This window comes from Oncorhynchus tshawytscha, linkage group LG07, assembly GCF_018296145.1.
Source record: "Oncorhynchus tshawytscha isolate Ot180627B linkage group LG07, Otsh_v2.0, whole genome shotgun sequence".
NCBI classification, from domain to species: domain Eukaryota; kingdom Metazoa; phylum Chordata; class Actinopteri; order Salmoniformes; family Salmonidae; genus Oncorhynchus; species Oncorhynchus tshawytscha.
Window position 1 is genome coordinate 16,463,747 of NC_056435.1, and position 72,089 is coordinate 16,535,835.

Below are 72,089 nucleotides of genomic sequence, written 5' to 3' on the forward strand. Positions count from 1 at the left end.
CATTTATACCTGTTAATTCATAACCCATCATTTATACCTGTTAATACATAACCCATCATTTATACCTGTTAATTCATAACCCATCCTTTATAAGCCATCATTTGTACCTGTTAATAAACAACCCATAATTTATACCTGTTAATTTATAACCCATTATTTCTACCTGCTAATTTATAACCCATCATTAATACCTATTAATTGATAACCCATCATTTTTACCTGTTAATTCATAACCCATCATTTATACCTGTTAATTCATAACGCATCATTTATACCTTTTAGTTCATAACCCATCATTTACACCTGTTAATTCATAACCCATAAATCACACCTGTTAATTCATAACCCATCATTTATACCTGTTAGTTCATAACCCATCATTTATACCTGTTAATTCATAACCCATCATTTATACCTGTTAATTCATAACCCATCATTCATACCTGTTAATTCATAACCCATAATTGATAACCCATCATTTGTACCTGTTAATAAACAACCCATCGTTTATAGCAGTTAATTCATAACCCCTCATTTATACCTATTAGTTCATAACCCAACATTTATAGCTGTTAGTACATAACCCATCATTTATACCTGTTAATTCATAACCCATCATTTATACCTGTTAGTTCATAACCCCTCATTTATACCTATTAGTTCATAACCCAACATTTATAGCTGTTAGTACATAACCCATCATTTATACCTGTTAATTCATAACCCATCATTTATACCTGTTAATTCATAACCCATCATTTATACCTGTTAATTCATAACCCATCAATCATACCTGTTAATTCATAAACCCATAAATTTATACCTGTTAATTCATAACCCATCATTTATACCTGTTAATTCATAACCCATAAATCATTTATACCTGTTAATTCATAACCCATCATTTATACCTGTTAGTTCATAACCCATCATTTATACCTGTTAGTTCATAACCCATCATTTATACCTGTTAGTTCATAACCCATCATTTATACCTGTTAGTTCATAACCCATCATTTATACCTGTTAGTTCATAACCCATCATTCATACCTGTTAATTCAGAACCCAGAATTGATAACCCATCATTTGTACCTGTTAATAAATAACCCATCATTTATACCTGTTAATTCATAACCCATCATTTATACCTGTTAATTCATAATTCATAATCATTATGTATACCTTTAGTTCATAACCCATCATTTATACCTGTTCATAACCCATCATTTATACCTGTTAGTTCACAATCCATTATTTATACCAGTCATTTATACCAATAAATTCATAACCCATCATTTATACCTGTTAGTTCATAACCCATCATTTATACCTGTTAGTTCATAACCCATCATTTATACCTGTTAGTACATAACCCATAATTTATACCTGTTAATTCATAACCCATCATTTATACCTGTTAATTCATAACCCATCATTCATACCAGTTAATTCATAACCCATAATTGATAACCCATCATTTGTACCTGTTAATAAACAACCCATCGTTTATAGCAGTTAATTCATAACCCATCATTTATACCTATTAGTTCATAACCCATCATTTATAGCTGTTAATTCATAACCCACACCTGTTAATTCATAACCCATCATTTATAAGCCATCATTTGTACCTGTTAATAAACAACCCATCATGTATACCAGTTAATTCATAACCCATCATTTATACCTGTTAATTCATAACGCATCATTTATACCTTTTAGTTCATAAGCCATCATTTATACCTGTTAGTTCATAACCCATCATTTATAGCTGTTAATTCATAACCCATCATTCATACCTGTTAATTCATAATCCATAATTGATAACCCATCATTTGTACCTGTTAATAAAACAACCCATCGTTTATAGCAGTTAATTCATAACCCATCATTTATAACTGTTAATTCATAACGCATTATTTATACCTATTCGTTCATAACCCATCATTTATACCTATTCGTTCATAACCCATCATTTATACCTGTTAGTTCACAATCCATTATTTATACCAGTTATTTCACAACCCATCATTTATACCAGTTAATTCACAACCCATCTTTTATACCTGTTAGTTCATTACCCATCATTTATACCTTTTAGTTCATAACCCATCATTTACACCTGTTAATTCATTACCCATAAATCACACCTGTTAATTCATAACCCATACTTTATAAGCCATCATTTGTACCTGTTAATAAACAACCCATAATTTATACCTGTTAATTTATAACCCATTATTTCTACCTGCTAATTTATAACCCATCATTAATACCTATTAATTGATAACCCATCATTTTTACATGTTAATTCACAACCCATTTTTATACCTGTTAATTAATTACCCATCATTCATACCTGTTAATTATTAACCCATAATTGATAACCCATCATTTGTACCTGTTAATAAACAACCCATCATTTATAGCAGTTAATTCATAACCCATCATTTATACCTGTTAGTTCATAACCCATCATTTATACCTGTTAGTTCATAACCCATCATTTATACCTTTTAGTTTTTAACCCATCATTTATACCTGTTAGTTCATAACCCATCATGTTTACCTGTTTGTTCATAACCCATCATTTATACCTGTTAGTTCATAACCCAACATTTATACCTGTTAGTACATAACCCATCATTTATACCTGTTAGTTCATAACCCATAATTCATACCTGTTCATTCATAACCCATAATTGATAACCCATCATTTGTGCCTTCTAATAAACAACCCATCATTTATACCAGTTAATTCATAACCCATCATTTATACCTGTTAATTCATAACGCATCATTTATACCTTTTAGTTCATAACCCATCATTTACACCTGTTAATTCATAACCCATAAATCACACCTGTTAATTCATAACCCATCATTTATACCTGTTAGTTCATAACCCATCATTTATACCTGTTAGTTCATAACCCATCATTTATACCTGTTAGTACATAACCCATAATTTATACCTGTTAATTCATAACCCATCGTTTATACCTGTTAATTCATAACGCATCAATTATACCTTTTAGTTCATAAGCCATCATTTATACCTGTTAATTCATAACCCATAATTCACACCTGTTAATTCATAACCCATCATTTATACCTGTTAATTCATAACCCATAAATCATACCTTTTAGTTCATAACCCATCATTCACCTGTTAATTCATAACCCATCATTTATACCTGTTAGTTCATAACCCATCATTTATACCTGTTAGTTCATAACCCATCATTTATACCTGTTAGTTAATAACCCATCATTTATACCTGTTAGTTCATAATCCATCATTTATGCCTGTTAGTTCATAACCCATCATTCATACCTGTTAATTCAGAACCCAGAATTGATAACCCATCATTTGTACCTGTTAATAAAGAACCCATCGTTTATACGAGTTAATTCGTAACCCATCATTTATACCTGTTAATTCATAATTCATAATCATTTTATACCTTTTAGTTCATAACCCATCATTTATACCTATTCGTTCATAACCCATCATTTACACCTGTTAATTCATAACCCATAAATCACACCTGTTAATTCATAACCCATCATTTATACCTGTTAAGTTCATAACCCATCATTTATACCTGTTAGTTCATAACCCATCATTTATCATAACCCATCATTTTACCTGTTACATCAACCCTGTTAATTTACCCATCATTTATACCTGTTAATTCATAACCCATCATTTATACCTGTTAATTCATAACCCATCATTTATACCTTTTAGTTCATAACCCATCATTTATACCTGTTAATTCATAACCCATAATTATACCTGTTAATTCATAACCCATCATTTATACCTGTTAATTCATTAAATCATACCTGTTAATTCATAACCCATCATTTATACCTGTTAATTCATAACCCATCATTTATACCTGTTAGTTCATAACCCATCATTTATACCTGTTAGTTCATAACCCATCATTTATACCTGTTAGTTCATAACCCATCATTTATACCTGTTAGTTCATAACCCATCATTCATACCTGTTAATCAGAACCCAGAATTGATAACCCATCATTTGTACCTGTTAATAAAGAACCCATCATTTATACCTGTTAATTCATAACCCATCATTTATACCTGTTAATTCATAATTCATAATGCATTATTATACCTTTTAGTTCATAACCCATCATTTATACCTGTTTCATTTTCGTTCATAACCCATCATTTATACCTGTTAGTTCACAATCCATTATTTATACCAGTCATTTATACCAATAAATTCATAACCCATCATTTATACCTGTTAGTTCATTACCCATCATTTATACCTGTTAGTTCATAACCCATCATTTATACCTGTTAATTCATAACCCATAAATCACACCTGTTAATTAATAACCCATCATTATACCTGTTAATTCATAACCCATCATTCATACCTGTTAATTCATAACCCATAATTGATAACCCATCATTTGTACCTGTTAATAAACAACCCATCGTTTATAGCAGTTAATTCATAACCCCTCATTTATACCTATTAGTTCATAACCCATCATTTATAGCTGTTAATTCATAACCCACACCTGTTAATTCATAACCCATCATTTATAAGCCATCATTTGTACCTGTTAATAAACAACCCATCATGTATACCAGTTAATTCATAACCCATCATTTATACCTGTTAATTCATAACGCATCATTTATACCTTTTAGTTCATAAGCCATCATTTATACCTGTTAGTTCATAACCCATCATTTATAGCTGTTAATTCATAACCCATCATTCATACCTGTTAATTCATAATCCATAATTGATAACCCATCATTTGTACCTGTTAATAAAACAACCCATCGTTTATAGCAGTTAATTCATAACCCATCATTTATAACTGTTAATTCATAACGCATTATTTATACCTATTCGTTCATAACCCATCATTTATACCTATTCGTTCATAACGCATCATTTATACCTGTTAGTTCACAATCCATTATTTTTACCAGTTATTTCACAACCCATCATTTATACCAGAAAATTCACAACCCATCATTTATACCTGTTAGTTCATTACCCATCATTTATACCTTTTAGTTCATAACCCATCATTTACACCTGTTAATTCATTACCCATAAATCACACCTGTTAATTCATAACCCATCACTTTATAAGCCATCATTTGTACCTGTTAATAAACAACCCATAATTTATACCTGTTAATTTATAACCCATTATTTCTACCTGCTAATTTATAACCCATCATTAATACCTATTAATTGATAACCCATCATTTTACATGTTAATTCATAACCCATTTTTATACCTGTTAATTAATAACCCATCATTCATACCTGTTAATTATTAACCCATAATTGATAACCCATCATTTGTACCTGTTAATAAACAACCCATCATTTATAGCAGTTAATTCATAACCCATCATTTATACCTGTTAGTTCATAACCCATCATTTATACCTGTTAGTTCATAACCCATCATTTATACCTTTTAGTTTTTAACCCATCATTTATACCTGTTAGTTCATAACCCATCATTTTACCTGTTTGTTCATAACCCATCATTTATACCTGTTAGTTCATAACCCAACATTTATACCTGTTAGTACATAACCCATCATTTATACCTGTTAGTTCATAACCCATAATTCATACCTGTTCATTCATAACCCATAATATAACCCATCATTTGTGTTAGTTCATCATAATAAACTGTTAATTCATAACCCATCATTTATACCTGTTAATTCATAACCCATCATTTATACCTGTTAATTCATAACGCATCAATTATACCTTTTAGTTCATAAGCCATCATTTATACCTGTTAATTCATAACCCATAATTCACACCTGTTAATTCATAACCCATCATTTATACCTGTTAATTCATAACCCATAAATCACACCTGTTAATTCATAACCCATCATTTATACCTGTTAGTTCATAACCCATCATTTATACCTGTTAGTTCATAACCCATCATTTATACCTGTTAGTTAATAACCCATCATTTATACCTGTTAGTTCATAATCCATCATTTATACCTGTTAGTTCATAACCCATCATTCATACCAGTTAATTCATAACCCATAATTGATAACCCATCATTTGTACCTGTTAATAAAGAACCCATCATTTATACCTGTTAATTCGTAACCCATCATTTATACCTGTTAATTCATAATTCATAATGCATTATGTATACCTTTTAGTTCATAACCCATCATTTATACCTATTCGTTCATAACCCATCATTTATACCTGTTAGTTCACAATCCATTATTTATACCAGTCATTTATACCAATAAATTCACAACCCATCATTTATACCTGTTAGTTCATTACCCATCATTTATACCCTGTTAGTTCATAACCCATCATTTACACCTGTTAATTCATAACCCATAAATCACACCTGTTAATTAATAACCCATCATTAATACCTATTAATTGATAACCCATCATTTTTACATGTTAATTCACAACCCATTTTTATACCTGTTAATTAATTACCCATCATTCATACCTGTTAATTATTAACCCATAATTGATAACCCATCATTTGTACCTGTTAATAAACAACCCATCATTTATAGCAGTTAATTCATAACCCATCATTTATACCTGTTAGTTCATAACCCATCATTTATACCTGTTAGTTCATAACCCATCATTTATACCTTTTAGTTTCTAACCCATCATTTATACCTGTTAGTTCATAACCCATCATGTTTACCTGTTTGTTCATAACCCATCATTTATACCTGTTAGTTCATAACCCATCATTTATACCTGTTAGTTCATAACCCATCATTTATACCTGTTAGTTCATAACCCATCATTTATACCTGTTAGTTCATAACCCATAATTCATACCTGTTCATTCATAACCCAAAATGTATAACCCATCATTTGTACCTGTTAGTTCATAACCCATCATTTATACATATTAGTTCATAACCCATCATGTATACCTGTTGGTTCATAACCCATCATTCATACCTGTTAATTGATAACCCATAATTGATAACCCATCATTTGTGCCTTTAATAAACAACCCATCATTTATACCAGTTAATTCATAACCCATCATTTATACCTGTTAATTCATAACCCATCATTTATACCTTTTAGTTCATAACCCATCATTTACACCTGTTAATTCATAACCCATAAATCACACCTGTTAATTCATAACCCATCATTTATACCTGTTAGTTCATAACCCATCATTTATACCTGTTAGTTCATAACCCATCATTTATACCTGTTAGTCATAACCCATAATTTATACCTGTTAATTCATAACCCATCATTTATACCTGTTAATTCATAACGCATCATTTATACCTTTTAGTTCATAACCCATCATTTACACCTGTTAATTCATAACCCATAAATCACACCTGTTAATTCATAACCCATCATTTATACCTGTTAGTTCATAACCCATCATTTATACCTGTTAGTTCATAACCCATCATTTATACCTGTTAGTTAATAACCCATCATTTATACCTGTTAGTTCATAATCCATCATTTATGCCTGTTAGTTCATAACCCATCATTCATACCTGTTAATTCAGAACCCAGAATTGATAACCCATCATTTGTACCTGTTAATAAAGAACCCATTGTTTATACGAGTTAATTCGTAACCCATCATTTATACCTGTTAATTCATAATTCATAATGCATTATGTATACCTTTTAGTTCATAACCCATCATTTATACCTATTCGTTCATAACCCATCATTTATACCTGTTAGTTCACAATCCATTATTTATACCAGTCATTTATACCAATAAATTCACAACCCATCATTTATACCTGTTAGTTCATTACCCATCATTTATACCTGTTAGTTCATAACCCATCATTTACACCTGTTAATTCATAACCCATAAATCACACCTGTTAATTAATAACCCATCATTTATAAGCCATCATTTGTACCTGTTAGTTCATAACCCATCATTTATACCTGTCAGTGCATAACCCATCATTTATACCTGTTAGTTCATAACCCATCATTTATAGCTGTTAATTCATAACCCATAATTCACGCCTGTTAATTCATAACCCATCATTTATAAGCCATCATTTGTACCTGTTAATAAACAACCCATTTTACCTGTTAATTCACAACCCATTATTTATACCAGTTATTTCACAACCCATCATTTATAACCCATTTGTACCTGTTAGTTCATAACCCATCATTTATACCTGTTAATTCTTAACCCATCATTCATACCTGTTAATTCATAACCCATAATTGATAACCCATCATTTGTACCTGTTAATAAACAACCCATCATTTATACCTGTTAATTTATAACCCATTATTTCTACCTGCTGATTTATAACCCATCATTAATACCTATTAATTGATATCCCATAATTTTTACCTTTGAGTTCATAACCCATCATTTATACCTGTTAGTTCACAATCCATTATTTATACCAGTTATTTCACAACCCATCATTTATACCAGTAAATTCATAACCCATCATTTATACCTGTTAGTTCATAACCAATAATTCATACCTGTCAATTAATAACCCATTTATAACCCATCATTTGTACCTGTTAATTCACACCCATAATTTATACCTGTTAGTTCATAACCCATAATTTATACCTGTTAGTACATAACCCATAATTTATACCTGTTAGTTCATAACCCATAATTTATACCTGTTAGTTCATAACCCATCATTTATACCTGTTAATTCATAACCCATCATTCATACCTGTTAATTCATAACCCATCATTCATACCTGTTAATTCATAACCCATAATTGATAATCCATCATTTGTACCTGTTAATAAACAACCCATCGTTTATACCAGTTAATTCATAACCCATAATTTATACCTGTTAATTCATAATGCATTAGTTATACCTTTTAGTTCATAACCCATCATTTATACCTGTTAGTTCACATTCCATTATTTATACCAGTTATTTCACAACCCATCATTTGTACCTGTTAGTTCATAACCCATCATTTGTACCTGTTAGTTCATAACCCATCATTTATACCTGTTAGTGCATAACCCATTATTTATACCAGTTATTTCCCAACCCATCATTTATAACCCATCATTTATACCTGTTAGTGCATAACCCATCATTTATACCTGTTAGTTCATAACCCATCATTTATACCTGTTAGTGCATAACCCATCATTTATACCTGTTAGTTCATAACCCATCATTTATACCTGTTAGTTCATAACCCATCATTCATACCTGTTAATTCATAACCCATAATTGATAACCCATAATTTGTACCTGTTAATAAACAACCCATCATTTATACCAGTTAATTCATAACCCATCATTTATACCTTTTAGTTCATGGTAACACCAGTGGGTTTAGAGTCTAAATTAGAATGCAGAACAGAACCCCGTACCTACTGTCAAATATGGTGCTGGATCTTTGGGCTTCAACTAGTCCAGGGACACTTAAGGCCTCAGCCTATAAAAATTGTATATTATAGAGCTCTGCTCAGACTATAAACATGACAATATATATAATATAGAGCTCTGTTCATCCTAAAGACATGACATTATCTATTATTATAGAGCTCTGCTCAGCCTATAAACATGACATAATCTATTATTATAGAGCTCTGCTCAGCCTATAAACATGGCATTATCTATTATTATAGAGCTCTGTTCAGCCTCAAGACATTATCTAATATTACTGACTAGGTATCCCCCTTTCCCTATTATAGAGCTCTGCTATAAACATGAGAGCAAGATTAGATTTGATGTTCTACATTATTATTATGTTTTTTATTAAATTATGGAATGTTCTGAAAACTGACTTCAGGTTATTGAGGAATCTAGCCTTACAGGAAGACAGTTTTATTTTATGGAGGTTTAATTCAGTTGTCTGTTTAGTATTTAACTAAATACTCTGTTTGTCTTTGGTAGGAGAGGGACCAGACTCTCACTCTGACAGCGGGGAGACTCCTTCAGGGGAGTCCAGCAAGACAACACCCCTGTTCCCAGTGTGGAAAGAGTTTTAAGTGGTTTAAGGAACCTGAAAGTACATGAGAGAATGCACACAGGAGAAAACCCTTACGAATGCTACCACTGTGGAAAGAGTTTTATCAAGTTACGGTACCTGAAACAACATGAAGAAATACGCACAGAAGATAGGAAGACCTACCACTGCTCTCAGTGTGGAAAGATATTTACTGGGTTAGGGAACTTAAAAATACATAAGAGAATTCACTCTGGTGAGAAGCCTAACCAATGTTCCCAGTGTGAAAAGAGTTTTACCCGGTTAGGGAGCTTGAAAAGGCATGAGAGAATACACACAGGAGAAAAGCTTTTCCAACATACTAAGACACAGGAGGAGAAGACATACCACTGCTCTCATTATGAAAATACATTTTCCCAGTCAGAGGACCTGAAATCACACGAGAGAATAGAGGCTGTGTTCTGACTTGTGTTTTTGATTGAGAAATTGTGTTTTTGTTCATGCTACATTAAATCATATTGTATGAATTAAATCATACTGAAAAATAGGTCAACATTTTTTTCCCAGCTCAAGACATGATCACGTCGAAAATCTGATTAAAATAGTTTTTAAAATATGTTTTCATTATGAACTTAAGATTGATTGAATGCAAGTGTAATCCCCTAAATGGTCCCCAGATGAAACCAAAATTGAACTTTTTGGCAACAATGCAAAATGTTATGTTTGGTGTAAAAGCAACACAGCTCATCACCCTGAACACACTATCCCCACTGTCAAACATGGTGGTGGCAGCATCATGGTTTGGGCCTGCTTTTCTTCAGCAGTGACAGGGAAGATGGTTAAAATTGATGGGAAGATGGATGGAGCCAAATACAGGACCATTCTGGAAGAGAACCTGATGGAGTCTGCAAAAGACCTGAGACTGGGACGGAGATTTGTCTTCCAACAAGACAATGATCCAAAACATAAAGCAAAATCTACAATGGAATGGTTCAAAAATAAACATATCCAGGTGTTAGAATGGCCAAGTCAAAGTCCAGACCTGAATCCAATCGAGAATCTGTGGAAAGAACTGAAAACTGCTGTTCACAAATGCTCTCCATCCAACCTCACTGAGCTCGAGCTGTTTTGCAAGGAGGAATGGGAAAAAATTTCAGTCTCTCGATGTGCAAAACTGATAGAGACATACCCCAAGCGACTTACAGCTGTAATCGCAGCAAAAGGTGGCGCTACAAAGTATTAACTTAAGGGGGCTGAATAATTTTGCACGCCCAATTTTTCAGTTTTTGATTTGTTAAAAAAGTTTGAAATATCCAATAAATGTCGTTCCACTTCATGATTGTGTCCCATTTGTTGTTGATTCTTCACAAAAAATACAGTTTTATATCTTTATGTTTGAAGCCTGAAATGTGGCAAAAGGTCGCAAAGTTCAAGGGGGCCGAATACTTTCGCAAGGCACTGTGTATATATATGTGTATATATATATATATATATGTATATATATATGTATATATATATATATATATATATATATATATATATATATATATATATATATATATGTATATATATGTATCTATATATATACAGGAAAAATGGTGGACATCTTGAATTATGTAGACTGGGATAGGGAGAGATTGAATATGTCTGTAATATGTCTCATAGCAAAGGGTCTGAATACTTATGTGAATAAGGTATTTCTGTTTTTGCTTTCGCTTTGTCATTACGGGGTATTGTGTGTAGATCGATAAGGAACATTTTATAATCCATTTTAGAATTTTTTATTTTATTTTTTTATTTTACCTTTATTTAACCAGGTAGGCAAGTTGAGAACAAGTTCTCATTTACAATTGCGACCTGGCCAAGATAAAGCAAAGCAGTTCGACAGATACAACCACACAGAGTTACACATGGAGTAAAACAAACATACAGTCAATAATACAGTATAAACAAGTCTATATACAACGTGAGCAAATGAGGTGAGAAGGGAGGTAAAGGCAAAAAAGGCCATGGTGGCAAAGTAAATACAATATAGCAAGTAAAACACTGGAATGGTAGTTTTGCAATGGAAGAATGTGCAAAGTAGAAATAAAAATAATGGGGTGCAAAGGAGCAAAATAAATAAATAAATAAAAATTAAATACAGTTGGGAAAGAGGTAGTTGTTTGGGCTAAATTATAGGTGGGCTATGTACAGGTGCAGTAATCTGTGAGCTGCTCTACACAGTTGGTGCTTAAAGCTAGTGAGGGAGATAAGTGTTTCCAGTTTCAGAGATTTTTGTAGTTCGTTCCAGTCATTGGCAGCAGAGAACTGGAAGGAGAGGCGGCCAAAGAAAGAATTGGTTTTGGGGGTGACTAGAGAGATATACCTGCTGGAGCGTGTGCTACAGGTGGGAGATGCTATGGTGACCAGCGAGCTGAGATAAGGGGGACTTTACCTAGCAGGGTCTTGTAGATGACATGGAGCCAGTGGGTTTGGCGACGAGTATGAAGCGAGGGCCAGCCAACGAGAACGTACAGGTCGCAATGGTGGGTAGTATATGGGGCTTTGGTGATAAAACGGATTGCACTGTGATAGACTGCATCCAATTTGTTGAGTAGGGTATTGGAGGCTATTTTGTAAATGACATCGCCAAAGTCGAGGACTGGTAGGATGGTCAGTTTTACAAGGGTATGTTTGGCAGCATGAGTGAAGGATGCTTTGTTGCGAAATAGGAAGCCAATTCTAGATTTAACTTTGGATTGGAGATGTAAGGCTGTATAGAATAAGGCTGTAAGGTAACAAAATGTGGAAAAAGCCAAGGGGTCTGAACTAAAGTATTATATTTATTTATTAACTACATTTAAAATGAACTTTATCTGAAAATAAAATATGATCCTCAACTGCGTTTCCCCTCCAGTCAGCAGACGGCGATGTGAGTCTTTCAGGCGACGCTGCAAGCGTGACGTATAATCTAGTGGACGGTTCTTCAGAAACAGCTCGCCAACCACCCCGGTAGCTTGCTAGCCAACATAGGCGAAAGATTCCAGCTATTTATACGCTTTCGGTGTATATTACCTACTGTGCTTTTGACACACTTCTGTCATATCTACTTGTTAAACTATTTAATATTACGTTATTTTGTATTAGTCAGCTATAGTAGTTTGCTGGTTAAGTTAGCACTAGCCTAGTCACTAATGATAGCTAGCTAGCTAACATCCCTGAACATGAGCTCCCTAAACTTCTCTCCTGTTAAAGAAGAGGAGGGCTGCTGGACGGAGAAAGAAGCTCTGGGGCTGAACATTGTCGTGAAAGAGGAGAAGGAAGAAGAGGATGTCACAGTTAAACAAGAAGTAGAGGGTGAGGCTGTTACAGTGAAAGAAGAAGAGGAAGACGTTTCAGTGAAAGAAGAGGAGGCAGAGAAAGAGGATGCAGTTTTTGGAGTGAAGAAGGAAGGGGAGATTACAGTCACATTGAAAGATGAAGATGAGGAGATGGGAGATCTGATTAACACCAGTAAGTACCGCCTGTGTTTTTAACTTAGAATATTCAGAGTTGGCTCGTCAATACCTCTTCAACGGAGGGCCCTAAGATGATGACTGATATGTCTAGAATCAGACGACGTAGAGAGAAAGCTACCCCTTGTTTTCTCCGTTCCGTTTCCAAAATGTGACTTAACATATAGACCCTTCTCAAATATATCTGCTGACCGCAGACTGGGGGGCACGGCATGTAGTGATGATTTACTACATACCGTGCCCCCCAATAGTGCCATGTGAGAGTTGGGTTGGCTACACCAACGATTATGGATATACTGACAAGATGTCTCTCCGCCCTGACAAGGGGAGTCGTTGTCCACAAAGCGGCACTCCGGGTTGTCTGTCTCCTACATATCCTTTCTTTGGATTGGTGGATCCATCTTATTATTGCAATCTATAGTTTATATTATATGAGTGTTGTTGACGTCAACCGCTTGTATTCAATGGAGAGAGATGCTAAGCTACTAGCATGAATATGCATAGCGATCTGGAGACAACTCTTAGTGTTTTTATCAAAGTTGTCGGTATGTCACGTGTCCATAACTTAAGCATTACGAAACTTATGTTGGAGCAAGTAAACCTCATATAACACACATGACTTGAGGTAGCCAGAGATCAATATAACCAGAAGAAAATTACCAATTCCCCACCTGCTGCTGGCCTTCGTATATTCTGACGTTATGCTCCTGAGGTTTCCGTTAAAATTGGCAAACTTTTTTCCATTTCCATTTGGAGTGCCAATTTATCTTACTATTTCTACCGATCTGCGTGCCAATTATGAACGAGTTACAACACCTGTATTAGGATGTCCCTTGGGGGCATCCGTACCTATGTAAGACATGCAAGGGTTAGGTTAATAAACAGGCTGGAGCTAGAACCTCGTGGTCGCGCGTCTTTATTTTAGATCATACTACATGGTGTCAGAAGTGGTTTTAAAATTCACATACACGTGAAGGAGGTACCAAGTAAATCATACATTCAGGCTGTTTCAAAGCAGGGAGGGCACAGTGTTGGAGATAAAACAGCGCATATCATTATTTTGCTAGCTAACGAGCAAGGACTAAGCTACTGCTAAGCAACATGTTGCAAAGAGGAAGAAGCTGGCGGGATTTCAGGGTTTGCGACTCCAAGTTCAACGGGCTCTGGCGCAAACACGGACAGGCCAGTGGCTAGTGCTGACGGATTTCGCATTAGTCCCCCGGAGAATTTTGTTTGTATGGACATTCAAAACTGGCCGAAATGGATCAGGCGCGTTGAAAGGTACAGGGTAGCATCAGGCTTAAACGTGAAAAATGAGGCATTTCAAGTTAATACACAGATCTACTCTATGGGTGATGAAGCCGAGGATATATTAAAAGCTTCAACGTTGACCGAGGAAGAGAAACGTAACTACAGTGGCGTTAAAGACTGTTTTGAAACGCATTTTGTAGGGAGACACAACATTATTTTTGAGAGAGCTAGGTTTAATATGCGCAAACAGGAGCAGGGTGAAACCACCGACAGTTTTATCACAGCTGTTCACAAACTAGCAGAACATTGTCAGTTTGGCACGCTCGGGGAAGAGCTGATCCGAGATCGGATTGTAGTCGGAATAAGGAATATATCACTTTCTGAAAAGTTACAGTTGGATTCCCAGCTTACCTTGTCCTAAGCTGTAAACCAGGTTAGGCAGAGTGAGACAGTAAAAAGACCGCAGACGATACTGCGTGGCAGTAGCTCCTTGCAGAACGAAGAGAGTGAGGAAATACATGCATTTTCATACAGAGCTAAAATAAAACGGAGGGGAACACAAAACCGAGACAGATGTGGAGAAAACAATCACAGACAGCACCAGTAGCTAGTTCAAATGTTTGTCGCAAATGTGGGAAATCCCCTTTCCACAGATGGAAAGATTGCCCAGCAAAGGATGCTGAATGCAGGAAATGTCACAGGAGAGGACACTTTTCAGCTGTCTGTCGATTAAAGCAAATGCATGAGGTTTCAGAGGAGGTACAGCAGGACAGCATCTTGCTGGGAGAAGTAAAGGGAAACAATACTGGCTGGCAGTCAGACATTAAACTCAATGGGGAGGTTGTGTCATTTAAACTAGACACTGGGGCAGCAGTGACGGCTATCCCAACTAGGCTGTATAGCTATAGCAGAGATGGCCCTTTGCTCTCTACAAACAAAAAACTGTACGGGCCCAGTAATAACATTTTACCAGTGGTAGGGCACATGGTGATTAAACTGGAGAGTAAAGACAAAAGTGCCATCCAGCCTGTCTTCGTCATTGACTCTCTAGCCAGACCGTTGCTGGGGCTGCCAGCAATTGAAGCATTGCAAGTCATTGAGAGAGTGAGCGAACTGGAGGACCCAGGTGAGGTTTTCAAAAAGAAATTCCCAAAAGTGTTTTCTGGTCTAGGAAGGATAGAAGGTGACTACAAAATCCGCCTGAAAGAGGATGCTGTCCCCTATGCCCTTACCATCCCCCGCCGGGTGCCTATCCTTTTATTGGCCAGAGTAAAGGAAGAGTTGGGGAGGATGGAAGACATTGGGGCGGTGTCTAAAATAGAGAGTCCCACAGACTGGAGTGCAGGGATGGTGGTGGTCCCAAAAGCCAATGGGGAAATAAGGATCTGTGTGGACATGACTAAATTGAATGAGGCACTCTGCAGAGAGAGAGACATCTTACCATCAGTGGAGCAGTCACTGGCTCAGTTGGATGGCTCACAAGGCTTCACAAAGCTGGATGCCTGCTCATGTTTCTGGCAGATACCGCTGTCATCAGAGAGTAGGGCACTCACAACGTTTATAACACTGTTTGGCCGGTACTGTTTTAATGTTTTGCCATTTGGAATTGCTTCCGGTCCTGAGCATTTCCAAAGACGCATGTCCCAGCTGTTGGAGGGGCTGAGTGGCGTCATAGTCCACGCGGACGATGTGCTCGTGTGCAGAAGGGACAGAGCAGAACATGATGTAAGGCTCACAGCAGTTCTGACCCGACTCCAGGAGACTGGCCTGACACTCAATGAAAAATGCACTTTTGCACAATCAGAAGTCTTGTTCTTGGGACACAAAATCAGTGCAGCTGGAATAGAGCCGGACCCAGAGAAGATCAGCGCCATCACAGATATGCCCAGACCCCAGAATGTGGCTGAAGTCAGGACCTTCTTAGGCATGGCCACATATGTGGGTAAGTTCCTCCCACAGTTCTCAGATACAACCAAACCTCTGAGAGACTTACTAGTATCAGCGGATGCATCATCCTTTGGGCTAGGGGCGGTCCTCACACAGATGCAGGACAACATGGAGTGGCGTCCAATAGCATACATCTCCCGACGCTTATCTGACACAGAGCAAAGATATGCTCAAGTGGAGAAGGAGGCGTTTTGGCTATCACATGGGCATGTGAAAGGCTCAGCCATTACCTTATTGGCCTGCAGTTTACAGCAGAGACTGACCACAAACCACTGTTGGCTCTGTTAGGGACAAAAGCACTGGACGACTTGCCTCCCAGAGTTCTGCGCTTCCGCCTCAGATTACTGAGGTTCACCTACAAGATGGTGTATGTGCCAGGGAAGGCACTGATCACAACAGATGCACTCTCCAGGGCCCCAATTAAACGTCCATTATCAGAGGAGGAGCAATGTCTAGAGGGTGAGGTACAGGTGTCCATTAATGCAATAAGGGACAGTCTACCTGCATCTCAGACCAAACTGCAGCAGATTGCAGAGAAGCAACAACGAGACCACATCTGCCAACAGATAGTTAAGCAGTGCAAAAAGGGATGGCCCAGGCAGGAGGAACTGCCTCAGCTGCTGAAGCCCTATTGGGTGCACCAAAGTGACTTCCACTGTAATGGAGACTTTCTCATGAAAGGACTACGGATAGTTATCCCAGAGACTCTACAACCAGAACTGCTAGACAGAGTGCATGATGGACACATGGGGATTACCAAATGCAGACTGAGGGCTCAACAGTCAGTGTGGTGGCTTGGTCTGAGTACTCAGATTGCCAAGCTAGTGGCCCAGTGTGAGGTCTGTACAAAATGTCAACCTTGTCATCCGCAGCCAATGATGGCAACGGAGCTGCCAAAACGGCCATGGCAAAAGGTATGGGTGGATATGTTCTATTGGAAAAATGACACTTATCTGCTAGTGGTAGATTACTACTCAAGATACATTGAAATAGCAAAGACACCCATAACCACATCAAATCAAATTTTATTTGTCACATACACATGGTTAGCAGATGTTAATGCGAGTGTAGCGAAATGCTTGTGCTTCTAGTTCCGACAATGCAGTAATAACCAACAAGTAATCTAACTAACAATTCCAAAACTACTGTCTTATACACAGTGTAAGGGGATAAAGAATATGTACATAAGGATATATGAATGAGTGATGGTACAGAGTAGCATAGGCAAGATACAGTAGCTGATATCGAGTACAGTATATACATATGGGATGAATATGTAAACAAAGTGGCATAGTTAAAGTGGCTAGTGATACATGTATTACATAAGGATGCAGTCGATGATATAGAGTACAGTATATACGTATGCATATGAGATGAATAATGTAGGGTATGTAAACATTATATAAGGTAGCATTGTTTAAAGTGGCTAGTGATATATTTACATCATTTCCCATCAATTCCCATTATTAAAGTGGCTGGAGTTGAGTCAGTGTCAGTGTCAGTGTGTTGGCAGCAGCCACTCAATGTTAGTGGTGGCTGTTTAACAGTCTGATGGCCTTGAGATAGAAGCTGTTTTTCAGTCTCTCGGTCCCAGCTTTGATGCATCTGTACTGACCTCGCCTTCTGGATGATAGCGGGGTGAACAGGCAGTGGCTCGGGTGGTTGATGTCCTTGATGATCTTTATGGCCTTCCTGTAACATCGGGTGGTGTAGGTGTCCTGGAGGGCAGGTAGTTTGCCCCCGGTGATGTGTTGTGCAGACCTCACTACCCTCTGGAGAGCCTTACGGTTGAGGGCGGAGCAGTTGCCGTACCAGGCGGTGATACAGCCCGCCAGGATGCTCTCGATTGTGCATCTGTAGAAGTTTGTGAGTGCTTTTGGTGACAAGCCGAATTTCTTCAGCCTCCTGAGGTTGAAGAGGCGCTGCTGTGCCTTCTTCACAATGCTGTCTGTGTGAGTGGACCAATTCAGTTTGTCTGTGATGTGTATGCCGAGGAACTTAAAACTTGCTACCCTCTCCACTACTGTTTCATCGATGTGGATAGGGGGGTGTTCCCTCTGCTGTTTCCTGAAGTCCACAATCATCTCCTTAGTTTTGTTGACGTTGAGTGTGAGGTTGTTTTCCTGACACCACACTCCGAGGGCCCTCACCTCCTCCCTGTAGGCTGTCTCGTCGTTGTTGGTAATCAAGCCTACCACTGTTGTGTCGTCCACAAACTTGATGATTGAGTTGGAGGCGTGCATGGCCACGCAGTCGTGGGTGAACAGGGAGTACAGGAGAGGGCTCAGAACGCACCCTTGTGGGGCCCCAGTGTTGAGGATCAGCGGGGAGGAGATGTTGTCGCCTACCCTCACCACCTGGGGCGGCCCGTCAGGAAGTCCAGTACCCAGTTGCACAGGGCGGGGTCGAGACCCAGGGTCTCAAGCTTGATGACGAGCTTGGAGGGTACTATGGTGTTGAATGCCGAGCTGTAGTCGATGAACAGCATTCTCACATAGGTATTCCTCTTGTCCAGATGGGTTAGGGCAGTGTGCAGTGTGGTTGAGATTGCATCGTCTGTGGACCTATTTGGGCGGTAAGCAAATTGGAGTGGGTCTAGGGTGTCAGGTAGGGTGGAGGTGATATGGTCCTTGACTAGTCTCTCAAAGCACTTCATGATGACGGATGTGAGTGCTACGGGGCGGTAGTCGTTTAGCTCAGTTACCTTAGCTTTCTTGGGAACAGGAACAATGGTGGCCCTCTTGAAGCATGTGGGAACAGCAGACTGATATAGGGATTGATTGAATATGTCCGTAAAAACAACGGCCAGCTGGTCTGCGCATGCTCTGAGGGCGCGGCTGTGGATGCCGTCTGGGCCTGCAGCCTTGCGAGGGTTAACACGTTTAAATGTCTTACTCACCTCGGCTGCAGTGAAGGAGAGACCGCATGTTTTCATTGCAGGCCGTGTCAGTGGCACTGTATTGTCCTCAAAGCGGGCAAAAAAGTTATTTAGTCTGCCTGGGAGCAAGACATCCTGGTCCGTGACTGGGCTGGATTTCTTCCTGTAGTCCGTGATTGACTGTAGACCCTGCCACATGCCTCTTGTGTCTGAGCCGTTGAATTGAGATTCTACTTTCTCTGTACTGACGCTTAGCTTGTTTAATAGCCTTGCGGAGGGAATAGCTGCACTGTTTGTATTCAGTCATGTCACCAGACACCTTGCCCTGATTAAAAGCAGTGGTTCGAGCTTTCAGTTTCACACGAATGCTGCCATCAATCCAAGGTTTCTGGTTAGGGAATGTTTTAATCGTTGCTATGGGAACGACATCTTCAACGCACGTTCTAATGAACTCGCACACCGAATCAGCATATTCGTCAATGTTGTTGTCTGACGCAATACAAAACATCTCCCAGTCGACGTGATGGAAGCAGTCTTAGAGTGTGGAGTCAGCTTGGTCAGACCAGCGTTGAACAGACCTCAGCGTGGGAGCTTCTTGTTTTAGTTTCTGTCCGTAGGCAGGGATCAACAAAATGGAGTCGTGGTCAGCTTTTCCGAAAGGGGGGCGGGGCAGGGCCTTATATGCGTCGCGGAAGTTAGAGTAACAATGATCCAAGGTCTTTCCACCCCTGGTTGCGCAATCGATATGCTGATAAAATTTAGGGAGTCTTGTTTTCAGATTAGCCTTGATAAAATCCCCAGCTACAATGAATGCAGCCTCCGGATAAATGGTTTCCAGTTTGCAGAGAGTTAAATAAAGTTCGTTCAGAGCCATCGATGTGTCTGCTTGGGGGGGGATATATACGGCTGTGATTATAATCGAAGAGAATTCTCTTGGTAGATAATGCGGTCTACATTTGATTGTGAGGAATTCTAAATCAGGTGAACAGAAGGATTTGAGTTCCTGTATGTTTCTTTCATCACACCATGTCACGTTAGCTGGTGTTATCAATGGATTAAAGTCTATTTTTTCCAGGCAAGGGGTCGCTGAGGTCCTGGTTACAGATAACGCTCCCCAGTTCTCTGCGAGCTCCTTTTCTGCCTTTGCCGCAGAATATGACTTCATACATGTGACCAGTAGCCCCTACCATGCACAGAGTAATGGTGAGGCAGAGAGAGCTGTGAAAACAGTCAAGGGATTGCTGAAAAAGAACAAGGATCCATACAGGGCTCTGTTATCTTACAGAGTTACACCACTGCATCATGGGCCGTCGCCTGCCGAGCTCCTGGTGGGCAGGAGGCTGCGTTCCCCATTGCCTGTCTCGCCGGCTCAGCTCAAACCCAGATGGCCTAACAGAAAGGCCTTCGCTGAGAGGGACAAACGTCTGAAACAAACGCAAACTGGAGATTTTAATCAGAGACACCGTGCTAAGGAGAGGCCAGAGCTGACCGAAGGTCAACGCGTGTGGATTACAAACTCAAAGACACCAGCAATAGTGCTGAGGAAAGCGGATGCCCCACACTCCTATGTGGTGGACACAGGCTCAGAAGAGGTACGAAGGAACAAAACACACCTCAGAGCTCTTCCAGATCTGCCAGCCACAAAGACAGAGGCCACAGAAAATGCACAAAAATATGGTGAAGGAGAGAGAATGCTCACAGAGCCACAAGCACGCCCAAAAGGGATGTGAAGCCACCAGAGTGGCTGAAAGACTATGTTACGTGAAGAGATAACATACTGCTGGGGAACATACCCAGCAAAAAGAGACTGTACCTAAGTTAATGTTCATACTGTGTGATTTAATGCTTTCATACTGTTTCAGGATGGGAAGTAGCATGTCAGAGAATAATACTGGTTTCCAAATTGCATTTCAGTTATGCTTCAGTGGGAATGCATGTTGAGTTCTTGTTCATGGGAGAGGGGAAGATGTAGTAGGATGTCCCTTGGGGGCATCCGTACCTATGTAGGACATGCAAGGGTTAGGTTAATAAACAGGCTGGAGCTAGAACCTCGTGGTCGCGCGTCTTTATTTTAGATCATACTATAACACCTGTTTGGCCCCGCCATTTCCTGGGTCGGTGAAGTAAGGTATTAAATTTAAGGAATAAATCCGAGTCTCACGCACATCACCTGTTGAAGGCGGGGCTTGCAGCGAGGCGTGGATTTAATAGTATGTTGTACCTATTTTCCCTCCTTCAGGGAACAGTAGTTATAGTCATAACATGTGGATTTAATAGTATGTTGTACCTAGTTACCCTCCTTCAGGGAACAGTAGTTATAGTCATAACATGTGGATATAATAGTATGTTGTACCTCGTTTCCCTCCTCCAGCAGTAGTTATAGTCATAACGTTAAGCTTGTCATATGAAAAACTTCAACTTAAATACTGGATCTTAAAATCGGACAGTTTGTTGTATTCAGATCGTTGAAATGCTCCCTAACTACGTAACATTTAGTGTCTCCTTATGTTATGTTGGGAAAACAGTTTTCATGGGCACATAAATCCTAAATCATTTGAGAGTTTGCTAAATCCGAGAGTAACCTTAAGTTGATTCACAACACACAAATGGATACTATCATTTTATTTATTTTTTATTTTACCTTTATTTAACTAGGCAAGTCAGTTAAGAACAAATTCTTATTTTCAATGACGGCCTAGGATAGGTGGGTTAACTGCCTGTTCAGGGGCAGAACGACAGATTTGTACCATGTCAGCTCGGGGATTTGAACTTGCAACCTTCCGGTTGCTAGTCCAACGCTCTAACCACTAGGCCACCCTATTAACGCGGTTCTTCAGTAATTACACACAATACTTAATACTGTAGCTGTTTAGTTAGTCACATGTTCAACTATCATCAGCTGATCCCAGAAATCATTTTCTGAATGACAGTCACATGACAAACATCACGACATGCAACAACTACCAAAGTGCATCTTCATTCATTACTCTGGTAAAGACAGTTATGCTGTGCTCCATGTTGGATCCAACATCCCTAACAAATTGATGTGTTATTGTATGCTTTATTTACAGTAGGGTCTCCTTAGTCTGTTTCAACACAGAGATACTTAGCTTATAATGTGTAGAGTAGAGGTCGACCGATTAATCGGAATGGCCAATTACATTGCACTCCACGAGGAGACTGCGTGGCAGACTGACTACCTGTTATGCGAGTGCAGCAAGGAGCCAAGGTAAGGTGCTAGCTAGCATTAAACGTATCTTGTAAATAAATAAAAATCTTAACATAATCACTAGTTAACTACACATGGTTGATATTACTAGTTCATCTAGCGTGTCCTGCGTTGCATATAATCGATGCGGTGCGCATTTGCGAAAAAAGACTATCGTTGCTCCAACGTGTACCTAACCATAAACATCAATGCCTTTCTTAAAATCAATACACAAGTATATATTTTTAAACCTGCATATTTAGTTAATATTGCCTGCTAACATGAATTTCTTTTAACTAGGGAAATTGTGTCACTTCTCTTGCATTCTGTGCAACAGAGTCAGGGTATATGCAGCATTTTGGGCCGCATGGCCCGTTGCAAACTGTGTGAAGACTATTTCTTCCTAACAAAGACAGCCAATTTCGCCAAACGGGGGATGATTTAACAAACGCATTTGCAAAAAAAAGCATAATCTTTGCACGAATGTACCTAACCATAAACATCAATGCCTTTCTTAACAGCAATACACAGAAGTATATATTTTTAAACTGCATATTAATGTTAAAAGAAATCCAGGTTAGCAGGCAATATTAAACCAGGGAAATTGTGTCATTTCTCTTGCATTAATTGCACGCAGAGTCAGTGTATATGCAACAGTTTGGGCCACCTGGCTCGTTGCAAACTAATTTGTTATGTTATGACATAACATTGAAGGTTGTGCAATGTAACAGGAATATTTAGACTTGTGGATGCCACCCGTTAGATAAAATACGGAACGGTTCCGTATTTCACTGAAAGTATAATCATTTTGTTTTCGAAATAATAGTTTCCGGATTTGACCATATTCATGTCCTAAGGCTTGTATTTCTGTGTGTTATTACGTTATAATTAAATCTATGATTTGATAGAGCAGTCTGACTGAGCGGTGGTAGGCAGCAGCAGGCTCATAAGCATTAATTCAAACAGCACTTTAGTGCATTTGCCAGCAGCTCTTCGCTGTGCTTCAAGCATTGAGCTGTGTATGACTTCAAGCCTATCAACTCCCGAGATTAGGCTGGCGTAACCAATGTGAAATGGTTAGCTAGTTAGCGGGGTGCATGCTAATAGCGTTTCAGTTGGTGACGTCACTCGCTCTGAGACCTTGAAGTGCTTGCTCTGCAAGGGCCACCGCTTTTGTGGAGTGATGGGTAACGATGCTTCGAGGGTTGTTGTCGATGTGTTCCTGGTTCGAGCCCAGGTAGGTTCGAGGAGAGAGACGGAAGCTATACTGTTCTACTGGCAATACTAAAGTGCCTATAAGAACATCCAATAGTCAAAGGTATATGAAATACAAATGATATAGAGAGGAATAGTCCTATAATAACTACAACCTGAAACTTCTTACCTGGGAATATTGAAGACTCATTTTAAAAGGAACCATCAGCTTTCATATGTTCTCATGTTCTGAGCAGGGAATTTAAACGTTAGCTTTTTTACATTGCACATATTGCACTTTTACTTTCTTCTCCAACACTTTGTTTTTGCATTATTTAAACCAAATTGAACATGTTTCATTATTTATTTGAGGCTAAATTGATTTGATTGATGTATTATATTAAGTTAAAATAAAAGTGTTAATTCAATATTGTTGTAATTGTCATTATTACATATAAATACTTTTTAACATTTCTATCGGCCGATTAATCGGTATTGGATTTTTTTGGTCCTCTAATAATCGGTATCGGCGTTGAAAAATCATAATCGGTCGACCTCTAGTCCACACATTACGTGCGCGCACACACCAGCCTAGCCTGAAAATATTTTTGATATCTCGGATTGTTCTGATATTATAAATATTTCTGGGCTCCGCTGGCATGGAATCTCCCAGGGTAAACATCCATTCTCTCCTCCCGGAGGTTATGACAACACAACATCAAACACTGTAAATACACAACGTGATCCAATCACATGAAAAGGTTGGGAACATGTTTTCTTTGGCCAGTGAGGTCAAGCCCTCGTCACAGCTACAACTTATTTATCAGAATTCCTGCTGTATAAATAGCTACATTATTTCTGACACCCACAACTCAACTGCACCACGCGAGTATGATAAGATTTTTGTTTTTGTTTGTTAAAATAGAATCTTTAGTCTTGGGTCCCTGCATTTTAAAACATTTCTTTACTTTTGATATTGAATACTGCATTGTTGTTGAGGAAGAGCTTGCAGGTAACAGGGTGTTTATACTATTGGTAAAACATGTGGATAACCATGCTAGCTTCGCTCTTGTGTGGTGCTAGTGTAACAGTATAACTTTAGAACGTCCCCTCGCCCATACCCGGGTGCCCTCTGCACACATCAACAACAGTCACCCACAAAGCATCGTTACCCATCGCTCCACAAAAGCCGCGGCCCTTGCAGAGCAAGGGGAACTACTACTTCAAGGTCTCAGAGCAAGTGACGTCACCGATTGAAACGCTATTTAGCGCGAACACCGCTAACTAGCTAGCCATTTCACATCCGTTACACTAGCAAGCATAATGGGTAGTGCTAGGTATCAACAGCATCCCGAGTGGTGCTAGCAAGTATAATAGGTATCAACAGCCTCCCGAGTAGCAGAGCACTGCGTCGCTCTACAGATCCGGGTTTGATCCTGGGCTGTATCGCAGCCGGCCGCAACCGGGGAGACCCATGAGGCGGCACACATTTGAATTGGCCCATAGGGGAGGGTTTGGCCGGCTTGGATGTCCTTGTCCCATCGCGCTCTATCGACTCCTTGTGGCCGGGCGCATGCACGCTGACTTCGGTCGCCAGCTGGACGGTATTTCCTCCGACACATTGGTGCGGCTGGCATCTGGGTTAAGCGAGCAGTGTGTCAAGAAGCAGTGCGGTTTGGCACGGTCGTGTTTCGGAGGACGCATGGCTCTTAACCTTCGCCTCTCCTGAGTCTGTACAGGAGGGGCAGCAATGGGACAAATTGGGGAGAAAAGGGGTTAAAAAAAAGTACCCCCAAAAAAATCTACTTTCAGCTTTCCCCAACTTTGGTCCCGCCTTGCTCATGTCGCCCACTTTGCTTCTCTTCATTGAAAATGAATGGGCCTGACCAATCATCAGATCTAAATGATAGTTTTACAGCCTGAGCCCTGTCTGAAGATGTCCTTGTCCCAACGATCATCAGATCTAAATGATAGTTTTACAGTCTAAGCCCTGTCTGAGGATGTCCTTGTCTGAGGGGGAGGTTCTTCTAAGCTATATGGAATTGTTTTAAGATTATACCAAGGATAATTTTGCTATTTGATTTTGAACTGGAAGTATCAATAATAAAAAAAATAGGTCATTTTATGTCAACTTATTTGGCCATACTGCTATATCCCATAGTAACACATTGAATAACATTCACAACATGGAACAACAGTAACCATACTAACATTGTTTCCCCCAGAACATCTAAAGTAAGTTTGTTCTGAAGTGTCTGTCCTATCTGAGAGATATTTAAAAAAATGTCTTTAATCCCTTATTTATGTCACTGAACTCTTTCCACATTTTGTTACGTTACAGCCTTATTCTACAATGAATTGAATAAATACTAATCCTCACCAATCTACACACAATTTCCAATAATGACATCACAATACCCCATAATGACAAAGAGAAAATAGGTTTGGAGAAAAAATGTCACATTTATTAAAAAGAAAAAACAGAAATACCTTATTTACATAAGTATTCAGACCGTTTGCTATGAGACTAAACTGCGCTCATGTGAATCCCGTTTCCATTGATCATCCTTGAGATGTTTCTACAACTTGATTGGAGTCCACCTGTTGTAAATTCAATTGATTGGACATGATTTAGAAAGGCACACACCTGTCTGGCTACCACAGCATTCTGAAGCGATACGCCATCCCATCTGGTTTGCGCTTTAGTGGGACTATTATTTGTTTTTCAAAAGGACAATGACCCAACACACCTCCAGGCTGTGTAAGGGCTATTTGACCAAAAAGGAGAGTGATTGAGTGCTGCATCAGATGACCTGGCCTCCACAATCACCCAACCTCAACCCAATTGAGATGGTTTGGGATTAGTTTTACCGCAGAGCGAAGGAAAGCAGCCAATAAGTGCTCAGCATATGTGGGAACTCCTTCAAGACGGTTTGAAAAGCATTCCAGGTGAAGCTATTTGAGAGAATGCCAAGAGTGTGCAAAGCTGTCATCAAGGCAAAGGGTGGCACCTATGAAGAATCAAAAATATATTTTGATTTGTTTACCACTTTTTTTGGCTACTACATGATCCCATATGTGTTTTCATGTCTTCACTATTACTCTACAATGTAGAAAATAGTAAAAATAAAGACAAACCCTGGAAAGAATAGGTGTGTCCAAACTTTTGACTGGTACTGTATATCTCATTAATGTTTTTACCACTTCTTCCACAGGCAAACATGTAAGGAAAGCTTTATTTAAATCAAAAGGGATGCTGTCAAAAATGTATTGAATTCAAAAGGATTTACCCAGCCTACAAAGCACTACAGCCACTCTGTGATGACCAGTTCTGCTCTTTTATTGAGGGATCTAGTCTAGATTAAACCTCATAGGAAGACACTTTTATCATGTGGAGGTTTCATTCAGGTCTCTGTTTAACGAGATACTCTGTTTGTCTTTGGCAGGAGAGATACCACACTCTGACAGCAGGAAGAGTCTTTCAGGGGAACCAGACCCAGAGACGCCCAAACCAGCGAGACGACACCACTGCTCCCACTGTGAAAAGAGTTTTCGCTGGTTAGGGAATCTAAAGCACCATGAGAGGACACACACAGGAGAAAAGCCATACCACTGCTTCCAATGTGAAAAGAGATTTTCCGGATCAGGGGACTTAAAAGTTCATGAAAGGACACACACAGGAGAAAAGCATTTCCAGTGTTCCCAGTGTGGAAAGAGTTTTACTGTGTTAAATAACCTGAAAAGGCATGAGAGAATACACAAAGGAGAAAAGCCTTTTCAATGTTCCCAGTGTGGAAACAGTTTTACCCTGTTAGCTAATCTGAAAAGGCATGAGAGAATACACACAGGAGAAAGTCCTTATCACTGTTCCCACTGTGGAATGAGTTTTATTCAGTTGGCGAGCCTGAAGGCACATGAGTGGACACACACAGAAGAAAAGCCTTTCCAGTGTTCCCAGTGTAGAAAGATTTTTACCCTGTTAGCTAACTTGAAAAGGCATGAGAGAATACACACAGGAGAAAAGCCTTACCATTGCTTCCATTGTGAAAAGAGATTTTCCCGATCAGGGGACCTAAAAGCTCATGAGTGGACACACACAGGAGAAGAACCTTTCCATTGTTCCCAGTGTGGAAAGCGTTTTACCGTGTTAGCTAACCTGAAAAGGCATGAGAGAATACACACAGGAGAAAAGCCTCATCACTGTTCCCACTGTGGAATGAGTTTTATTCAGTCAAGGAGCCTGAAGGAGCATGAGTGGACACACACAGGAGAAAAACCTTTCCAATGTTCCCAGTGTGGAAAGAGTTTTATCGTGTTAAGTAACCTAAAAAGGCATGAGAGAATACACACAGGAGAAAAGCCATTCCAATGTTCCCATTGTGGCAACAGTTTTACTCAGAGAGGGCACCTACAAGAGCATGAGAGAATACACACAGGAGAAAAGCCTTACCACTGCTCCCAGTGTAAAAATAGATTTTCCCGAGTAGGGGACCTAAAAGCTCATGAGAGGACACACACAGGAGAAAAGCCTTTCCAATGTTCCCAGTGTAGAAAGAGTTTTACCGTGTTAGCTACCCTGAAAAGGCATGAGAGAATACACGCAGAAGAAAATCAAGGCACCGAAGACGTGGATGTTGATTAAGGCAACCCCTCGCACCTCTCTGATTCAGAGGGTTTGGGTTAAATGCGGAAGACACATTTCAGTTGAATGCATTCAGTTGTACAACTGACTAGGTATCCCCCTTTCCCTTTGCCTATAGAGCTCTGCTATAAACATGAGAGCAAGATTAGATGTTATGGTCTGCATTGTTATTATTATTATTAGGGCAGCCACCAAGTTAAGAAATTATGAAATGTTCTGAAAACTGACTTCAGGTTTTTGAGGAATCTAGTCTTGCAGGAAGACAGTTTTATTTTATGAAGGTTTAATTCAGTTCTCTTCTCAGTATTTAACTAAATACTCTGTCTTTGGTATGAGAGGGACTAGACTTATTACTGTTCCCACTGTGGAATGAGTTTTCAGTTAGGGAGCCTGAAGGAGCATTGAGTGGACAAACACAGGAGAGAAGCCTTACCACTGCTCCCAGCGTAAAATAGATTTTCATGTGTCGGGGACCTAAAAGCTCAGGAGAGGACACACACAGGAGAAAAGCCTGTGCTTTTCCAATACTCCCAGTGTGGAAAGAGTTTAGTCTGGTTAAGGAGTCTGAAGGAGCATAAGAAGACACACCAAAAAAGCTCGACCACTCCTCTCTCTCTGTGTGGAAGGACATTTTCCCAGTCACAGAACCTGAAATCACATGAGAGAATAAAGTTGCTGTGTTCTGACTTATATTTTTGACTGAGAATTTGTGTTTTTGTTTATGCCACATGAAATCATATTGTTTATGATTAAACCTGTCCCACAGTTGGTCCCACAGTTGACAATGTCCATCAGAGCAAACACCAAGCAATGAGTTCGAAGAAATTGTCAATAGAACTCCGAGACAGGATCGTGTCGAGGCACAGATCTGGGGAAAGGTACCACAAAATGTCTGTAACATTGAAGGTCCCCAAGAACACAGTGGTCACCATCAGTCTAGAATGGAAGAAGTTTGGAACCACCAAGACTCTTCATAGAGCTGGCCGCCTGCCAAACTGAGAAATGGGGGTAGAAGGGCCTTGGTCAGGGAGGTGACCAAGAACCCGATGGTCACTCTGACAGAGCTCCTCTGTGGAGACGGGAGAACCTTCCAGAAGGACAACCATCTCTGCAGCACTCCACCAATCAGGCCTTTGTAGTAGAGTGGCCAGACGGAAACCACTCTTCAGTAATAAGAACAGGACTGCCCGCTTGTAGCCAAAAGGCAGCTAAAGACTGAACTCTTTGGCCTGAATGCCAAGTGTCTCGCCTGGCGTAAAGCATGGTGGTGGCAGCATCATGCTGTGGGGATGTTTTTCAGCGGCAGGGACTGGGAGACTAATCAGAATCGAGGGAAAGATGAACGGAGCCAAGTACAGAGTGAACCTTGATGAAAACCTGCTACAGAGAACTCAGGACCTCAGACTGTGGCAACGGTTCACCTACCAACAGTACAACAGCCTTAAGCCCACAGCCAAGACAACGGCGGAGTTGCTTCAGGACAAGTCTCTGAATAACCTTGAGTGGCCCAGCCAGAGCCCGGACTTGAACCCGATCGAACATCTCTAGAGAGACCTGAAAATAGCTGTGCAGTTACGCTCCCCATCCAACCTGACAGAGCTTGAGAGGATCTGCAGAGAAGAATGGGAGAAACTCCCCAAATAAAGGTGTGCCAAGCTTGTAGCGTCATACACAAGAAGACTCAAGGCTGTAATCGCTGCCAAAGGTGTTTCAACAAAGTACGTAGTAAAGAGTCTGAATACTTATGTAAATGTGATTTTTCAAGTTTATTTGAATAAATTAGCAAAAAAATAAATAAAAACATGTTATGGGGTATTGTGTGTAGATTGATGAATATTTTTTAATCCATTTTAGAATAAGGCTGCCATGGTAACGTAACAAATGTAGAAAATTTGAAGGGGTTTGAATACTTTCTGAATGCACTGTAGGAGCAGTATACACCTAGTCTGTTCATTATATACATCTACATTATATATTGTTACACCATGTAGGAGCAGTATAGACCTAGTCTGTTCATTATATACATCGACATGATGTATTGTTACACCATGTAGAAGCAGTATAGACCTAGTCTGTTCATTATATACATCTACATGATGTATTGTTTAATTCTCAAAAAGAAGGTGTCTCCCATGTTTTCAATACTCCAGCACCCTCCCCTTGAGAGGATAACGACACTGAAATGTTTTATGAGATTAGAGAACACATTGGGTGGGATCTTAGACCATTCCTCCATACAGAATCTCTCCAGGTCCTTGATTTATTTTGTCTGCGCTTGTGGACTGCCCTGTTAAATTCAAACCACAGGTTTTCAATGGAGTTCAAGTCCGAAGACTGAGATGGCCATTGAAAAGGTTGATTTTGTGCCCAACTAACCATTTATTCGTGGATGTTGATGTGTCTTGCTGGAAGATCAATTTATGGCCAAGTTTCAGCCTCCTAGCAGAGAGGTAACCAGGTTTTGGGCCAAAATATCCTGGTAGTGAGTAAAGTTTATTTATTTTATACAGTCATTTTTGCTAATCTTTATTAAGGGTATCAATAGCTAGGTGCTTATTTTGATATATAGTTATTTGACTGAATCAGGAATACAGATATGCAGTAGATGTAGTTTGTTTAAAATTCTTGTTGCTCTTTGTACGTGTTCATATAATATTCTTATTTAATAGAGAGAAAAACGTTTCCCTAAACTGCTTTATAATATTATAATTCAATGAAGAAATAAAAAAGTTTTCCCTCCTCAACTGCGTTTCCTCCCTCCAGACAGTAGATGGCGATATATGTCTTTCAGGCGATGTTTCTACTGTGACGTATAATCTAGTGGACGGAAGGCTTCTTCAACAACTGCAGCCACCTCGTTAGCTCCGTAGTCAACAAAGTCAGAACGTTCAAGTTCTTTAGACAATTTAATGGTTTTATTTGCCACTATGATTTAAACATACTTATGTGGAAACAACTAGCTTCCACATTTAATTTAATATTTTACGTTGTAAGTCAACTAGCTGGCTTGTGAGGATTCTGTGTTATGCAACATAGCTGACTTGAGACATTGTTAACAGTTTCAGGGCCATGGGCCTTTCTCATGATGGAAAAATACAGAATAACATGAAGACAGGAACTGTGCAATGAGTTGGGGGGGGCACATTCAGAACGTAGTGTTGTGAGAACAAACGGTCTTTTGTTAGATAACAGGAGCCAGGTGCGTGGTAACTGTATCGAGCATGGGTGCATAGATATTCTACAACGACTGACCGCTGAAGCATCTAGGGGGGTGGGACCAGCTCTGGCGCCAACAATCAACGATAGGCTGAGTGAGTTTAAACCACGCCCAGTCTCTACTCTGACAGGCCGGCTCAGAAGTTGTTCCTGCTTCCGTCAGAGAATATTATAATATCTTTGTCAGGAACAAGTCAGTTCTCTGTTTGCCCTGCGAGGTGGGACAGAGAGCCTGTATATACGAATATTGCATTTACTACTTATTGCTTAGCTAATAAAAAGTACATAGTATACAATCGATGACTCCACGTCATGCTCATCCTGATACCAGATTCGATTGACGCAACCCTAACACTGGTTAAGTTAGCACTAGTCTAGTCGCTAATGCTAGCTAGCTATTATCCCCGACCATGAGCTCACTAAGTTACTCTTCTCCTGCTAAAGAAGAGGTCTGCTGGACGGAGAAAGAAGCTCTGGTGAAAGTGGAGGAGGAAGAGGAGGCTGTTACAATACAAAAACAAATAGAGGGTGAGGCTGTTACTGTGAAAGAGGAAGATGCAGTTTTTGGAGTGTAGGAGGTTACTGTCACAGCGAAAGAAAATGAAGTCGTTTTTGGAATGAAGGATGAAGAGGGGGAGATTACTGTCAAATTAGAGGACAGAGAAGACTAGAGAACTGATTAACACCAGTAAATACAGTGAGTACTATCTTATAAAACAGGGACATAAACTATGCAGTTGTTGAACTAATGTGTGATTTTTAAAAGGGCGTTCTACACTTTAATATATTTTTGTACTGTATGAATTGTTCATGACGTCCTCCCGTGATTAGAACTAGAAACTAGAATTATAGAAAGCTAAGCCAGATAACAGAAATACTCATCATAAACTTTGACTAAAGATACATGTTCTACGTATAATTAAAGATACACTGGTTCTTAATGCAACCGCTGTGTCAGATTTTTTTTTAAACGTTACGGAAAAAGCCTACCATGCAATTATCTGAGACAGCGCTCAGACGTAAAAGTATTTCTCCGCCATGTTGGAGTCAACAGAAATACGAAATTACTTCATAAATATTCCCTTACCTTTGATGATCTTTCATCAGAATGTAGTGCAAGGAGTCCTAGTTCCACAATAAATCGTTGTTTTGTTCCATAATGTCCAATACTAAAGTCCAATTAGCTGCATTTGCTATCACTTTCAGCTCACGTGCCCAAAAACTGACTGCTGGTCCAGAACAACTCGCACGAAAACTTCAAAAAGATATATTCCAGGTCGAATAAACTGGTCAAACTAAGTAGAGAATCAATCTTCAGGATGTTATTTTCATATATATCCAATAACGTTTTAATCGGATCATAAGTTTTCAGCTGCAGCCAAATGGAACAGCGGTGGCACCCACAGAGAAATGCGCCACAGGAAAATGGCATTCTGTCGGGACACTGACTATTTCCCCTCCCATTCGGTCAAAGTTCACAGCAAATGCTCCATTCCACTTTCTACTGAATGAGGACATCTAGTGGAAGGCGTAGGAAGTGCTACCAGATCCATATCTTGTTGGGAAAGGAGGGGGCGATGACGTCAAAGTTGACCCACATTCAGAATTTCATTTCTTGTTTGGAAGATTACCTACCCTATGAGTTATGTTATACTCACAGACATAATTCAAACCGTTTTAGAAACTTCAGAGTGTTTCTATCCAATAGTAATAATAATATGCATATATTAGCAATCTAGGACAGAGTAGGATGCAGTTCACTATGGGCACGCAATTCATCCAAAGTGAAAATACTGCCCCCTATCCTCAAGTTTTAAGTCCAAACTGTAACTAGGCCACTCGGGAACATTCAATGTCATCTTGCTAAGCTCCTCCAGTGTCGATTTGGCCTTGTGGTTTAGGTTATTTTCCTGTTAGTACAGTTTTTTGTATTCAGATCTCTGAAATGCACTCTACCTACGTCACATTTAGTGGCTCCTTATATTACGCTGGAAAAACAGTTATGGGCACAGATCCTAAATCATTTCAGAGTTTGCTAAATCCAATGGTTCTAACCGAGTCACCTTAACTTTATTGACAACACCCAAATGGATACGGTCATTAATGCAATTCTTCAATAATTACACTTTCTTAATTCTGTAGCTGTTTAGTTACAGTTGCATGTTCAATGATCATCAGCTGATCCAGGAAATCATTTTCTGAATGACAGTCACATGACAAACATCACAACATGCAACAATAACCAAAGTGCTTCTTCATTCATTACTCTGGTAAAGACAGTTATGCCGTGCTCCAAGTTGGATCCAACATCCCAAACAAATTGATGTTTATAATGTTTAGAGAACTGTTCCTTGATGGATAGGCTATTGTACAACACACAGAGCTATTTTCCTTTATTCAGGACATTTAGAATGACAACACATTACAGAATAGCCTAATGGGATTATTCACAAAATGATCTGGTGATCAGGTTATGAAATGTCATGACAAAGACATCTTAGTTTCCATGTTTCACCTGAAATATTAAATGATATATAGTCCTAGGTCTATGTTATTGTTAGGTGAAGTTATGGGTCCTACAGTAGGTCCATGTTGTTGTTAGGTGAAGTTATGGGTCCTACAGTAGGTCTATGTTATTGTTAGGTGAAGTTATGGTCAATTTTAAAATACTTGGTGGACAAACCCTCATTGTCAGACTGATGGCAAAGCTAGCCAATTGCATTTTAAATGTTTAAAAAAAAGTATAAATCAGTTGATTTGCAGCAATAACACAAACATATTAAGCAGGAGATTCAAATGAGCCTTACAATTATCATCCAAAGGTTATGTGAAAGGCACTCATAAGCAACCTGGAAATGGAGGTTATTTTTGCTGTCAGCCTATGAGAACCCCTCTAGGTTTCCCCCACGAGGGTGAATTAGTGAATAGACACAGAACTTAATGTGAGTTTCCTTCAGTAGCACTCATGATCTTGCGCTGTAATATTCAGAATACATTGTGAAAAACTAAAATCTTCGCTCACCATTTTTGCTCCAGGCAGATATACTACATCCATAACTAGTGGTTTCCTCATTAGCAGGGAGGAGTTTCTACAATCAAATTGTGTGTGCATCGCCCTCGTGCCGCAAATTTAGTAAACACAGAAAGGGGCCTATATTGGAGACCAAAAGTCATCTGGCACACTGCTTAGGATTTCAACAACTTTAATAACTTATTTCTAGCCTACAATCATCAATGTTACTACTAATGTGAAAGCAAGACAAAATTACTATTCTTGCTCACTTGACTGTCTTAATTGTCAAATAATTTAATAGATGTCAATTGTTGTACAAATTCATGGGTACGCTCTGGGCATCACCTTTTACCTCAAATAAACAGTGGATTTCTGGTGTTGTGGGCCTTTAAACATCTGTCTGACTTTGTTGTTTACACAGGAGAGAGAAGTGATTATTGTAGATCCTCTGGGGAGTCTCAAGAACATCATGATGCTGACGAGGCAGAGAAGAGTCTCTCCAGATCAGAACTCCTCAAGAAACACCAGCAGAAACCCACAGGGAAGAAATCTCACCACTGCTCTTGACTGTGGGAAGAGTTACTCAAGATCATATTCACTAAAACTACACAAAGATACTTCACACAGGTGAAATACACCAGCGAGTACACACGGGAGAGAAACCTCACCACTGTTTTGACTGTGGGAAAAGTTACTTAAAACCTCTCTGGGATAGGCGGGACGCTTGCGTCCCACTTGGCCAATAGCCAGGGAAAATGTAGAGCTCCAAATTCAAATAAAATACTATAAAAATCAAAGTTTCATTAAATCACACGTGTAAAATACCAAATTAAAGCTACACTCGTTGTGAATCCAGCCGACATGTCAGATTTCAAAAAGGCTTTTCGGCGAAAGCATAAGATGCTATTATCTGATGATAGCACAACAGTAAACAAAGAGAGTAGCATATTTCAACCCTGCAGGCGCAACACAAAACGCAGAAATAAAATATAAATCATGTCTTACCTTTGACGAGCTTCTTTTGTTGGCACTCCTATATGTCCCATAAACCAAAATGTCCATTTATTTTGCGCATTTGATCCAGAAAAACACAGCTTCCAATTTGCGCAACGTCACTACAAAATATCTCAAAAGTTACCTGTAAACTTTGCCAAAACATTTCAAACTACTTTTGTAATACAACTTTAGGTATTTTTTAACGTTAATAATCGATCAAATTGAGTACGGGACAATCTGTGTTCAATACCGGAAGACAACAAACTCACGCTACTTTTCGAGTCATGCTCCTCTCTCAAAAAGTAACTTCAAATGACACTCATTCAAGATGTCCGTACTTCTTCATGACACAAAGGAATAACCTCAACCAATTTCTCAACCAATTTCTAAAACTGGTGACATCCAGTGGAAGCGGTAGGAACTGCAAACAAGTCCCTTAGAAATCTAGTGACCTCAAAAAAGAAAATCGGAATGATTTTTCGGGGTTTTGCCTGCCACATAAGTTTTGTTATACTCACAGACATGATTCAAACAGTTTTAGAAACTTCAGAGTGTTTTCTATCCAAATCTATGAATAATATGCATATCTTATGTTCTAGAAGAGTAGCAGTAAGTTGAAATTGGGCACGCTATTTATCCAAAAGTGAAAATGCTGCCCCCTATCCTGAAGAAGTTTTAAGATCAAATTCACTGAAAGTACACCTGATAATACACATGGGAGAGAAACTAACACTGCTGGAGAGAAACTAACACTGCTGCTCTGACTGTGGGAAGAGATTAACCTCTTCAGTAGACCTTAAAATACATCAGAGAATTCACACGGGAGAGAAACCTTATGGCTGTGATCAATGTGGGAAAAGTTTTACTCAGCCAAGCAACCTGAAATCACACCAGAGAATACACACAGGAGAGAAATCATTTAGCTGTAATCAATGTGGTAAGAGTTTTATTCAGTCAAGCAGCCTGATAGTGCACCAGAGAACACAAACAGGAGAGAAGCCATATGACTGTCCTCAATGTGGGAAGAGTTTTGTTACATCTGGCAGTCTGAAGACACACCAGAGAACACACCATAGCTGTGATCAATATGGGAATAGTTTTACTCAGCCAAACAGCCTGATAGTACATTTGAGAACACACACAGGAGCGAAATCTTATAGCTGTGATCAATGTGACAAGAGATTCTCCGATTAAAAGATTTCTGATCAAATATCAGAAAATACATGAAGGAGTTTTTTCATGATATCAATGACATAATGTCACAATTTGGAATGTTTTAACATTGTAGTCAGAGTATTTTAATGAATGTCACAATGTAGCACCCTAAATGTTTGCCCCCTGTCCATTTGATTTTAGCATGATATGGATATTAGCCTCAGGTGAAAAATCCAGGCTCTGAATTGAAAGACTACTACCTATGAGATTTAACAAAAAAGTGTTGTGTAATTTACCATGTTGGCCACCCTCTTGAATCAAAATGTAAAACTTCAAAATGTAGCTAGCTGTCTTCTTCGGGTTGTCCTCTAACCAGTGAGGTAAAAGATATCTCCCATTTCCATGAGTTTTTTTTAGTTGTGTTAGTTTCAACAGCACGTATGCCTGATTTCCCCCCTAATCGATATCTGTGATTTATTGCGACTTGTCAAAACAACAGCGTTTCTGATGCTTGTGCAGTTTATTGTGCAGGTTGCTTATGAGAGCATTTCACATAACTTTTGGATTATTAGGCTCGCTTGAATCACTTAATATGCTTAATATGTTTGTGCTATGGTCCCATATCAACTGCTTTATACTTTAAAAAAACTCTTCAACCAGTAAAATGCTCTTTGGCTAGCTGTTCCATCAGCCAGACAATGAAGGTTTGTACACTAAGTGCTTGCCAAATTGGCCCATAACTTCACCTAACAATAACATAGACCTACTGTAGGACCCATAACTTCACCTAACAATAACAGACCTAGGACTATAAATAATTAAATATTTCAGGTGAAACATGGAAACTAAAATGTCTTTATCATGACATTTCATAACCTGATCACCAGATAATTTTGTGAATAATCCCACTAGGCTACTCTGTAATGTGTTGTCATTCTAAATGTCCTGAATAAGAAAATAGCTCTGTATGTTGTACAACAGCCTATCCATCAAGGAACAGTTCTCTACACATTATGAGCTAAACAGACTAATGAGACTAATGAGATAAATCAAGCAGACAATAACATTATAAACATCAATTTGTTAATGATGTTGGATCTAACGTGGAGCACGGCATAACTGTCTTTACCAGAGTAATGAATGAAGAAGCACTTTTGTTGTTGTTGCATGTCGGGATGTTTGTCATTTGATTGGAATTCAGAAAATGATTTCCTGGTTCAGCTGATGATAGTTGAACATGTGATTAACTTAATAACAGCTACAGTATTAAATATTATGTGTAATTATTGAAGAACCGTGTTAACGACAGTATCCATTTGGGTGTTTTCTATAAAGTTAAGGTGACTCTTGGTTAGAACCATTGGATTTAGGAAACTCTGAAATGATTTATAATTGCTGTGCACATGAAAACTGTTTTCCCAGCGAAACATAAGGAGACACTAAATGTGACGTACTTAGAGTGCATTTCAGAGATCTGAATACAAAAAACTGTCCGACAGCTAGATCCAGTATTTAAGTTGAAGTTCAACATTTGACAAGCTTAACATTATGACTATAACTACTGTTCCCTGAAGGAGGGAAACTAGGTACAACATACTATTAAATCCACACGTTATGACTATAACTACTGTTCCCTGAAGGAGGGGAACTAGGTACAACATACTATTAAATCCACACCTCGCTGGAAGCCTCGCCTTCCACAGGTGATGAGCGTGAGGCTCAGATTCATTCATTCAATTTAATACCGCTGTTCACCAACCCAGGAAAGGGAGGAGCCAAACAGGTGTTGTATTTTAATGTATGTTTGAGAAGAGTTTAAAACAAAGGTTTCAAACCAATTCATGAATGTAATTGAATCTAGGTATGTCTTGCCTTTAATGTAATGGCATGAAAATAAATTGGCAGAATATTATACAATGACTTACCAACAGCTCTAATAATATGACCTCCACAGGAAATCTTCACTGGCAATTATAGAACATACTATATCGCCTAGAAACCTGGTTAAATTATCATTATGACATCATGGATGAATTCTAGAATACACTATATTTCATAGAAACCTGGTTAAACTATCATTATGACATCATGGATGAAATCTAGAATATACTAATATATATATAGAGAGAGAGATATACATATGATAGAATATACTATATAGCCTAGAAACCTGGTTAAACTATCATTATGACATCATGGATGAATTCTAGAATATACTATATATATATATATATACATATGATAGAATAGAAACCTGGTTAAACTATCATTATGACATCATGGATGAATTCTAGAATATACTAATATATATATATATATATATATATATATATAGAGAGAGAGAGAGAGAGAGATACATATTATAGAATATACTATATAGCCTAGAAACCTGGTTAAATTATCATTATGACCTCATGGATGGCCAGTCGTTGTATTCATAGTGTAGTGAATTCAGGGGGTAGCCCTGAGCTGAACTCAAACCTGTGTCCAGTGACTGTCATGCCAGCACCTTATAACTGTTACGCCAAGATGTCTGAACTTATTGACGAGGTCACTAGCTGTTGGGTTACGATTTCTACAATATCGTTCTCTATGAATTTGAGAGTGGTTACACTTCTCCTTCCCCCATCCCTCAGCTGTTTACCAAACCAAGTCTCTGGGCAGCCATTTTGTTGCTGTTCATAAAAAACACACAAGCCAGCAATCTGCAGTTCAAACAATAACATATTCTATTCCACCACTGTTTTGGTAATAAGATGATTATGGGGTTGGAGAAATGTAACTCCAGACAGACAGACCTATGGATGCAAGGACTGACCGTCCATGATATCAACATTATAGTTTTAACCATGTTTTTTACCATGTTGAGGCTATACAGTGTTTATTTACATTATTTCTAAACATTAGTCAAAAAAGCTTATTTGGGGATCTGATGGGCACAACAGTTGATACAACAGGTACAACAGTTGAACTAAGCTCATGAAGCATGTGTTATATTCTTCAAGAATCAATGGCTATAAATAAATAATTTAAAAGTCACAATATGGATGTAGCAATTGCAGATTCCCTCTTTAACACCAAACATCAGTTAAACAACTGCAGAGTTTGTGCCTCTGTTTTTAAGACAGTACTTACTAGTGTCAATCAGGGAACGGTTTCTCAAAACCATCTTATGGCTAAATTCATCGTTAGAACCATTGGATGCCTTAAGATGTGTTTGGGAAACCAGGCCCAGGTATCCAGTTTCATCCTCTTCTTCCTCCTCCCACTTTTTCGATGTAACAGTCATCTCCCCCTCCTCCTCTTTCACTCCATAAACTGCATCCTCCTCTCCTTTTACTGTAACATCCTCCTCCTCTTTCACTCTAAATGCATCTTCCTCTTCTTTCACCCTCTACTTCTGGTTTTACTGTGATATCCTCCTCTTCTGTAGAAGGAGAGTAGCTTAGTGACCGCATGGTCGGGGATGTTAGCTCGGCTAAATTTAACTTAACCAGACCGCTAGCTGAATAATAACAACACTGTAAATTTGAAATTAAATCTGATAACTAACTAGACGACAGAAGAGTGTTTAAAACACAGTGGCTAGTATACACGATAGCGTCTAAAGAGCTTTATTGGTTCGGCTATTGTGTCTAGCAAGCTACCGAGGTGGCTGACTAACTGTTGCGGCTGTTGAAAGAAGCGTTCTGTCCACTAGATTATACGTCACACCAACAGCATAACATTGTGTCTAGCAAGCTACCGAGGTGGCTGACTAACTGTTGCGGCTGTTGAAAGAAGCGTTCTGTCCACTAGATTATACGTCACACCAACAGCATAACCTTAAATCCCCACACCGCCATCTGCTGACTGGAGTGGGTAACGCAGTTGAGCAAAATGTATATTATAATGTTCAGACAAAAAGTTATAGGGGGTAGGAACTTCCTGAATTGGAATTATCCCTCTACACCCTCTACACATGTACTGCACTGGAATTATCCCTCTACACATGTACTGCACTGGAATTATCCCTCTACACATGTACTGCACTGGAATTATCCCTCTACACATGTACTGCACTGGAATGATCCCTTTTCACATGTACTGCACTGGAATTATCCCATTGGCTGGCAGAAACATGCAATTTCGTTTTTATTGGGCCATCAAATCTGGCTCAGTGATTTTTGTGATTGGTTACATTTCAGTCGCATGTGCACAAGGGAGAGGTGGTGTCTGATGTCTGCAGGTCAATGCAACTGAGAAATATGATCCTTGTAATTATTCTATGTGAATATCAGCAGTGGAATGATTGTGAAATATTTAGTTTGTTTTATGAGAGCAACATGATAATTAATGATTTCTGAACAACCATTTTTTATTTAATGTCTTAAGAGTATCTTATCGACTTTATTTCACTTGGAGATGTTTCATTATAGCGAACATAACATGACAATACATGACATCTACAGTGGCAAGAAAAAGTATGTGAACCCTTTGGAATGACCTGGAGTTCTGCATAAATTGGTCATTTGATCTGATCTTCATCTAAGTCACAACAATAGACAAACAGTGTGCTTAAACTAATAACATGCACATTATTGTATTTTTCTTGTCTATATTAAATCATCATTTAAACATTCACTAGAGTGTCAGCTAAAGACTTACAGAAATCTCTGGAACATGCTAACATCTCTGTTGATGAGTCTGCGATACGTAAAACACTAAACAAGAATGGTGTTCATGGATGGACACCACTGAAGAAACCACTGCTGTCCAAAGAAAACATTGCTGCATGTCTGAAGTTTGCAAAATTGCACCTGGATGTTCCACAGCGCTTCTGGCAAAATATTCTGTGGATACATTAAACTACAGTTGAGTTGTTTGGAAGGAAAACACAACACTATGTGTGAAGAAAAAAAGTCCCAGCACACCAACATTAAAACCTCATCCCAAATGTAAAGTATGGTGGAGGGAGCATCATGGTTTGGGGCTGCTTTGCTGCCTCAGGGCCTGGACAGCTTGCTATCATTGACGGAAAAATGAATTCCCACGTATATCAAGACATTTTGCAAGAGAATGTTTGGCCAATTGAAGCTCAACCGAAGTTGGGTGATGCAAAAGGACAACAATCAAAACACAGAAGTAAATCAACAGAATGGATCTCGTCTATCATTGTTGGTATTGAAAAAGCCTATTGCACACTGTGGTGGAAATTCTAACCATTCAGGAGAGACTTTGTCATTTCTTCATTACAATCAATCTTTATTTGATAAAAATTTTGATAAGAATCCACTCTGAGGTGGAAGGCAGAGAGCTCGATGACAAGAGGAGTGCAGAAGCTTAAAAGTGTCACGTGAAGTATGTATGAAGAGAAAACAGTCAAACCATTGGAGCTGAACAAATGGACAAGACAGTGGTTTTAACATGGTCAAGTTTAAACGTCCAAAACACAAAACAACATAACTTAAATTGCAGAATAACGATTGTATTCTTGATCTCCTCTGTTTAAAGTTATAGCTGACAACACTGCCTGATCCTTCTTATACGTTTAGCAGAATATATACCGCTATGCATATCTATCACATTTGTCATTTGTAAATGTGTGCAATATTCAAACATTACATTGCTTTTATTTATAATTTATACATTAGCCTCTGGTTTCAATATATCCTCTCTCTTTCAATAATAAATATCCTACCATATAAATGATTCTGTTTTCTAAAGCAATATAGCTCTCTTAATCACAACAGTAGTATGTAAATCTATAAATGGATTAAATGCAAGAAAGTGGTCAGCACATTTTCCTACAGTTGGAAGAAGCAGAAGGCCCTGACAAGTCCAAAGGATAAACTGAGCCTGCCCCTCAACAAGCTCATAACAGAAGGCCCCGACAAGGTGGGCCTGCCCCTTAACAAGCTCATCACAGAAGGCCCTGACAAGGTGGGGATCTCCACTGCAGATGACGGAAACAGTCCTGGAGCAGGAAAAGGCCGTCACACAAGTCCTGGCATCAGACAACAACAACACAGCACCTTGCACCCTCCTGGCAAGACATTGAGGTCTTTGAATACAATGACTTATCAACAGCTCTAACAAATTGACCCCCACAGGAAATCTACACTGGCAGTTATAGACCCATCTACCATATAACCATTGATTCCTGAAGAATACACACTACCGTTCAAAAGTTTGGGGTCCCTTAGAAATGTCCTTGTTTTTGAAAGAAAAGCACATTTTTTGTCCAATAAAATAACATCAAATTTATCAGAAATACAGTGTAGACATTGTTAATGTTGTAAATTACTATTGTAGCTGGAAATGGCTGTTTTTTAATGGAATATCTACATAGGCATACAGAGGCCCATTATCAGCAACCATCAATCCTGTGTCCAATTGCACGTTGTGTTAGCTAATCCAAGTTTATTATTTTAAAAGGCTAATTGATCATTAGAAAATCCTTTTGCAATGATGTTAGCACAGCTGAAAACTGTTGTTCTGTTTAAAGAAGCAATTAAACTAGCCTTCTTTAGACTAGTTGAGTATCTGGAGCATCAGCATTTGTGGGTTCGATTACAGGCTCAAAATGGCCAAAAATAAATAATTTTCTTCTGAAACTCGTCAGTCTATTCTTGTTCTGAGAAACTAAGGCTATTCCATGGGAGAAATTGCCAAGAAACTGAAGATCTCGTACAATGCTGTGACTACTCCCTTCAGAGAACAGCGCAAACTGGCCCTAACCAATGTTGGATTCGGGCTAAACTTTGAACATTGAGATATTAAAGACATGATAGATCAGACGCAGAGTATATAAAGGAGTGAGATCTGTAGAAAGACAGAGTGGCTGTGGAATGTGCTGGGTGGACGGGAGGAGATCACAGGATTGCTATAGGGGAAGTGAATGGACATCTGTGGATTAGGCGAAGGAGGGGTTGTGGTCAGGTCAGATCCCCTGAAGGGAGTAATAAGGGTTTAGTATCCTGTTACCCTCTTCCTGTCGAACCAGAAGATGTAAGGACTGGAGAGAAGGAAGAGTGTCCAAAGTGGGGTATATATACTTTTTGTCTGAATTACAGCTGTAAAGACCCTTTGGGAAGAATTAAACTTGGTTCAGCTTCTCTGGTGTCCGTGAGTTATTTACTCTAAAAAATTTGAACCTAACACCAGAATAGAAAGAGGAGTGGGAGGCCCCAGTGCACAACTGAGCAAGAGGACAAGTAAATTAGAGTGTCTAGTTTGAGAAACAGACACCTCACAATTGCTCAATTGACAGCTTCATCAAATAGTACCTGTAAAACACCAGTCTCAACGTTAACAGTGAAAAGGATGCTGGCCTTCTAGGCAGTGTTGCAAAGAAAAATACATATCTCTGTCCAGTGTCTGTGTTGTTTTGTTCTAAATCTTTTATTTTTATTGGCCAGTCTGAGATATAGCTTTTTCTTTGCAGCATCTCGGAGTCGCCTCTCCACTGTTGACGTTGAGACTGGTGTTTTGCGGGTACTATTTAATGAAGCTGTCAGTTGAGGACTTGTCAGATTTTCTTTCAAAAACAAGGACATTTCTAAGTGATCCCAAACTTTTGAACAGTAGTGTAACTTATAAATGCCTCAAATATTTCAACTGTATTGCCCCATCAGAAACCAAAACATTGCATAACTCCACTGTGTAGCCTCGAAACCTGGTTAAAACTATGATTTTGACCTTATGGATGACCAGTCCTTCTATTCATAGTGTAGTGAATTCAGGGGCTAGTCCTGAGCTGAACTCAAAACTGGGTCCAGTGACTGTCAGTGAAGCCAACACCTTATGACTGTTACGCCAAGATACAGTTTGCTAAGAGATCTGACTGTCCCTCTAAAGCCCTCAAATAAAACATTCACAGAGATTGTGGAGATATTGCAAAATCACCTATCACCTAAACCACTCCTCATCGCGGAACGTTTTCGTTTCCACAAGAGAGATCAGAATGAGGGGGAGGGTGTTAGTACATATGTAGCAGTGTTGAAGAAACTGTCTGAACATTGCCAGTTTGGAGAGAACCTAAATGACACATTTAAGGGATAGATTTCTTTGTGGACTGAAACATGAACACATTCAAAAATGTTTGCTCACAGAATCAGAGCTCACGTTTGCAAAGGCTGTTGAAATTGCTGTGGCTATGGAAATCACGACTAAAGATGCATTTGAGTTGCAAAGTAAAAGAAGTACTGACCTGTCACAAATTTCCCTGCACAAGTTTTCACGCAGTCGACAGCGCCCCCGTGTGGCCGACAAATGCAACAGGTGTGACAGAGATGGTCACAGAGCAGAGGACTGCCATTTCAAAGACGAAATTTGTCACAAATGCAGTAGAAGAGGGCACATTCAAAGAGCATGCAAAGCTAAATTCAGTCACAACAGGAAAACTGAGAAAATTAAAGGGTCTGTGAATGCACTAGCAGAGAACAGTGGCAGTGATTCAGATGAACGATTAATTGGTACAATGGAGTTAAACACAGTGACTTCTCCCAGCAGTAGCATAATATGGGTGACACCAGATATCGAATGCAAACCCCTCAAAATGGAGCTGGACACAGGATCTGCAGTGTCTATGATTTCCACTACCGTCTACAATGAGCACTTTAAGGCTATCAAGCTGAAGAACACAAATGTGTTGCTGAAGACATACTCAGGAGAGAGATTGAGCCCAATGGGGGCGTTGCAGGTCAGAGTGCATTATGGGGAAACACAGCAGTTACAGATGTATGTGGTGCCTGGAACTGGCCCCCCATTATTTGGCAGGGAATGGCTTTCAAAAATAAAGCTGAATTGGTGTGACTTGAAAATGCTCCACATGTTCCAGTCCAAAGAGAAAGGCACAGACCAAACACTGGAACACTTGCGGAAGAAATACAACACAGTTTTCAGTGATCAGATGGGAACAGTAAAAGGCTTCACAGCAAAACTTGTTCTAAGAGATGACGCAACCCCAAAATTCTGCAAAGCCAGATCTTTTCCATACTCCCTGAGACCAAAGGTGGAAGCGGAAATCGATCGCTTGCAGGATACAGGGATCCTGACGAAAGTGGACAGAAGCGAATGGGCCACACCCATAGTTCCTATTGTGAAGAAAGACGGGTCTGTTAGAATGTGTGGGGACTTCAAGGTAACTGTGAATTCAATGTTGCATGTGGACCAATACCCCCTACCACGTCTGGATGACATCTTTGCTGCACTAGCTGGTGGGAAACACTTCAGTAAAATCGATCTGAAACAGACTTACCTGCAGCTACCGGTTGAAGAGAGTTCCAAACAGTACCTGACAATAAACACACACAAAGGTCTATACAGGTATAACCGCCTGTTTTTGGCATTGCATCATCCCCAGCCATTTGGCAACAAACTATTGACCAGATTTTACAAGGAATCCCAGGAACCCAGTGTATCCTGGATGACATGATCATAACAGGACGCACCGACAAAGAGCACCTGGCTAACCTGGAAGAGGTCCTGAAAAGACTGAAAGAGTATGGTCTACAGGCAAACTTAACGAAGTGTGAGTTCTTCAAAGACAAGATTGTCTTCTGTGGACATGAGATTGACTGCAATGGATTGCACAAAACACAGGACAAAATCGAGGCAGTGGTACAGGTACCACGACCACAAAATATCACAGAAGTGAGATCTTTCACGGGACTGATCAATTACTACAGAAGATTCCTCCCAAACCTTTCAGCAGTACTCCAGCCTCTAAATCAGCTCCTGGAAAAGAATAGGACATGGCGGTGGACAGAGCAGTGTGAAAATGCATTTCTGGAGGCAAAACGGCTCATAACATCTGAACAGGTCCTGATGCATTACGACCCTGAAATGCCAGTGAAGTTGGCTTGTGATGCGTCCCCTTATGGCTTAGGTGCCGTCCTTTCACACCCACTGAAAGATGGGTCAGAGAGGCCAGTTGCATTCGCGTCACGAACATTGAATGATGCAGAGAAAAACTACTCACAAATCGACAAAGAAGCACTGGCATTAGTGTGGGGCGTCAAGAAATTCCACCCATACCTATATCGTAAGCGTTTCACACTGGTTACGGATCACCAGCCGTTGCTTTCCATTTTCAGTCCAAAGAAAGGCATTCCGGCAATGACAGCGGCCAGGTTACAGCGATACGCCTTGTTCCTTGCCAGTCATATGTATGACATTGAGTTTAAGCCGTCATCCCTCCACACAAATGCAGATGGATTATCCAGACTGCCGTGTACAAGAGAAAGACAGAGGAGGGTGGATGCAGTTGACTACCGGTCACAAGCACAGTTATCAAACATGAGACAAGGAAAGATGTGACCTTGTCAAAAGTGTACACCTACACCATGTCAGGATGGCCAGCTACTGGCAGAAAGGAGCTGACTCCGTATTTCCAGCGGAGAAACGAAATTACAACGTATCAAGGATGTTTGATGTGGGGAATGAGAGTCATGATACCCCAGAAAAGCCAACATCTAGTCTTGCAGCAACTACATGAAAGTCATGTTGGAATTGTCAAAATGAAGCTGCTCGCAAGGAGCCACTTCTGGTGGCCAGGTCTGGACCAACAGATAGAAAATATGGCAAAGAACTGTAGCGGATGTTTGGAAACCCTTCACATGCCTGCTCCTGTCCCAGTCCACCCATGGGAATGGCCCGCAGAGCCATGGCAGAGAATTCATGTGGACTACGCTGGTCCCTTTGAAAAGCACATGTTTCTGGTTATAGTTGATGCCCATTCCAAATGGCCAGAGGTGTTTTGCACTGACTCCTCCACCTCAGCTCAGACGATAGAGTGTCTCAGAACAACGTTTGCACACTTCGGTTTGCCACTGCAGCTGGTAAGTGACAATGCAGAAGCTTTTGTAAGTGACGAGTTTACAAGATTCATGTCATAAATGGAATCAAACACTCAACCTCAGCTCCGTACCACCCTGCCACCAATGGGTTGGCAGAACGCTTTGTGCAAACCCTAAGCAAGGACTCCGTGCAGCAAAACGAGACGAAGGGACTTTGCAAACAAAACTGGCCAAGTTCCTGGCCTCCTACCGAAACACCCCACATACCACGACAAATGAAAGCCCAGCCGCACTGATGTTCGGGAGGCCTCTCTGCACACAGCTGGACATCATGAAGCCAAACAGGCGTAATGAAGTGCTGAACAAACCAGCCAAGATGCTCTCCGGGGCCGGGAGCGCCATCTCCAAACAGGACAGGAAGTGATGGTGCGAGACTACAGAAGAAGAGGGAAATGGACAAGAGGGACCGTACACACACAAACGGGACCCAGAACTTACCAGGTTCAAGTGAGCCCAGACATAATGTGGCGGCGTCACCTTAACCAAATGCATTCCATGGAAAACAGCACAACAATCGAGAGAGAACAGGCACAGAGAGATCCTGAGAGTGACACACAGGGAACTGTAGAGGAAGGTGGGGCAGTAAAGAGACCCCAGGCTGAAAGAAGGGAAGGTGTTGATGAAGGTGCTGCTATAGCAGAAAATATAATGGAACAAGCACACACTGAGGATGTTCAGGAGCCTCCAGACAATCAGAGGCGCTACCCAGAACGAAGGCACCGTCCGCCAGACAGACTAGACTTATAAACAAACAAACAAAAACGAACTGTTCAAGTTCAAATTAAAAGATGCAAAATAACTACAACAAGTTCTGGGAAATGTTTCAGTTGTGGTTTGGTAAAAGTAACTCTGATTGTATAAGAGAAGGAATGTTATGTTCTGTTAATTACTGATGTCCCCTTTAAGGAGGGAGCACCATTGGTCATGCGCAGTGTTGTTCTATGTTATTCTGGTACTAACTTGTTTGAGTAAATGTGAAGCTCCAGTTCAATTGCTTGTATTCAGAGTCTTTCTTATTACATAAATAAGTACTAAGTGTTAAGACACTACACTTTCCATGGCATCTTAAAGATCTTACCGGGCCGGCACTCGGACCGGGGAGGCTGCTGCTGCACTAGTGACTGTTAGACTTTCTTCAGCAAAGATGGCAGACAGAAATACTAGGAGAGAGGAGTACCTCTACACAGAACTGAACTGGATCAAAGATGGCGGACAGAAATACTAGGAGAGAGGGGTACTCCTACACAGAACTGAACTGGATCAAACATGGCGGACAGAAATACTAGGAGACAGGGGTACCCCTACACAGAACTGAACTGGATCAAAGATGGCAGACAACAATACTAGGAGAGAGGGGTACCCCTACACAGAACTGAACTGGATCAAAGATGGCAGACAACAATACTAGGAGAGAGGGGTACCCCTACACAGAACTGAACTGGATCAAAGATGGCAGACAACAATACTAGGAGAGAGGGGTACCCCTACACAGAACAGAACTGGATCAAAGATGGCAAATAGAAATACTGGGATGGAAGCAAAATGTAAGGGATTATAACGTCATAACAAATCATGCAAAACCATGTACAGTTGACAGGAATGTTAGTTAATGTAGAGACAAACAATTATGCTTTTTTTATATATCATAAAGTTCATTTATGAAAATCACCATTCAGCAAGTTAGCTGACTAGCTTTATGGGTGTTGTGACATGAGTATGAAATTGTAATTCTGGTTGTTTTAGGGACTCCTGAAACAACCAGCAAACCAGGCTGTAGTTTTGTGAAACAGTGGATGTATAGAATCTAGCTAGCTGAAGAATTTACTGCAAATTGAATGTTCAATTTTGTAAGCTTGCCTTGCTGATATTTTCAATGCAGATAGATGAAATCGCGTAGCTATGTTCTTGCTTATTGTGCAGTGGATGACTAAAATACCTGTATGCCCATGGATGTGTAGCTAGCTATCTAGCTGATCTGTGTATGGAACCAAACGTTTGGTATACATATTAGTTCAGAACCTAGCTATGAACCTCAGCTATCATAGCCAGCTGTATCAACTTCAAAACAGCCTGAATGACATTAATGAAGCCTATGGATTGAGTAGAATATAATATCATGTTGTACCAAGGATGCAAGTCGTATATACATGTAGTTATTACCATGCATGAGATCACCACATTGTAGCCTGTACATTTAATATATTCACTGATCATGTACTCTACCTTGGCAAATAAAGGTGCAGTTTAGGTAGGAATGTCTTTGAGAATAGTGTCAAGTTCCAGTCTTTGAATGACGCTGTGTCTGCATGTATGTATTACAATTATACACTTCAACAGTGTTTACCAATCTTGGTCCTGGGACATCAATGGTTACACATTCTAATAGACTGGAAACAGGATTGAACTAGTTAATTCATATATACAGAAATATGTTAAAAAACAGTACACTACACTTCCTATGCATCATGTAAATACTCTAAAAACGGTTAATCTCAATATCTAATGCCCTTCATCTGTATTGATCTGATAAACACAGGATAGGTGGAGTATTTCATCACATTACACTTAATTTCAACCAGTAGAGAATGTGAAACACTTTATTGAAAAGCTCATTATCCAAGTGTTATAAATACAAGTTCAATCTGTACTTCAATGCACATCTGTTGTGCATTATAAAAACAGAGGAAGAAAGAGGAGGTGGAAAGAGAGGTGTAGAAGACAGAAAGGGAAAGAGGTAAACACATAGGAGCAGGGAAGGCAGCACATGATTCATGAATCACAGTGCTACCTAAATATTATCTCAGTTCATCACAATTACATAATAGTGTCTCTAGTCGGCCAAAAGGTCATCTTAAAAGCAGGTGAGGTGGCGATGATGAGACTGGGGGTTGGCATCCTCTCACATCAAAACATATGTGCAGACGAGAGACAGATGAAGAGAGAGCATGTTTAAGCCTTGTGTTTTATTTTTTTATTCTAACATTGTTATTCATCAATCAGGAGGTGAAATGCAAAACTGACCTTGGATCATTGACTCTGGGACTACTGCATCTATCTGTATTTCAATGTAAAGCATCTCTTTAATAATACTTCCCGTTGACCCTATGTAGCCAGTTCAGATGCAGGAGGGGTTCACCGACACAGCTGATATAACCTAGAGTATTTAGGGTCGAAGGGGAGAGCGGGATAAGAGCCTGTTTTGTTTTTGTACAGACATCACACCCTTACCTAAACAGCACCCTCACCTGAGAAGTATAAATCAAAGGGATAGAAACTGTGAATTGAATAACTGCAGTTGACATAGCTAAGTAAATGGAAGAATACTCTTATTGCAATGTGAATGGCTCTTAAAAGAGACTTTGGTTGTGCATAGTGTAGTCTATGGTGTTGCCGGGGAACAGCACCCTCTGAAGAAGTAGGTGGTGAAGATCTCCTGCACACGGATTGCTTCTCTTGCTGCATTGTTGGACCCCATCCTTGAAACATCCTGCAGAGCAGCAGACTCCTCCTCTGGCACACGGCGGCGAGCTGCAGATCCCCTCCCGGTCCTTGTGTCCATCCTCATGAAGTTACGCAGGACACAGGTAGCCTTCACACACCTGAATTCCTCCAGGAGGCAGTCCCAGATGACCCTGGTCACCCGACCTTGCAGTGCCCTACACGTTAACTGTAGGCAATCGTTTTGAAGGAAGTTACAAGATATCTGTAGGAATATGGAAGACAATGTAATTATTAGACTGTTAAATCACCAGGTCATTGTGGATTACTAAAGTATAATATCCCTGATAACAAATCATGATAACATTGGATTGATAGATACATGGGCACACATATGTGCATGTGTAGCTTGTGACAATAACATGATCATATCAAGGATGGCATCACAAATGAATACATAAATACCACTTGAAGCTTGATGATGAGTTGATCATTTGAATCAGCTGTGCAGTGCGAAGGCAAAAACAACAATGTGCCCCTCTTTGAGTCCCCAGGACTGAGAACCACTGCTCTTCATTGGGACCTCTTCATATGTAGACTGGCTTTCATAGCGCTCTTTATCTGAGGACAGAAAACCTCACAAGAAACAGATTTCATTCTAGTCAAATTACACCACACTGAATATTATGTTACTATTATCTCAATGACTCACTTCTAGGGACAGGAACTACACAAAAGTACCTGCCCTATCCAGAATAGCCTCCTCTCTCACTGACAGTTGGGGCTGCTATCCTTTCACACTCCATGGCTGTTAGCTAGCTACCTACAAATGCATTTGGAGTTTGTTTTTTACAGTGATAAATACATAAAGATAACGAGCTAATATTAAGTTAGGTAGCTGGTGATATTTAATTCACTTAGCTATCTATCTATACAGTATTTGAAGTTAGTTAGATAGATCATTTAGCAACTCATTTAGCAGCTCATTTGAGTTAGCCTGCACTGTAGCTAGTTAGCTAATAATACATTGTGTTTTTTTACATTTCCAAAACCTATTTACTTACTTACTTGAATAGGTTCTCCCAGCCATGTGGACAACTGGAAACAGGGCAGCAACGTTTGTCACCAGAGCGTTTTAGAGGATATTACTATTGAACTATGATCCCATTTAATAACCAGACCTTCATACAAACTTGCTCTGCTGAATTCTTGACACGAGTCACAACGGGCGGCCTAAGCGTCATCTAGTCCATCTGCTGACTGGACGCAGTTGAGTAAAATGTATATTTTATTTTCAGACAACAAGTTAAAGGATAGGAAGCATGAGTTTTTACTCACCAGTGTAACAACACAGTGTGTTTAAAGACTTAGTAACTTAGTTGTATTGAAGATCTGGTTACCTATAAGGACAAACAGTTATTTAATAAAGCAAAAACATATTTCTTAACTTATTTCTGGATATCTTCTCATTACCCACAATGCACTATTTCTACCGAGTTTGTATGCTAGCTTGGTATCTAGCTCAAGCTTGCTAACGTTAGCCACACCTCATGCAGCATGTGATTGTGTTCTCTAGTGGGAACTCGTTCGCATGGTAGAGCTTCTGGACATCAGAACAGTGATTAGTCACCTCAAACTTGACAAAAAAAAAATCTTTAACGAGTCTGACGCGAAGTATATACTGCTTTCAGGAGACCAGGCCTAAATCCCTGTCATTCACCTAAAGAAAAGGTGGAGACGAGCTTCCAGACGACATAAATGCCTTTTTTGCTTTGAGGCAAGCAACTCTGAAGCATGATTGATGTGTTCCGGACGTGTGTGATCACACTCTCCATAGCAAGACCATTTCAACAGGTCAACATTCACAACGCCGCCAGGACAGACTGATTACCAGGGCATGTACCCAGAGCATGCACAGACCAACTGGCAAGTGTCTTCACTGACATTTTAAACCTCTCCCTGACAGCCTACAGGGAGGTCGTCAGAGACCTGGCACTTCCTCTCCCTCAACGTGAGCAAGACAGAGGAGATGATCGTGGACTACAGGAAAAGCAGGGCCGAACAGGTCACCATTAACATCAACGGGGCTGTAGTGGAGCGAGTCGAGAGTTTCAAGTTCCTTGGTGTCCACCTCAAAACATAAATGGAAAAACCAAAGACTGTAACACCTTCCCCCCTAAGAGAATGCTTACCACCAACAAACAACTGAAAACTCACTAGCTTCTAGAACTCTCGCCCCCTTGGAACGAGCCCCAAAACTAATCTCCAATACCGAAAAACGTGCAGTCAAAATAAATTGTGATCCATGGCAACGCACTGGCTAAATGCAAAACTTGTTGAATGCACACCCTTGAGACAATCAGAAACCATGTTGTCCTCACCACGGACATTTCAAGAGGAAACTCCTGGAATTTCCGAAGTAACTTTCCACCTCACTGCAGAGCTTCTCTCTCTTTTCAGGGTTCACTCGATAGGCATGTTATTGGATCGGGGCCCAGTCCCCAATGTCATGTTCTGGTACATTTGGGTTGGCACATCTGAAAATGAACCCGGATATTCTAAAAGCAGGGCAACAGTGTCAATATAATTGTACCCAAAAATTGTCAGTTGGTTGCATAAATAATTTAGATTACTAGCACTTGAATCTTGTAAATAAATACTGGAGTGATAACAATTAATCAAATAGATTATAGACAAACGTATTATACTGCGTCCATGTGTATAAGCTTCAAGTACGTTGAAAGTAAGTTCTTTTTTTTCAACTAAAACCGAACTTATATCGGACGTCGGGAATAGTCTTATTTTCAACGTCTTTTCAATGACATTTTGCTAGGTGGGATATCCCAATGTCAAAACACAGTTTTAACGTGTCCAAATCAATAACCAATATGCAGAAACAGTTTGGGATAAATTGAAAACCTAAACATAACATGTGCTATTTACACAAACATCTGCCACAATAATCATATTTCTTGTATTTTTTAAACAAGCACCTTATAAACTGCACAATCAGCAATAAATCACTGATATCGATTAGGGAGAAAATCAGGTTGTACGTGCTGTTGAAACTAACACAACTAAAAAAACACATGGAAATGGAAGATATATTTTACCTCACAGGTTAGAGGACAACCTGCAGAAGACAGTCATCTACATTTTGGAGTGATGCATTTAAATGTAGGGGTCAATGAACAAAGGAAAGCAACACTTATTTGTCATCACTCATCGAATTATGCTAAAATCATTTGCATATGAGAGGGGGAAGATGAGGTTGCACGTCCTGTTAAAACTAACAGCTCAAAAACCACACGGAATCTGGGAATAATGTGTACATCACTGTTTAGAGGACAATTTGTAGAAAACATCTCTTTACATTTTGAAGTGTTGTATTTTGTTTCAATTGGGTCGTGTCGTGGAAATTCAGTGCTTTGAGAGACTTGGACATTTCTTCAAACAATCATCTTTATTTAACATTGATTAGTTATTGCAATAATGAAACAATCAGCCCAACAGTCTTAACTGACTGTTAGTCTGAGAGCCTACCCTTTACAGACAACGCACAGTTTATATAGCTAATACCCAGAATGCTTGGTTCCACCCCTCCCATCTAGATTGGGGGGCACCATAAGCCACTTTGGGCTCATCCTGTCTTCATCTGCACCTGGTGTTATATTAACCCCCGACCATGGCCAAATATCCCAGTTGTTATCTTAACCCCCGGCCCTGGCCTAATATCCCAGATGTTATGTTAACCCCCGACCCTGGCCTAATATCCCAGATGCCAGGATGTCTCAGGACCATTGAGTCCTTTGTTCTACCCCTCTCTATCCCAGCTCAACATACACCGTCTATGGAATGCAGGCTCAATCAGACCGGAGACATATGTCTCACCTGTACCACTAATCTTAGAATGGAATGTGGCTGTTTGGTTTTTGATGTCCTCGACATCAATCGTCAGCTTCAAGCCATCTCTAATGAAGCCCATGTCCTCGACACCCAGACTAGCTGCAGGAAGCTAGAGTGAACACCATAAAACGCAGGACAGAAATATCGTACTGTTTGTTAAGTAAATAATTGTTAAATATCCACCAAATGAGGTAAATACATCATTTTTTCTGCCACAGACGCATGTGGTTAAGTGTAATGTCTCCGTTAAAACTAACAGCTCAAAAACCACACGGAATCTAGGAATAATGTGTACATCACTGGTTAGAGGACAATTTGTAGAAATCAGCTAGCTACATTTTGAAGTGTTGCATTTTCATTCAAATGGGTCACCAACGTGGTAAATGTAACAACTTTTTTTGTTAGTCACTTTTTGTTAAATCATATAAATAGTACTCTTTCATTTCAGAGCCTGGATTTTCCCCGAGGCTAATATCCATATCATGCTGAAATCAATAGAACAGGGGGCAAACGTTTAGGGTTCTACATTATGACATCATTAAAATACTCCTTCTACAATGTTAAAACATTCTACATTGTGACATTATTTCATAGATATCATGAAACAACTCCTTCATGTATGTATTTTCTGATGTTTGATCAGATAACTTTTATCAGAGTATCTCTTCCCACATTGAACACAGCTATAAGGTTTCTCTCCTGTGTGTCTCCGCTGGTGTATAGTCAGATAGCTTGATGTAGTAAAACTCTTCCCACATTGATCACAGCTATAAGGTTTCTCTCCTGTGTGTGTTCTCTGGTGTACTGTCAGACTGCCAGACGTAATAAACCTCATCCCACATTGATCACAGCTAAAAGGTTTCTCTCCTGTGTGTAGTTTACGGTGGGATATCAGGGAGCTTGACCTAGTAAAACTCTTCCCACATTGATCACAGCTATATGATTTCTCTCCTGTGTGTGTTTTCTGGTGCATCTTCAAAGTATGTGACATTGAAAAGCTTTTTCCACAATCTGAACAGTGGTGAGGTTTCTCTCCTGTGTGTACTCGCTGGTGTATAGTCAGAGAGCTAGATGTAATAAAACTTTTCCCACATTGATTACAACTAAATGGTTTCTCTCCTGTGTGTTTTCTCTGGTGTACTGTCAGATTGCTAGAATTAATAAAGCTCTTCCCACATTGATCACAGATAAATGGTTTCTCTCCTGTGTGTAACTTATGGTGGGATTTCAGGGAGCTTGACTGAGTAAAACTTTTCCCACATTGATCACAGCTATAAGATTTCTCTCCTGTGTGTGTTTTCAGGTGCATCTTCAAAGTATGTGAAGTTGAAAAGCTTTTTCCACAATCTGAACAGTGGTGAAATTTCTCTCCTGTGTGTACTCGCTGGTGTGTTGTCAGATGGCTAGATGTAATAAAACTCTTCCCACATTTATCACAGCTATAAGATTTCTCTCCTGTGTGTGTTCTCTGGTGTACAGTCAGATCTCTAGATGTAATAAAACTTTTCCCACATTGATTACAACTAAATGGTTTCTCTCCTGTGTGTTTTCTCTGGTGTACTGTCAGATTGCTAGACTTAATAAATCTCTTCGCACATTGATCACAGCTAAAAGGTTTCTCTCCTGTGTGTAGTTTACGGTGGGATTTCAGGGCACCTGACTGAGTAAACCTCTGCCCACATTGATCACAGCTATAAGGTTTCTCTCCTGTGTGTGTTCTCTGGTGTGATATCAGGTTAGTTGAATGAGTAAAACTCTTTTCACATTGAGTACAGCTATAAGGTTTCTCTCCTGTGTGTACTCGCTGGTGAATTTTAAGGTATGATGAATATTTGAAACGTTTCCCACAGTCAGAGCAGCAATGAGGTTTCTTCCCTGTGGGTCTGTGCTGGTGTTTCTGGAGGAGTTCTGATGTGGAGAGACTCTTCTCTGCCTCGTCAGCATCATGAGGTTGTTGAGGCTCCCCAGATGATCCACGGTAGTCCCGTCTCTCTCCTGTGTGAATGGCAAAGTCAAACAGATGGTTAAAGGCCCACAACAGCAGAAATCCACTGTTTATTTGAGGTAAAAGGTGATGCCCAGAGCGTACCCATGAAGTTGTACAACAATTGATGTCTGTTAAATTATATGAAAATTGTCTTGTTTTCACATTAGTAGTAACATCTAAGATTGTAGACAATAAATATATTATTAAAGTTGTTGAAACTCTAAGCAGTGTGCCAGACAACTTTTGGTCTCCAATATAGGCCCCTTTCTGTGTTTAATAAATTGCGGCACGAGGGCGATGCACATGCAATTTGCTTGTAGAAACTCCTCCATGCTAATGAGGAAACCACTAGTTATGGATGTAGTATATCTGGTAATGAGGAAACTCCTCCCTGCTATCAAGGAAACCAGACACTTCAGAACAAACTTCCTTTAGATGTTTTGGGGGAAATGATGTTACTATGGTTACTGTTGTTCCATGTTGTGAATGTTATCCAATGTGTTACTATGGTTACTATGGTTCCATGTTGTGAATGTTATCCAATGTGTTACTATGGGTTATAGCAGTATGGCCTAATAATTTGACATAAATTAACTTTTGAATATTTTTGGTTGATACTTCAAGGAGTCTTACAATTCAAAATCAGAAAGCTAAATTATCCTTGGTATAACCTTAAAACAGTACTATACTGGGGAAGCCCTTCATGTTGGAGGGTGTTTCTACAGTACTATACTGGGGAAGCCCTTCATGATGGAGGGTGTTTCTACAGTACTATACTGGGGAAGCCCTTCATGTTGGAGGGTGTTTCTACAGTACTATACTAGGGAAGCCCTTCATGTTGGAGGGTGTTTCTACAGTACTATACCGGGGAAGCCCTTCATGTTGGAGGGTGTTTCTACAGTACTACACTGGGGAAGCCCTTCATGTTATTTAAACCTTCTTAAAACAATTCCGTATAGCTTAGAAGGACCTCCCCCTCAGACAAGGCTTAGACTGTAATGGGTTAAAACTATTTGAAACTTACATTACTCAGACTAGTTATCCTGGGATCTTACATTACACGGAGACTAGTTATCCTGGGGTCGTACATCTTACATTACTCAGACGAGTTGTCCTTGGGAATAGTTTTAATACATTTGCAAAAAATCTAAATCTGTTTTTGCTTTGGCATTATTGGGTATTGGATTGGCATTATGGGGTATTGTGATGGCATTATGGGGTATTGTGATGGCATTATGGGGTATTGTGTGTAGATTGATGAAAAAAACATTTATAATATAATCAATTTTAGAATAATGGGATGCAAAAAATGCCCCAAAAACGAAACCGATAACCGATATTTAAAATTGTTGCTGCCTTTTAAGCATTCTAGTACAGTTAAATAGTTAACACACTCGATTATGAGCGATTATGATTTTTCAACGGCGATACCGATTATTGGAGGACCATAAAAGCCGATACCAATTAAATCGGCCAATTTTTTGTTTATTTATTTGTAATAATGACAATTACAACAATACTGAATGAACACTTATTTTAACTTAATATAATACATCAATAAAATCTATTTAGCCTCAAGTAAATAATGAAACATGTTCAATTTGGTTTAAATAATGCAAAACAAAAGTGTTGGAGAAGTAAGTAAAAGTGCAATATGTTCCATGTAAAATATGTGCCATGTAAGAAAGCTAACGTTACAGTTCCTTGCTCAGAACATGAGAATATATGAAAGCTGATGGTTCCTTTTAACATGAGTCTTCAATATTCCCAGGAAGTTTTAGGTTGTAGTTATTATAGGAATTATAGGACTATTTCCCTCTATACAATTTGTATTTCATTAACATTTGACTATTGGATGTTCTTATAGGCACTTTAGTATTGCCAGTGTAACAGTATGGCTTCCGTCCCTCTCCTCGCTCCTCCCTGGGCTCGAACCAGGGCGTTAGCGCGTGCTAACTAGCTAGCCATTTCACTTCGGTTACACGAGCCTCATCTCGGGAGTTGATAGGCTTGAAGTCATAAACAGTGCAATGCTTGATGCACAACGAAGAGCTGCTGGCAAAACGCACTAAAGTGCTGTTTGAATGAATGTTTACGCGCCTGCTTCTGCCTACCACCGCTCAGTCAGATACTTGTATGCTCAGTCAGATTATATGCAAGGCAGGACACGCTAGATAATATCTAGTAATATCATCAACCATGTGAAGTTAACTAGTGATTATGATTAATTGTTTTTAATAAGATAACTTTAATGCTAGGTAGCAACTTATCTTGGCTTACTGCATTCACATAACAGGCAGCCTCCTTGTGGAGTGCAACGAGAGAGGCAGGTCGTTATTGCGTTGGACAAGTTCAGGTTGCAAGATTGAATCCACCGAGCTGACAAGGTGAAAATCTGTCATTCTGACCGTGAACAAGGCAGTTAACCCACTGTTCCTAGGCAGTCATTGAAAATAAGAATGTGTTCTTAACTGACTTACCTAGTTAAATAAAGATTAAATAAAGGTGTAATATATATATAATAATAATAATAATAATTTGGCGTCCAAAAATACAGATTTCCGATTGTTATGAAAACTTGAAATAGGCCCCAATGAATCGACCATTCCGATTAATCCGTCGACCTCCACAACACACACAAGGAAGCAGCGGTATAAGCCACTGCATCTCAGTGCAAGAGGTGTCACTACAGTCCCTGGTTCGAATCAGGCAGTATCACATCCAGCTGTGATTGGGAGTCCCACAGTAGTTGTCTGTTATTTGTGTAAAGAGGGCAAAAAGGAGAGGGATCCCACATGTGGACAGGAAGACACAAATTATCATTATTATGGAAAATATCATTTTAAAATACAGGAATTTTAAAACTTTGGCTTTCTAGGTCATGCCAGTAGGTTACAGTAGGTTGTATCTCTCAAGGTAATGCCAGTAGGCTACAGTAGGTTGTATCTCTCTAGGTCATGCCAGTAGGCTTCATTAGGTTGTATCCAAGTGGTTGTATCTCTCTAGGTCATGCCAGTAGACTGCAGAAGGTTGTATCTCTCTAGGTCATGCCAGTAGGCTTCATTAGGTTGTATCTCTCTAGGTCATGCCAGTAGGCTACAGTAGGTTGTATCTCTCTAGGTAATGCCAGTAGGTGACAACTCTCTAGGTCATGCCAGTAGGCTACAGTAGATTGTAACTCTAGGTCATGCCAGTAGGCTACAGTAGGTTGTATCTCTCTAGGTAATGCCAGTAGGTGACAACTCTCTAGGTCATGCCAGTAGGCTACAGTAGATTGTAACTCTAGGTCATGCCAGTAGGTTACAGTAGGTTGTAACTCTCTAGGTCATGCCAGTAGAATAAAGAAGGTTGTATCTCTTCTAGGTCATGCCAGTAGGCTTCATTAGGTTGTATCCAAGTGATTGTATCTCTCTAGGTCATGCCAGTAGGCTACAGTAGGTTGTATCTCTCTAGGTCATGCCAGTAGACTACAGTCGGATGTACAGTGCCTTGCGAAAGTATTCGGCCCCCTTGAACTTTGCGACCTTTTGCCACATTTCAGGCTTCAAACATAAAGATATAAAACTGTATTTTGTGAAGAATCAACAACAAGTGGGACACAATCATGAAGTGGAACGACATTTATTGGATATTTCAAACTTTTTTAACAAATCAAAAACTGAAAAATTGGGCGTGCAAAATTATTCAGCCCCCTTAAGTTAATACTTTGTAGCGCCACCTTTTGCTGCGATTACAGCTGTAAGTCTCTTGGGGTATGTCTATCAGTTTTGCACATCGAGAGACTGACATTTTTTCCCATTCCTCCTTGCAAAACAGCTCGAGCTCAGTGAGGTTGGATGGAGAGCATTTGTGAACAGCAGTTTTCAGTTCTTTCCACAGATTCTCGATTGGATTCAGGTCTGGACTTTGACTTGGCCATTCTAACACCTGGATATGTTTATTTTTGAACCATTCCATTGTAGATTTTGCTTTATGTTTTGGATCATTGTCTTGTTGGAAGACAAATCTCCGTCCCAGTCTCAGGTCTTTTGCAGACTCCATCAGGTTTTCTTCCAGAATGGTCCTGTATTTGGCTCCATCCATCTTCCCATCAATTTTAACCATCTTCCCTGTCCCTGCTGAAGAAAAGCAGGCCCAAACCATGATGCTGCCACCACCATATTTGACAGTGGGGATGGTGTGTTCAGGGTGATGAGCTGTGTTGCTTTTACGCCAAACATAACGTTTTGCATTGTTGCCAAAAAGTTCAATTTTGGTTTCATCTGACCAGAGCACCTTCTTCCACATGTTTGGTGTGTCTCCCAGGTGACTTGTGGCAAACTTTAAACAACACTTTTTATGGATATCTTTAAGAAATGGCTTTCTTCTTGCCACTCTTCCATAAAGGCCAGATTTGTGCAATATACAACTGATTGTTGTCCTATGGACAGAGTCTCCCACCTCAGCTGTAGATCTCTGCAGTTCATCCAGAGTGATCATGGGCCTCTTGGCTGCATCTCTGATCAGTCTTCTCCTTGTATGAGCTGAAAGTTTAGAGGGACGGCCAGGTCTTGGTAGATTTGCAGTGGTCTGATACTCCTTCCATTTCAATATTATTGCTTGCACAGTGCTCCTTGGGATGTTTAAAGTTTGGGAAATCTTTTTGTATCCAAATCCGGCTTTAAACTTCTTCACAACAGTATCTCGGACCTGCCTGGTGTGTTCCTTGTTCTTCATGATGCTCTCTGCGCTTTTAACGGACCTCTGAGACTATCACAGTGCAGGTGCATTTATACAGAGACTTGATTACACACAGGTGGATTGTATTTATCATCATTAGTCATTTAGGTCAACATTGGATCATTCAGAGATCCTCACTGAACTTCTGGAGAGTTTGCTGCACTGAAAGTAAAGGGGCTGAATAATTTTGCACGCCCAATTTTTCAGTTTTTGATTTGTTAAAAAAGTTTGAGATATCCAATAAATGTCGTTCCACTTCATGATTGTGTCCAACTTGTTGTTGATTCTTCACAAAAAAATACAGTTTTATATCTTTATGTTTGAAGCCTGAAATGTGGCAAAAGGTCGCAAAGTGGGGCCGAATACTTTCGCAAGGCACTGTATCTCTCTAGGTCATGCCAGTAGGCTGCAGAAGGTTGTATCTCTCTAGGTCATGCCAGTAGGCTGCAGAAGGTTGTATCCAAGTGGTTGCATCTCTCTAGGTCATGCCAGTAGGCTACAGTCGGATGTATCTCTCTAGGTCATGCCAGTAGGCTACAGAAGGTTGTATCTCTCAAGTTAATGCCAGTAGGCTACAGTAGGTTGTATCTCTCTAGGTCATGCCAGTAGGCTACAGTCGGTTGTATCTCTCTAGGTCATGCCAGTAGGCTACAGAAGGTTGTATCTCTCTAGGTCATGCCAGTAGGCTACAGTAGGTTGTATCTCTCTAGGTCATGACAGTAGGTTGTATCTCTCTAGGTCATGCCAGTAGGCTACAGTAGATTGTAACTCTAGGTCATGCCAGTAGGTTACAGTAGGTTGTATCTCTCAAGGTCATGCCAGTAGTCTACAGTAGGTTGTAACTCTCTAGGTCATGCCAGTAGAATACAGAAGGTTGTATCTCTCTAGGTCATGCCAGTAGGCTTCATTAGGTTGTATCCAAGTGATTGTATCTCTCTAGGTTATGCCAGTAGGCTACAGTAGGTTGTATCTCTCTAGGTCATGCCAGTAGGCTTCATTAGGTTGTATCCAAGTGGTTGTATCTCTCTAGGTCATGCCAGTAGGCTACAGTCGGATGTAGGTCATGCCAGTAGGCTACAGTAGGTTGTATCTCTCAAGTTAATGCCAGTAGGCTACAGTAGGTTGTATCTCTCAAGTTAATGCCAGTAGGCTACAGTAGGTTATATCTCTCTAGGTCATGCCAGTAGGCTACAGTCGGTTGTATCTCTCTAGGTCATGCCAGTAGGTTTCATTAGGTTGTATCAAAGTGATTGTATCTCTCTAGGTTATGCCAGTAGGCTACAGTAGGTTGTATCTCTCTAGGTCATGCCAGTAGGCTTCTTTAGGTTGTATCCAAGTGGTTGTATCTCTCTAGGTCATGCCAGTAGGCTACAGTAGGTTGTATATCTCTAGGTAATGCCAGTAGGTTGTATCTCAATAGGCCATGCCAGTAGGCTACAGTTGGTTGTATCTCTCTAGGTAATGCCAGTAGGTGACAGTAGGTTGTAACTCTCTAGGTCATGCCAGTAGAATACAGAAGGTTGTATCTCTCTAGGTCATGCCAGTAGGCTTCATTAGGTTGTATCCAAGTGATTGTATCTCTCTAGGTTATGCCAGTAGGCTCCAGTAGGTTGTATCTCTCTAGGTCATGCCAGTAGGCTTCATTAGGTTGTATCCAAGTGGTTGTATCTCTCTAGGTCATGCCAGTAGGCTACAGTCGGATGTATCTCTCTAGGTCATGCCAGTAGGCTACAGAAGGTTGTATCTCTCTAGGTCATACCAGTAGGCTTCATTAGGTTGTATCCAAGTGGTTGTATCTCTCTAGGTTATGCCAGTAGGCTACAGTAGGTTGTATCTCTCTAGGTCATGCCAGTAGGCTTCATTAGGTTGTATCCAAGTGGTTGTATCACTCTAGGTCATGCCAGTAGGCTACAGTCGGATGTATCTCTCTAGGTCATGCCAGTAGGCTACGGAAGGTTGTATCTCAGTAGGCCATGCCAGTAGACTACAGTTGGTTGTATCACTCTAGGCCATGCCAATAGGCTACTGTAGGTTGTATCTCTCTAGGTCATGACAGTAGGTTGTATCTCTCTAGGTCATGCCAGTAGGCTACAGTAGATTGTAACTCTAGGTCATGCCAGTAGGTTACAGTAGGTTGTATCTCTCAAGGTCATGCCAGTAGAATACAGAAGGTTGTATCTCTCTAGGTCATGCCAGTAGGCTTCATTAGGTTGTATCCAAGTGATTGTATCTCTCTAGGTTATGCCAGTAGGCTACAGTAGGTTGTATCTCTCTAGGTCATGCCAGTAGGCTTCATTAGGTTGTATCCAAGTGGTTGTATCTCTCTAGGTCATGCCAGTAGGCTACAGTCGGATGTCTCTCTCTAAGTCATGCCAGTAGGCTACAGAAGGTTGTATCTCAATAGGCCATGCCAGTAGACTACAGTTGGTTGTATCACTCTAGGCCATGCCAATAGGCTACTGTAGGTTGTATCTCTCTAGGTCATGCCAGTAGGCTTCATTAGGTTGTATCCAAGTGGTTGTATCTCTCTAGGTCATGCCAGTAGACTGCAGAAGGTTGTATCTCTCTAGGTCATGCCAGTAGGCTTCATTAGGTTGTATCCAAGTGGTTGTATCTCTCTAGGTCATGCCAGTAGGTGACAGTAGGTTGTAACTCTCTAGGTCATGCCAGTATGCTACAGTAGATTGTAACTCTAGGTCATGCCAGTAGGTTACAGTAGGTTGTATCTCTCAAGGTCATGCCACTAGTCTACAGTAGGTTGTAACTCTCTAGGTCATGCCAGTAGGCTGCAGAAGGTTGTCTCTCTCTAGGTCATGCCAGTAGGTTTCATTAGGTTGTATCCAAGTGATTGTATCTCTCTAGGTCATGCCAGTAGGCTACAGTAGGTTGTACCTCTCTAGGTCATGCCAGTAGGATACAGAAGGTTGTATCTCTCAAGTTAATGCCAGTAGGCTACAGTAGGTTGTATCTCTCTAGGTCATGCCAGTAGGATACAGAAGGTTGTATCTCTCAAGTTAATGCCAGTAGGCTACAGTAGGTTGTATCTCTCTAGGTCATGCCAGTAGGATACAGAAGGTTGTATCTCTCAAGTTAATGCCAGTAGGCTACAGTAGGTTGTATCTCTCTAGGTCATGCCAGTAGGCTACAGTCGGTTGTATCTCTCTAGGTCATGCCAGTAGGCTGCAGAAGGTTGTATCTCTCTAGGTCATGCCAGTAGGCTGCAGAAGGTTGTATCTCTCTAGGTCATGCCAGTAGGCTGCAGAAGGTTGTATCTCTCTAGGTCATGCCAGTAGGTTTCATTAGGTTGTATCCAAGTGGTTGTATCTCTCTAGGTCATGCCAGTAGGCTACAGTAGGTTGTATCTCTCTAGGTCATGCCAGTAGGCTTCATTAGGTTGTATCCAAGTGGTTGTATCTCTCTAGGTCATGCCAGTAGGCTACAGTCGGATGTCTCTCTCTAGGTCATGCCAGTAGGCTACAGAAGGTTGTATCTCAATAGGCCATGCCAGTAGGTTGTATCTCAATAGGCCATGTCAGTAGGCTACAGTTGATTGTATCTCTCTAGGTAATGCCAGTAGGTGACAGTAGGTTGTAACTCTCTAGGTTATGCCAGTAGGCTACAGTAGGTTGTAACTCTCTAGGTCATGCCAGTAGAATACAGTAGGTTGTATCTCTCAAGGTCATGCCAGTAGAATACAGAAGGTTGTATCTCTCTAGGCCATGCCACTAGGCTACAGTTGGATGCATCTCTCTAGGTCATGCCAGTAGGCTACAGAAGGTTGTATCTCTCTAGGTCATGCCAGTAGGCTTCATTAGGTTGTATCCAAGTGGTTGTATCACTCTAGGTCATGCCAGTAGGCTACAGTCGGATGTATCTCAATAGGCCATGCCAGTAGACTACAGTTGGTTGTATCACTCTAGGCCATGCCAATAGGCTACTGTAGGTTGTATCTCCAGGTAATGCCAGTAGGTGACAGTAGGTTGTAACTCTCTAGGTCATGCCAGTAGGCTACAGTAGATTGTAACTCTCTAGGTCATGCCAGTAGAATACAGAAGGTTGTATCTCTCTAGGTCATGCCAGTAGGCTTCATTAGGTTGTATCCAAGTGATTGTATCTCTCTAGGTCATGCCAGTAGGCTACAGTAGGTTGTATCTCTCTAGGTCATGCCAGTAGGCTTCATTTGGTTGTATCCAAGTGGTATATCACTCTAGGTCATGCCAGTAGGCTACAGTCGGATGTATCTCTCTAGGTCATGCCAGTAGGCTACAGAAGGTTGTATCTCAATAGGCCATGCCAGTAGACTACAGTTGGTTGTATCACTCTAGGCCATGCCAATAGGCTACTGTAGGTTGTATCTCTCTAGGTCATGCCAGTAGGCTACAGTAGATTGTAACTCTAGGTCATGCCAGTAGGCTACAGTAGATTGTAACTCTCTAGGTCATGCCAGTAGGCTCAGTAGATGGTATCTCTCTAGGTCATGCCAGTAGGCTACAGAAGGTTGTATCTCAATAGGCCATGCCAGTAGGTTGTATCTCAATAGGCCATGTCAGTAGGCTACAGTTGATTGTATCTCTCTAGGTAATGCCAGTAGGTGACAGTAGGTTGTAACTCTCTAGGTTATGCCAGTAGGCTACAGTAGGTTGTAACTCTCTAGGTCATGCCAGTAGAATACAGTAGGTTGTATCTCTCAAGGTCATGCCAGTAGAATACAGAAGGTTGTATCTCTCTAGGCCATGCCACTAGGCTACAGTTGGATGCATCTCTCTAGGTCATGCCAGTAGGCTACAGAAGGTTGTATCTCAATAGGTAATGCCAGTAGGCTACAGTAGGTTGTATCTCTCTAGGTCATGCCAGTAGGCTTCATTAGGTTGTATCCAAGTGGTTGTATCACTCTAGGTCATGCCAGTAGGCTACAGTCGGATGTATCTCAATAGGCCATGCCAGTAGACTACAGTTGGTTGTATCACTCTAGGCCATGCCAATAGGCTACTGTAGGTTGTATCTCTCTAGGTAATGCCAGTAGGTGACAGTAGGTTGTAACTCTCTAGGTCATGCCAGTAGGCTACAGTAGATTGTAACTCTCTAGGTCATGCCAGTAGAATACAGAAGGTTGTATCTCTCTAGGTCATGCCAGTAGGCTTCATTAGGTTGTATCCAAGTGATTGTATCTCTCTAGGTTATGCCAGTAGGCTACAGTAGGTTGTATCTCTCTAGGTCATGCCAGTAGGCTTCATTTGGTTGTATCCAAGTGGTATATCACTCTAGGTCATGCCAGTAGGCTACAGTCGGATGTATCTCTCTAGGTCATGCCAGTAGGCTACAGAAGGTTGTATCTCAATAGGCCATGCCAGTAGACTACAGTTGGTTGTATCACTCTAGGCCATGCCAATAGGCTACTGTAGGTTGTATCTCTCTAGGTCATGCCAGTAGGCTACAGTAGATTGTAACTCTAGGTCATGCCAGTAGGCTACAGTAGATTGTAACTCTCTAGGTCATGCCAGTAGGCTCAGTAGATGGTATCTCTCTAGGTCATGCCAGTAGGCTCAGTAGATGGTATCTCTCTAGGTCATGCCAGTAGGCTACAGTAGGTTGTATCTCTCTAGGTCATGCCAGTAGGCTTCATTAGGTTGTATCCAAGTGGTTGTATCTCTCTAGGTCATGCCAGTAGGCTACAGTAGGTTGTATCTCTCTAGGCCATGCCAGTAGGCTCAGTAGATGGTATCTCTCTAGGTCATGCCAGTAGGGTACAGTAGATGGTATCTCTCTAGGTCATGCAAGTAGGTTACAGTAGGTTGTATCTCTCTAGGTCATGCCAGTAGGCTACAGTAGGTTGTATCACTCTAGGTCAGTAGGTTACAGTAGGTTGTAACTCTCTACGTCATGCTAGTAGGTTGTATCCAAGTGGTTTAATCTCTCTAGGCCATGCCAGTAGACTACAGTAGGTTGTAACTCTCTACGTCATGCTAGTAGGTTGTATCCAAGTGGTTTAATCTCTCTAGGTCATGCCAGTAGGTTACAGTAGGTGTTATCCAAGTGGAAACAATTATCAACCCAATGTGGAAAGTCTCGAATTTGGTTAACAACAAAATGAATGGCTTATTTGCTTACGTGAGGTTTACTTGATCCAACAGAAGTTTCGTAATGCTTAAGTTGTTATGTGGACACGTGACATACCGACAACTTTGATAAAAACACTAAAGAAGTCGTCTCCAGATCGCTATGCATATTCATGCTAGTAGCTAAGCATCTCTCTCCATTGAATACAGGCGGTTGACGTCAACAACACTCATAGAATATACACAATAGATTACAATAATAAGATGGATCCACCAATCCAAAGAAAGGATATTTTGGAGATAGAGAACCCGCAGTATCGCTTTGTGGACAACGACTCCCCTTGTTCGGGCGGAGAGACATCTTGTCAGTATATCCATAACCGTTGGTGTAGCCAACCCAACTCTCACATGGCACTTCTGGGGGGCACGGTGTGTAGTAAAACATCACTACATGAAAATCACTACACGCCAGGCCCCAGTCAGCAGATAGACCCTTCTCAAATATATATGTTACTTTTTGGAAACCGAACGGAGAAAACAAGGTGTAGCTTGTTCGCTACTTCGTCTGATTCTAGACATATCAGTCATCATCCTATTGCCCCTCCGTTGAAGAGCTATTGACGAGCCAACTCAGAATATCCAAAGTTAAAAACACATTTAAGGCGGTACTTACTGGTGTTAATCAGATCTCTCTCCACCTCCTCATCTTTCAATGTGACAGTAATCTCCCCTTCCTTCTTCACTCCAAAAACTGCATCCTCCTCTTCTTTTACTGTAACATCCACCTCCTCTTTCACTCTGAACGAGTCTTCCTCTTCTTTCACTGAAACGTCTTTCTCTTCTTCTTTCACTGTAACAGCCTCACCCTCTACTTCTTTTTTAACAGTAACATCCTCCTCTTCCTTCTCCTCTTTCACGACAATGTTCAGCCCCAGAGCTTCTTTCTCCGTCCAGCAGACCTCCTCTTCTTTAACAGGAGGGGAGAAGTTTAGGGAGCTCATGTTCGGAGATGTTAGCTAGCTAGCTATCATTAGCAACTAGGCTAGTGCTAACTTAACCAGCCAGCTACTATAGCTGACTAATACAAAATAACGTAATATTAAATTAAATAGGTTAACAAGTAGATGCGACAGAAGTGTGTCTAAAATACAGTAGCTAATATAGACCGAAAGCGTATAAATAGCTTGAATCTTTCGGCTATGTTGGCTAGCAAGCTACCGAGGTGGTTAACGAGCTGTTTCTGAAGAACCGTCCACTAGATTATACGTCACGCTGGCAGCGTCGCCTGAAAGACACACGTCGCCGTCTGCTGACTGGAGGGGAAACGCAGTTGAGGATCACATTTTATTTTCAAACAAAGATTATTTTACATGTATTTAATTAAATAATACTATTATAGTGAGACATACACAGACAGGAATGTGTTGATTGATTAGTGTGAATGAAAAATGTTTACTACAGCACATTTAAGGCAGTTTCATTCAGTCAAACTAAATCTAAATAAGTAGCAAGCTAATGTCGGTCTATACTGCTCCTACATGGTGTAACAATACATCATGTAGATGTATATAATGAACAGACTAGGTCTATACTGCTCTTACATGGTGTAACAATGCATCATGTTGATGTATATAATGAACAGACTAGGTCTAAACTGCTCCTACATGGTGTAACAATACATCATGTGGGACTTTAAGGCAATGCTGTTGTTACACTGGTGAGTAAAAACTCATTTTTCCCTACACTTTAACTTGTCTGAAAATAAAATATACGTTTTACTCAACTGCGTTACCCACTCCAGTCAGCAGAGGGCGGTGTGAGACTTTTAGGCAATGCTGTTAGTGTGACGTATAATCTAGTGAACGGAAACATATGATCCTCAACTGCGCTTCCCCTCCAGTCAGCAGACGGCGATCTGCGTCTTTCAGGCGATGCTGCTAGCGTGAACGGTTCTTCAGAAACAGCTCGTCAACCACCTCGGTAGCTTGCTAGCCATCATAGCCGAAAGATTCAAGATATTTATACGCTTTCTGTCCATATTAGATACTGTGTGTCCATGGAGAACAAGAGCACTTCCTCCCAGCTGCCCACTGCGCTGAGGCTAGGTAACATGGTCACCACCGATAAATCCATGATAATCAAAAATGTTAATAAGTTATCCTCCTGGCTACCCCAACCCCGGCCAACAGCTCCGCATCCCCCCCACACCTATTTGCCCAAGCCTCTCCCACTTCTCCTTCACCCAAATCCAGATAGCTGATGTTCTGAAAGATTTGCAAAACCTGGACCTGTACAAATCAGCTGGGCTAGACAATCTGGACCCTCTCTAAAATTATCCGCTGCCATTGTTGCAACCCTTATTACTAGTCTGTTCAACCTCTCTTTCGTATCGTCCGAGATTCCTAAAGATTGGAACGCTTCAAAGGGGGTGAAACTATAGACCCAAACTGTTACAGACCTGTTATCCATCCTGCCACGCCTTTCTAAAGTCTTCGAAAGCCAAGTTAATAAACAGATCACTGACCATTTAGAATCGCACCGTACCTTCTCCCCTGTGCAATCCGGTTTCCGAGCTGGTCACTGGTGCACCTCAGCCATGCTCAAGGTACTAAACGATATCATAACCACCATCGATAAAAGAAAGTACTGTGCAGCCGTCTTCATCGACCTGGCCAAGGCTTTCAACTCTGTCAATCACCGTATTCTTATCGGCAGACTCAACAGCTGATAAGAACAACCGATCAATCAACAACCGATCGCTGCCCCCGCCCGACTAGCATCACTACTCTGGACAGTTCTGACTTAGAATACGTGGACAACTTCAATACCTAGGTGTCTGGTTAGACTATAAACTCTCCTTCCAGACTCACATTAAGTATCTCCAATCCAAAATTAAATCTAGAACCGGCTTCCTAATTCGCAACAAAGCCTCCTTCACTCACGCTGCCAAATATACCCTCGTAAAACCGACTATCCTACCGATCCTTAACTTCGGCGATGTCATTTACAAAATAGCCTCCAACACTCTACTCATCAAACTGGATGCAGTCTATCACAGTGCCATCCGTTTTGTCACTAAAGCCCCATATACCACTGCGACCTGTATGCTCTTGTCAGCTGGCCCTCGCTACATATTCGTCGCCAAACCCACTGGCTCCAGGTCATCTATAAGTCTTTGCTAGGTAAAGCTCCGCCTTAACTCAGTTCACTGGTCACCATAGCAACACCCTTAGCACACTCTCGAGGAGATATATCTCACTGGTCATCCCCAAAGCCAACACCTTCTTTGGCTGCCTTTCCTTCCAGTTCTCTGCTGCCAATGACTGCAACGAATTGCAAAAATCGCTGAAGTTGGAGACTCATCTACCTCACTAGCTTTAAGCATCAGCTATCAGAGCAGCTTACCAATCGCTGCAGCTGTACACAGCCCATCTGTAAATAGCCCATCAAACTACCTACATCATCCCCATGTTTTTATTTACTTTTTATGCTCTTTTGCGCACCAGTATTTCTACTTGCACATCCTCATCTGCACATCTATCACTCCAGTGTTAATTTGCTAAATTGTAATTACTTCGCTACTATGGCCTATTTATTGCCTTACCTCCTTACTCCATTTGCACACACTGTATATAGATTTTTCTATTGTGTTATTGACTGTTCGTTTGTTTATTCCATGTGTAACTCTGTGTTGTTTTTGTCGCACTGCTTTGCTTTATCTTGGCCAGGTCGCAGTTGTCAATGAGAACTTGTTCTCGACTGGCCTACCTGGTTAAATAAAGGTGAAATAAAAAAATAAAATAAAAAATACGGTAACTTTATGACAACACCCAAATGGATACTGTCATTAATATGGATCTTCAATAATTACACATAATTATTAATACTGTAGCTGTTTAGTTAGTCACATGTTCAACTATCATCAGCTGATCCAGGAAATAATTTTCAGAATGACAGTCGCATGACAAGATCCCGACATGCAACAACAACCAAAATGCTTCTTCATTCATTACTCTGGTAAAGACAGTTATGCCGTGCTCCACGTTGGATCCAACATCCCTACTTTGGTTATAATGTGTAGAGAACTGTTCCTTGATGGATAGGCTATTGTACAACACAGTGAGCTATTT

At 40.3% G+C, this 72,089-nt stretch overlaps 2 protein-coding genes across 2 annotated transcripts; one reads left to right on the forward strand and one right to left on the reverse strand.

Moving 5' to 3' along the window:
* The first annotated feature begins 12,992 nt into the window (after positions 1-12,992).
* On the forward strand, positions 12,993-29,574 carry LOC112219911 (zinc finger protein 501-like). The gene is made up of 2 exons (XM_024381410.2): positions 12,993-13,510; positions 27,437-29,574. The coding sequence occupies exons 1-2, from the start codon at positions 13,222-13,224 to the stop codon at positions 28,630-28,632; spliced, it is 1,485 nt and encodes a 494-aa protein (XP_024237178.2). The 5' UTR covers positions 12,993-13,221; the 3' UTR covers positions 28,633-29,574.
* A 26,206-nt stretch (positions 29,575-55,780) lies between these two features.
* On the reverse strand, positions 55,781-58,274 carry LOC112219910 (zinc finger protein 420-like). Its single transcript, XM_042325002.1, has 2 exons — positions 58,240-58,274; positions 55,781-57,248 (listed from the first exon to the last, which is right to left on the reverse strand). The coding sequence occupies exons 1-2, from the start codon at positions 58,272-58,274 to the stop codon at positions 55,811-55,813; spliced, it is 1,473 nt and encodes a 490-aa protein (XP_042180936.1). The 3' UTR covers positions 55,781-55,810.
* Between the last annotated feature and the right edge of the window lie 13,815 nt (positions 58,275-72,089).

Coding starts and splice junctions, on each gene's coding strand:
- LOC112219911 (XM_024381410.2), top strand. CDS start 13,222: ATGAGCTCCCTAAACTTCTCTCCTGTTAAAGAAGAGGAGGGCTGCTGG. Junction 13,511..27,436: donor GGGAGATCTGATTAACACCA/GTAAGTACCGCC, acceptor TGTCTTTGGCAG/GAGAGATACCACACTCTGAC.
- LOC112219910 (XM_042325002.1), bottom strand. CDS start 58,274: ATGTACGACCCCAGGATAACTAGTCTCCGTGTAAT. Junction 57,249..58,239: donor ATAACTAGTCTCCGTGTAAT/GTAAGATCCCAG, acceptor TCAAATAAACAG/TGGATTTCTGCTGTTGTGGG.